The following is a 68,961-nucleotide window of genomic DNA, read 5'->3' on the forward strand; positions in this document are numbered from 1 at the left end:
ACCTTCCATTCAGATAATAGAATGAAAGGGATATAGTTGAAATATGCAGAGTCTGAATGAGCAGGACCCATGAGGCTGACTAATTGAACAGATGTATGCGGAGAAAGCAGAGATGCCAGGATAAATACTCTATCTCCCATTCCCTGCTCGCTCTCACCCAGCTGCAGCCCACTAGAATGGCTTATCAAAAATTAAGGTTCATGTAAAGCCAGTTTGTTATTATCAGTCATAATGACTGAATTAGTCTCTAGGGAGAGGACACGTCCACAGATACTGAATCAACAAGTCTCTCAAGGCACAGCAGAGAAAAATAACATAGCTACTTGTGGATGGTAAAGAATCCTCACACAACATGTATGATAATTTTTTTTATAGAAATCATGAACAGGAGTTAGTCTGGGACCTGATTAAACCAGACCTTTTCATTTTACCTGTAAATTCCAAAAGGCACACGGCCCATTAGGAGTGTTTCATCATGTCTGTCCTAATTGGAGCACACCTGAGGATGCCTGCCTGGGTCTGGGATTACCCAGATCACACTGAGGAAAACAAGATGTACTCCTTCACTATCATTATTCTGCTTCTCCCTCGACAACTTCCCGACGAGAAAAATAAGACAAGCCGGGCCATAACGAAGGGCCCTCCAGATTAATTAACTAAGCTTCATATTCAGACATGGTACAGTATTAACTCCCTGGGATGCATACAACCATCGCAGTTCAGTAGATTTTGTTGTGAGGAAACAGAATCAATAGACCATTTGTTCTGGTATTGCCCTCAGGTAGCCTGCTTCTGGTCTCAGGTTCAGGAATAGCTGAAAAAGCATAACAATTATCTAAAATTAACCCTAGAAAAACACTACATGACCAAAGTATGTGGACACCTGCTCATCGAACATCTCATATTAATGGAAATTAATATGGAGTTGGTCCTCCCTTTGCTGCTATAACAGCCTCCACTCTTCTGGGAAGGCTTTCCACTAGATGTTGGAACATTGCTGCAGGGACTTGCTTCCATTCAGCCACAAGAGCATTAGTGAGGTCAGGCATGGACCTCGCTTTGGACGTCGCTTGTGCACGGGAGCATTGTCATGCTGTTACGGGAAAGGGCCTTCCCCAAACTGTTGCCACAAAGTTGGAAGGACAGAATCGTCTAGAAGGTCATTTTACAGTGCATTCGGAAAGTATTCAGATCCTTGACTTTTTCTACATTTTGTTACATTACAGGCTCATTCTAAAATTGATTAAATAAAACTATTCCTCATCAATCTACACACCCAATAATTATACCCAATAATGACAAAGTGAAAACAGGTTTTATATATTTTTTCAAATGTATGTATTTTTTTTCAAAAACTGAAACCGCTTATTTACATAACTATTCAGACCCTTTGCTATGAGACTCGAAATTGAGCTCAGATGCATCCTGTTTCCATTGACCATCCTTTGACCATCTACAACTTTATTGGAGTCCACCTGTGGTCAATTCAATTGATTGGACATGATTTGGAAAGGCACACACCTGTCTATATAAGGTCCCACAGTTGACAGTGCATGTCAGATTAAAAACCAAGCCATGAGGTCGAAGGAATTGTCTGTGGAGCTCCAAGACAGGACTGTGTTGAGGCACAGATCTGGGGAAGGGTACCAAAACATTTCTGCAGCATTGCAGGTCCCCAAGAACACAGTGGCCTCCATCATTCCTAAATAGAAGAAGTTTGGCACCACCAAGACTCTTCCTAGAGTTGGCAGCCCGGACAAACTGAGCAATCAGGGGAGAAGGGCCTTGGTCAGGTAAGTGACAAAGAATATATTTATTTAACCTTTATTTAATTAGGCAAGTCTGTTAAGACTCTTATTTACAATGATGGCCTACCCTGGCAAAACCCGAACCCTAACGATGCTGAGACAATTGTGTGCCGCCCTATGGGACTCCCGATCACGTCCGGTTGTGATACAGCTTGGAATCAAACCAGGGTCTGTATCGACGCGTCTAGCACTGAGATGCAGTGCCTTAGACCGCTGCGCCACTAGGGAGCAGCGATGGTCACTCTGACAGAGCTCTAAAGTTCCTCTGTGGAGATAGGAGAACCTTCCAGAAGGACAACCATCTCTGCAACACTCCATCAAATCAGGCCTTTATGGTAGAGTGGCCAGACGGAAGCAACTCCTCAGTAAAAGGCACATGACAGCCCGCTTGGAGTTTGCAAAAAGGCACCTAAAGACTTTCAGACCATGAGAATCAAGATTCTCTGGTCTGATGAAACCAAGATTGAACTGTTTAGCCTGAATGCCAATCGTCACGTCTAGAGGAAACCTGGCACCATCCCTACGGTGAGGCATGGTGGTGGCAACATCATGTTGTGGGGATGTTTTTCAGCGGCAGGGACTGGGAGACTAGTCAGGATCGAGGGAAAGATGAACAGAACAAAGTACGGAGAGATCCTTGAGGAAAACCTGATCCACAGCTCTCAGGACCTCAGACTGGGGTGAAGGTTCACCTTCCAACAGGACAACAACCCCTAAGCACACAGCCAAGACAACGCAGGAGTGGCTTCGGGACAAGTCTCTGAATGTCCTTGAGTGGCCCAGCCAGAGCCTAGACTTGAACCTGATCGAACATCTGGAGAGACCTGAAAATAGGTGTGCAGCGATGCTCCCCATCTAACCTGACAGATGGAGAGGATCTGCAGAGGAAATTGAAACTCCCCAAATACAGGTGCGCCAAGCTTGTAGTGTCATACCCAAGAAGACTCAAGTCTGTAATCACTGCCAAAGGTGCTTCAACAAAGTACTGAGTATAGGGTCTGAATACTTACAGTTGAAGTCGGAATTTAACATACATTTAGGTTGGAGTCATTAAAACTAGTTTTTCAATCACTCCACAAATTTCTTGTTAACAAACTATAGTTTTGGCAAGTCGGTTAGGACATCTACTTTGTGCAATTTTTCCAACAATTGTTTACACACAGATTATTTCACTTATAACGTACTCTATCACAATTCCAGTGGGTCAGAAGTTTAGATGCACTAAGTTGACTGTGCATTTAAACAGCTTGAAAAATTCCAGAAAATGATGTCATGGCTTTATACATTTCTGATAGGCTAATTGACATAATTTGAGTCAATTGGAGGTGTACCTGTGGATGTATTTCAAGGCCTACCTTCAAACTCAGTGGCTCTTTGCTTGACATCATGGGAAAATCAAAAGAAATCAGCCAAGACCTCAGAAAATCATTGTAGACCTCCACGAGTCTGGTTCATCCTTGGGAGCAATTTTAGAGGTTAACATACTTTGGTGCAAAAAGTGCAAATCAATCCCAGAACAACAGCAAAGGACCTTGTGAAGAAGCTGGAGGAAACAGGTACAAAAGTATCTGTATCCACAGTAAAACAAGTCCTATATCGACATAACCTGAAAGGCAGCTCAGCAAGGAAGAAGCCACTGCTCCAAAACCGCCATAAAAAAGCCAGACTACGGTTTGAAACTGCACATGGGACAAACATCGTACTTTTTGGAGAAAAGTCCTCTGGCCTAATGAAACAAAAATAGAACTGTTTGGCCATAATGACCATCGTTATGTTTGGAAGAAAAAGGGGGAGGCTTGCAAGCCAAAGAACACCATCCCAACCGTGAAGCACGTGGGTGGCAGCATCATGTTGTGCGGGTTGCTTTGCTGCAGGAGGGACTGGTGCACTTCACAAAACAGATGGCATCATGAGGGAAGAAAATTCTGTGGATATATTGAAGTAACATCTCAAGACATCAGTCAGGAAGTTAAAGCTTGGTCGCAAGCATACTTCCAAAGTTGTGGCAAAATGGCTTAAGGACAGCAAAGTCAAGGTATTGGAGTGGCCATCACAAAGACCTGGCCTCAAGCCTATAGAAAATTTGTGGACAGAACTGAAAAAAGCATCTGCGAGCAAGGTGGCCTACAAACCTGACTCAGTTACACCAGCTCTGTCAGGAGGAATGTGCCAAAATTCACCCAACTTATTGTGGGAAGCTCGTGGGAGGCTACCCGACACGTTTGACCCAAGTTAAACAATTTAAAGGCAATGCTAATAAATACTAATTGAGTATGTAAACTTCTGACCCACTGGGAATGTGATGACAGAAATAAAAGCTGAAATAAATCATTCTCTCTACTATTATTCTGAAATGTCACATTATTAAAATAAAGTGGTGATCCTAACTAACCTAAGATAGGGAATTTTTACTTGGATTAAATGTCAGGAATTGTGAAACTGAGTTTAAATGTATTTGGCTAAGGTGTATGTAAACTTCCGACTTCAACTGTATGTGATATTTACGTTTTTAATATTTAATACATTAACAAAAAATTCTACAAATCTGTTTTTGCTTTGTCACTATGAGGTATTGTGTGTAGATTGATAAGGGAAAAAACTATTTCATCAATTTTAAAACAAGTCTGTAATGTAACAAAATGTGGAAAAAGTCTAGGGGTTTGAATACTTTCCGAATGCACTGTATGCTGTAGCGGTCAGATTTCCCTTTACTGGAACTAAGAGGTCATACCCGAACCATAAAAAAACAGCCCCAGACCATTATTTCTCCTCCATCAAACTTTACAGTTGGCGCTATACATTCGGGCAGGTACCATTTTCCTGGCATCCGCCAAACCAAGATTTTTCCATTCATCACTCCAGAGAACGCGTTTCCACTGCTCCAGAGTCCAATGGCCGCGAGCTTTACACCACTCCAGCCGACGCTTAGCATTGTGCATGATCTCAGGCTTGTGTGCGGCTGCTCTGCCATAGCCGTTGATCCTAGGCGTTTCCACTTCACAATAACAGCACTTACAGCTGACCGGGGCAGCTCTAGCAGGGAAGGAATTTGATGAACTGACTTGTTGGAAAGGTGGCATGCTATGACGGTGCCACGTTGAAAGTCACTGAGCTTTTCAGTAAGGCCATTCTACTGCCAATGTTTGTCTATGGAGATTGCATGGCTGTGTGCTTCGATTGTATACACCTGTCAGCAACGGGTGTGGCTGAAATAGTCTAATCCACTAATTTGAAGGGGTGTCCACATACTTTTGCATATGTAGTGTAGCATTTTTGGAAGATTCGAGACCTGATCAGTCAATCGATAATATATTAATACTTTTAGCAAAAGTAATTATCTTTAACTCGCAATCGGTGGATTCTATTCGATTAGATATATTGAAATTGTATGTTAAAAATCACAGCATAGTTGAATGATATATGGCTCATTAAAATCAAAAGAGGGTGGCCAGCGGCGATAGGTGGGATGGGTTGAGGGAAACCGAGGGTTGGAATTTGGAACTGGAGATGAGTGGGAGTGAAGTTGCTGAGTGAGCAACCTGGTCTCAGAGCATTTTTTATTATTATGTACGTAAATCTCAGACGTGTGGATGTCCATCACCGATTTCATATGATATGTTACGAATTTGCAAAACGAACAATATGTTCCAAATTTGCTAAACTTAAGATATGCTACAAATTCTAGCTAGGCTGTTAGTCTAGAGGTTAGGGTTACTGGTTAAGGTTAAGTTTAGGAGTTAGATTAAAGGGTTAAGTAACCATCTGTCTTATGTAACCATACCAAACGGAACACACTGTATTCACATCCTACCATACCTTTGTCTGTACATTATGTCTTGAATCTATTCTACCGTGCCCAGAAATCTGCTCCTTTTACTCTCTGTTCTGAACGTACTAGACAGCCAGTTCTTTTAGCCTTTAGCAATACCCTTATCCTACTCCTCCTCTGTTCCTCTGGTGATGTAGAGGTTAATCCAGGTCCTGCAGTGCCTAGCTCCACTCCCATTCCCCAGGCGCTTTCATTTGTTGACTTCTGTAACCATAAAAGCCTTGGTTTCATGCATGTTAACATTAGAAGCCTCCTCCCTAAGTTTGTTTAATTCATTGCCCTAGCACACTCTGCCATCCCAGATGTCCTGGCCGTGTCTGAATCCTGGCTTAGGAAGACCACCAAAAACCCTGAAATTACCATCCCTAACTATAACATTTTCCGACAAGATAGAACTGCCAAAGGGGCGGAGTTGCAATCAACTGCAGGGATAGCCTGCAGAGTTCTGTCATACTATCCAGGTCTGTGCCCAAACAATTCGAGCTTCTACATTTAAAAATCCACCTCTCCAGAAACAAGTCTCTTACCGTTGCCGCTTGCTATAAACCACCTTCTGCCCCCAGCTGTGCCCTGGATGCGATACACGAATTGATTGCCCACCATCTATCTTCAGAGCTCGTGCTGTTAGGTGACCTAAATTGGGACATGATGCCCTCAATCTCACACAAATTATCAATGAACCCACCAGGTACAACCCCAAATCCGTAAACACGGGCACCCTCATAGATATCATCCTAAGCAACCTGCCCTCCAAATACACCTCTGCTGTCTTCAACCAGGATCTCAGCGATCACTGCCTCATTGCCTGCATCCGTAATGGGTCTGCGGTCAAGCGACCACCCCTCATCACTGTCAAACGCTCCTTAAAACACTTCAGCGAGCAGGCCTTTCTAATCGACCTGGCCCGGGTATCCTGGAATGATATTGACCTCATTCCGTCAGTAGAGGATGCCTGGTTATTTTTTTAAAGAGCTTTCCTCACCATCTTAAATAAGCATGCCCCATTCAAACAATGTAGAACCAAGAACAGATGTGGTTCGCTCCAGACCTGACTGCCCTTGACCAGCACAAAAACATCCTGTGGCGTACTGCATTAGCATCAAATAGCCCCCGCGATATGAAACTTTTCAGGGAAGTTAGGAACCAATATACAGGCAGTTAGGAAAGTAAAGGCTAGCATTTTCAAACAGAAATGTTCATCCTGTAGCACTAACTCCAAAAAGTTCTGGGACACTGTAAAGTCCATGGAGAATAAGAGCACCTCCTCCCAGCTGCGCACTGCACTGAGGTTAGGAAACACTGTCACCACCGATAAATCCACTATAATTGAGAATTTCAATAAGCATTTTTCTACGGCTGGTCATGCTTTCCACCTGGCTACCCCTACCCCGGTCAACAGCCCTGCACCCCTCACTGCAACTTGCCCAAGCTTACCCCATTTCTCCTTCACCCAAATCCAGATGGCTGATGTTCTGAAAGAGTTGCAAAATCTGGACCCCTACAAATCAGCTGGGCAAAACAATCTGGACACTCTCTTCCTAAAATTATCTGCCGAAATTGTTACAACCCCTATTACTAGCTTGTTCAACCTCTCTTTCTTATCGTCTGAGATCCCCAAAGATTGGAAAGCTGCCGCGATCATGCCCCTCTTCAAAGGGGGAGACACTCTAGACCCAAACTGCTACAGACCTATATCTATCCTACCCTGCCTTTCTAAGGTCTTCGAAAGCCAAGTTAAACACTTCTTTGGGATAGGGGGGCAGTATTTTCAAGTTCGGATGAAAAGCATGCACAAAGTAAACTGCCTGTTACTCAGGCCCAGAAGCTAGGGTATGCATATAATTGGTGGATTTAGATAGAAAACACTCTAAAGTTTCTAAAACTGTTAAAATTATGTCTGTGAGTATAACAGAACTGATATGGCAGGCAAAACCCCGAGGACCAACCATCCCAAAAAAACATAAATTCAGCTTACAACTATTTTCAATGGCTATTACTATAATTATAAGCCCAAGTCCTCCCAGATTGCAGCTCCTAGGGCTTCCACTAGATGTCAACAGTCTTTAGAAAGAGTTTCAGGCTGGTTTTTGGAAAAATTTGCCAGAAATGTGAGTTTTTCTAGGTGGCTCCCATTTTGGCTGTAGTGTTTCCAAGCGCGTGGAAGAAAGTGCGTTCTTTCTTATTTTTCTCCGGTAATGAACATACTATTCTCCGTCTTAAATTTGATCATTTATTTGCGTATTAGGATACCTAAGGTTTGACTTGTTACTAATAAACTTTTTAAACGTTTGGGATTCATTTTGTAAGGATTTTGATGGAGGGAAACTGGATGGATTATTGACTGAAGTGCGCCAGCTAAACTGAGTTTTTATGGATATAAAGAAGGACATTATCGAACAAAAGGACCATTTGTGATGTAACTGGGACCTTTTGGAGTGCCAACAGAAGAAGATCATCAAAGGTAAGGCATTTTTTATATCGCTATTTCTGACTTTCGTGTCGCACCTGCCTGGTTGAAATATGTTTTTCATGTGTTGGTATGCGGCGCTGTCCTCAGATAATGCGGCGCTGTCCTCAGATAATCGCAAGGTGTGCTTTCGCCGTAAAGCCTTTTTGAAATCTGACATGGCGGCTGGATTAACAACAAGTTAAGATGTATTTTGATGTACTACACCTGTGATTTTATGAAAGTTAAATATTTATAGTAATTTAATTTGAATTTGGCGCTCTGCAATTTCACCGGATGTTGTCGAGGTGTCCCGCTAGCGGCACGCCTTTCCCAAACACATCACCGACCATTTCGAATTCCACCGTACCTTCTCCGCTATGCAATCGGGTTTCCGAGCTGGTCATAGGTGCACCTCAGTCACGCTCAAGGTCCTAAACAACATCATAACCGCCATCTATAAGAGACATTACTGTGTAGCCGTATTCATCGACCTGGCCAAGGCTTTCGACTCTGTCAATCACCACATTCTTATCGGCAGACTCAACAGCCTTGGTTTCTCAAATGACTGCCTCGCCTGGTTCACCAACTACTTCTCTGACAGAGTTCAGAGTGTCAAATCGGAGGGTCTGTTTTCCGGACCTCAGGCAGTCTCTATGGGGGTGCCACAGGGTTTCAATCCTCGGGCCGACTCTTTTCTCTGTATACATCAATGATGTCGCTCTTGCTGCTGGTGATTCTCTGATCCACCTCTACAAAGACGACACCATTCTGTATACTTCTGGCCCTTCTTTGGACACTGTGTTAACTAACCTGCAGACGAGCTTCAATGCCATACAACTTTCCTTCCGTGGCCTCCAACTGCTCTTAAATGCAAGCAAAACTAAATGCATGCTCTTCAACTGATCGCTGCCCACACCTACCTATGCTCTGGACGGTTCTGACTTAGAATACGTATGTGGACAACTACAAATACCTAGGTGTCTGGTTAGACTGTAAACTCTCCTTCCAGACTCACATTAAGCATCTCCAGTCCAAAATTAAATCTAGAATCGGCTTCCTATTTCGCAACAAAGCATCCTTCACTCATGCTGCCAAACATACCCACGGCAAACTGACTCTCCTACCGATCCTTGACTTCGGCGATGTCATTTACAAAATAGCCTCCAACACTCTACTCAGCAAATTGAATGCCGTCTATCACAGTGCCATCCGTTTTGTCACCAAAGCCCCATATACTACCCACCACTGCAACCTGTATGCTCTTGTTGGCTGGCCCTCGCTTGTTGGCTGGCCCTCGGTCATCTCTAAGTCGTTGCTAGGTAATGCCCCGCCTTATCTCAGCTCACTGGTCACCATAGCAGCACCCAACCGCAGCACGTGCTCCAGCAGGTATATTTCACTGGTCACCCCCAAAGCCAATTCCTCCTTCGGCCGCCTTTCAGTTCTTTGCTGCCAATGACTGTAACGAACTGCAAAAATCACTGAAGCTGGAGACTCATATCTCCCTCAATAGCTTTAAGCACCAGCTGTCAGAGCAGCTCACAGATCACTGCACCTGTAAATAGCTAATCTGTAAATAGCCCATCCAACTACCTCATCACCATATTGTTATTAATTTTGCTCCTTTGCACGCCAGTAACGCTACTTGCACACTCATCTTCTGCACATCTATCACCCCAGTGTTTAATTTACCATACTGTAATAATTTCGCCACTATGGCCTATTTATTGCCTCACCCCCCTTATCCTACCTCATTTGCACACTGTATATAGACTTTCTCTACTGTATTATTGACTGTATGTCTGTTTATTCCATGTGTAACTCTGTGTTGTTTGTGTCACACTGCTTTGCTTTATCTTGGCCAGGTCGCAGTTGTAAATGAGAACTTGTTCTCAACTAGCCTACCTGGTTAAATAAAGGTGAAATAAAATAAATAAAAATAAATATAAATATAATAGTAATTTGGGTGTCCTGGATTTACATTTACTATGTGACATCTAGTCTGAGACCAGGCTGGAGTGAGAGTTAAAATGAAGATAAAACATTTACAAAAATAAAGAAATAATACAATATTTAAAATTTTTTAAAACGAGAGTACATCCAATGCCTATTTGCCTGAGGCTGATGCCATGCAAGCGCTCGTACGCACACACACATGCACTCTCATTCAAATGGTTTGAGGAGGGGAGACTGTGGGGGGGGGGGGTCTTGTATAGTTGAGCAGCTTCACTGCAGTTGCATTGTGTTTTAAATTCAATTTAAAAAACGAAAATGAAATTTAAAAAAAACTCCCTGGGATGCTAATGTTGTACCATTATTTAACACATCCTCTAAGTCTTACACCACCCAGCTCGGAAGTTTTCAATGTGTCCGTCAACAACATCAGATTATACACCATCTTGTATAAATCAGTGTGGACAGGGCAGAACACCAGTCCATATGTGCTTTGTGCAAAGATCCCTGTGTCTCCCTGTGTTTTTCCACTGCTACATATTAGTTGAACACTACCTCTCTGGTTGTGCGCTGGTAGATATCTGACTGGGGCTCACTAGATTGATCTCGCTGTATGCAGTGGAGAGGAGCCTGCTCGAGTGTCTTGCTTTCCTCATCTCTTTCTAATTCCACTAATGGCCTTTGATTTGGTACGAGGACACAACAGCTTGAGTTCAGGCAAAGTTTTCACACACAGGGAGGAAGCAGCAGGCCTCCTGTCATGGGGCTGGTCCATGTCTCTCTCTGAGGAGACTTAGCGGAGGTCAGTTCTACTGTCGGCAGCACACTATAGAGAGAATGTCCTTTTCAACTGCACAGCCTCTCTTGTGGAAATGTTTTCCCAACTTTAATAAAGAAGGTTCACCTCTAGCATTCAGTGTTTACTTCACAAGAATAAAAGATAGAGGGAGTCAGAGTGCGATGTTGTTGTTTAGGGTTATATTTTAGTGAAGGAACCCAGGCCAGGCCAGCACAGTGCTGACAGAGGACAATTACAGAGTTACAGGCTTTCAGATGAGGAGCCTGGCAGCATGCTAGGGCCTGTCAATCACAGGGGCCTCAGCATGTTGTTGACCATGAAGTTGAGCCCCTCAGACCCCCGCTCCCTCTGCTCTCCCATCTATTATTGCCTCCCTCGTCCCCACCATGGCCAGATGGTAATTACAAGGCTGTGTCATCACCCTAGCATCAGCTCTCTCACTGAGGCACTTTGGAAAACCAGGAATTAGACACGCAAATGCAATGTGTGCATTTCCTTGCATTCAGCGAGCAATGGATAATAACACGATTAAAAGTATATTCAAAACATCATTCCAGACAAAATTATGTTTTATGTTTTGATCACACACACTCCAATGGTGTCTGCCTTGATTATCAACATGTCTGGACATTTGTCTTCCTATTGTCTGTGTTGGAATCCAGCCTTGTCTGAAAAAAACAGTTGTGTGGCTCTTATCAAGCGGGGTTTTATCAACATCCTGTCACGAAGTTGGTCCCTCTCCTTGTTCGTTCGGCGGTCGACGTCACCGGCTTTCTAGTCGCCACCGATCCATGTTTCATTTTCGTTTGGTTTTGTCTTCATTATTACACACCTGATTTCTATTCCATTTATTATGTTCCTTATTTAACCCCCTGGCTTCCCTCTCTGTTTTGTGCGTTATTGTTTGTCATGTGGGTTCGTGTTATTTGTGCTCTGGATTTTGTGTTCCGTGTTGGAACATTATTCTCTCATTTTTTGAGTAAACTATCGGACTAAACTCATCTCTGTGTCCTGCGCCTGACTCCACCTTTCTCCATTTCACCAACACCCTCACACATCCCTTACCATTCTCCAAATAACTCATTTTAAAATCAAATGATTGCCTTAAAGACAGGATTCTCAATGGAACATCTTGATTGGAGGATCAATTTGACACACCCACATTGTTCTAACAAGTCAGATCAATACATTCTGCATTTCTGTAGAACAAAACATCTGAATCTGTTAGTATTATAACATCATTAACAACAAACACAAGGCCCTGTGTTCGATGATTCCCTGCCTGTCTTTGGATGCACTCTGAGGAGGAGACAGAGGCCCGCAGAGCCTCCTCTACATCTTGGCCCCTGGCAGGCCCTGTTTGTGGCCTTCCACTCTCGCTTGCCAGTGACAGCTCAATGAATTGGACAATTGGATAACAAATGTATTTCTGTGATGGCCACATCGTTGGGAGACGGGCCATGCTTGGCCGCACCTGGAGTAATGGCCTGCAAGGTAATCCCAATCACGCCAGAAGATGCTGTGGCGGCTGGTGACAATGGCACACAGTCTCTGGCTGGGGCAGAACAGAATAGACAACATTACACATCGCCTTAAAACACTGCCACGTGTAGCTCACATGTCTCTGTGACTAATGCCAGTAGATGCAGTAACATTCCCAGACGTTGTGGGCTGTGTACACACCCCGGTCTGTGAAGGAGGTAGATGTTGAGCATGCTATGGTTGAATGCAGATCAGAGAGAATGTCACTCAAGGAGGTGGATCATTTTTGATAAATCAATTGACACAAAAATGGATGAAACGTTATTTTGAATTGTCAAATGCAATGCTCATGGCAGCTTGACAACATAGCAACAGTTCTCTATTTAAATTCGTAACAAAACTTTATTTTGATAAACACATAATGCAAAATGTAAATACATTGAGATTCTAAATGCTTCTAAATATTTCAGGTTTAAGGAAATTGTCTGGCTTAGTAAAGGACTGGAATTTAGGATGGTTTAATACATCTCCCTCCCAGCCTGTGAGATGGAAACATTGCTATTGTATTGGCTGAAAAGGAATAACACATTTCTAGAAGAAAGGCTCTTCGGGTCTTTTTAATGATATGAATGAATCGAAATGTCAAGGGGCACAACAAGCATTGTACAGTATGCTGGCATGTTCATTTCTACAAGATAAATTCTGTGCAATAAAACTCTGTTGATGATGGAAAGCAGTGATGTAGTCAAGTCACTAAACCTCGAATCTGAGTCGAGTCTCAAGTCCCGAGTGTAAGAGTCTGAGTCCATGGCCAGGTCCTTTATACTTGAGTCATGAGTCCCTTGGTAGTGCTAAAAGTTGCTGTCCAACTATTTTTTTAAGCTAAATTTAATTACAGTGTTACACATTTCTAAGGTTAAATAGATAATACAGCTATCTAACATTTGCTGTTTTAGCTAGTATGTTGAATTATGAAAAATAGAGAGTTTGACAACAAAGTTACAAGTAGTTGAGTCCGAGTCACCACTGGTCGAGTCATTGTCAAGTCCTAGGCTTGAGTTCTACAACACTGATGGAAAGGTTTTTCAGACTGCAACAGCACAACGCTTAGTTAATGGCTGGAATACAGCTGTCTGAACACTCTCTAGAGCACTTGTCAAACTCATTCCACGGAGGGCCGAGTGTCTGCGGGTTATCGCTACACTCTTGTACTTGATTGATGAATTAAGGTCGCTAATTAGTAAGGACCTCCCCTCACCTGGATGTCTAGGTCTTAATTAAAAGGACTTTACATATGTTGCTCTTACCTGTCTTGTAACACTGTATTTACTCTTGTAACACTGTATTTACTCTTGTAACACTGTATTTACTCTTGTAACACTGTATTTACTCTTGTAACACTGTATTTACTCTTGTAACACTGTATTTACTCTTGTAACAACATTCATTGCTTTGTTCTGGCATAGCAGTGGAGTTCAGTACGTTGCGTTATAACATGAAAAGCTGAAATTCTTGTGTACAAATAGATTTGAACAAAAGTTTCTTTGCTTTTCTGACAGCTTGGAATCCTACTGTGGCCACTTGCAACAATAAAAGCTTTCACGTGCTTTGAAATAGAGGCATGATGAAAACGCTTATTTTAGCCCCACTTCACACAGCGACTGAAAAGGCTTTTAGTTGTTACAAAGACTCAAAAGCTTGCTTGACATTTCTGACATTTCTTGCCAACTCTTTTTAAGCATCGACAGAACATTACTTTATGAGTATGCTATTAATATAATATGAAAATTATAATTTTTTTGTGTTAATGGTATGGATGTTTTTGAGTTTCACTTCTACGTCAGTCTCCATTTCCACTCACCTGAGATCTGCACCTTTTTATATATATATATTTCACCTTTATTTAACCAGGTAGGCTAGTTGAGAACAAATTCTCAATTACAACTCCGACCTGCCAAGATAAAGCAAAGCAGTGTGACACAAACAACAACACAGACACATGGAATAAACAAACGTACAGTCAATAACACAATAGAAAAAATATATATATCTATATATAGTGTGTGCAAATGAGGTAAGATTAGGGAGGTAAGGCAATAAATAGGCCATAGTGGCGAAGTAATTACAATTTAGCAATTAAACACTGGAGTGATAGATGTGCAGAAGATGAATGTGCAAGTAGAGATACTGGGGTGCAAAGGAGCAAAACAATATATAATAATATGGGAATGAGGTAGTTGGATGGGCTATTTACAGATTGGCTATGTACAGGTGCAATGATCTGTGAGCCTCTCTGACAGCTGATGCTTAAAGTTAGTGAAGGAGATATGAGTCTCCAGCTTCAGTGATTTTTGCAATTCATTCCAGTCATTGGCAGCAGAGAACTGGAAGGAAAGGCGGCCAAAGAGGAATTGGCTTTGGTGGTGACCAGTGAAAAATACCTGCTGGAGCGCGTGCTACGGTTGGGTGCTGCTATTCTGACCAGTGAGCTGAGATAAGGAAATAACTTATAGATGACCTGGAGCCAGTGGGTTTGGCGACAAATATGAAGCGAGGGCCAGCCAACAAGAGCATACAGGTCACAGCGGTGGGTAGTATATGGGGCTTTGGTGACAAAACGGATGGCACTGTGATAGACGGCATTCAATTTGCTGAGAAGAGTGCTGGAGGTGTGGGAGTGAATGATACATTTGGGGACAGACATGAGTGAATGGATACAGGCTGGTAAAAACAGCTGAACACTAAAACAGACTACAGGAAGAGAAGGCGACACATAGGCGCCCAGGACAACTGGACACACTAATGATAGAAGAGACACATAGTCTGCTGCTTCTAATAAAGGCAAACATAACAAAGAGTACATTAACACACTAATGATAGAGGGACACAGTCTGCTGCTTCTAATAAAGGCAAACATGCCAAAGACGTAGGCCTATAGGATAGACAGACATATATTATTTTTAGGACAAGAAAGGGTCCTGCCACCATTATAACCTAACTGAAATCAGACATGGGCGTTATTGGGCGTAAACAAGCAGGAAGCCTAAATTAAAAGATAATGGTGGGAAGTATCTTCGTTTGCATATGTGAGGGACTCATATGCTGTATGTGTAAAAATACAAGAGCCAGGACTCTGGGAAACGGTGTGTGATCCGCGGACCATCCCGGCTTGTGATACGTTGTATTAAAAGCCTAAATTGAATTCACAAGTTCTTGTAAGCGTTATATTTTGAACCGATTTTCCACGACAGAGGCTATTTAGTAAATGACATCGCCAAAGTCAAGGATCGGTAGGATAGTCAGTTTTACGAGGGTATGTTTGGCAGCATTAGTGAAGGATGCTTTGTTGCGAAATAGGAAGCCGATTCTAGATTTAATTTGGGATTGGAGATGCTTAATGTGAGTCTGGAAGGAGAGTTTACAGTCTAACCCGACACCTAGGTATTTGTAATTGTTCACATATTCTAAGTCAGAACCGTCCAGAGTAGTGATGCTGTATGGGCGGGCAGATGCGAGTAGCGATCAGTTGAAGAGCATGCATTTAGTTAAACTTACATTTAAGAGCAGTTGGAGGCCACGTAAAGAGAGTTGTATGGCATTGAAGCTCGTCTGGAGGTTAGTTAACACAGTGTCCAAAGAAGGGCCAGAAGTATGCAGAATGGTGTCGTCTGCATAGAGGTGGATCAGAGAATCACCAGCAGCAAGAGCGACATCATTGATGTATACAGAGAAAAGAGTTGGCCCGAGGATTGAACCATGTGGCACCCCCATAGAGACTGCCTGAGGTCCGGACAACAGACCCTCCGATTTCACACACAGAACTCTGTCAGAGAAGTAGTTGGTGAACCAGTCGAGGCAGTCATTTGAGAAACCAAGGCTGTTGAGTCTGCCGATTAAGAATGTGGTGATTGACAGAGTCGAAAGCCTTGGCTAGGTCGATGAATACGGCTGCACAGTATTGTCTTTTATTGATGGCGGTTATGATATCGTTTACGACCTTGAGCGTGGCTGAGGTGCACCCATGACCAGCTCGGAAACCAGATTGCATAGCGGAGAAGGTACGGTGGGATTCTAAATGGTTGGTGATCTGTTTATTAACTTGGCTTTCGAAGACCTTAGAAAGGCAGGGTAGAATAGATATAGGTCTGTAGCAGTTTGGGTCTAGAGTGTCTCCCCCTTCTGAAGCTTTCCAATCTTTGGGGATCTGAGACGATACGAAAGAGAGGTTGAACAGGCTAGTGATAGGGGTTGCAACAATTTCGGCAGATAATTTTAGGAAGAGAGGGTCCAGATTGTCTAGCCCAGCTGATTTATAGGGGTCCAGATTTTGCAACTTTTTCAGAACATCAGCTATCTGGACTTGGGTGAAGGAGAATCTGGACTTGGGACTTGGGGACGTTTTGGGCAAGTTGCTGTGGGGGTTGCAGGGCTGTTGACCAGGGTAGGGGTAGCCAGGTGGAAAGCATGGCCAGCCGTAGAAAAATGCTTATTGAAATACTCAATTATCGTGGATTATCAGTGGTAACAGTTATTCCTAGCCTCTGTGCAGTGGGCAGCTGGGAGGAGGTGCTCTTATTCTCCATGGACTTTACAGTGGACCAGAACTTTTTGGAGGAGGTGCTACAGGATGCAAATTTCTGTTTGAAAATGCTAGCCTTTACTTTCCTAACTGCCTGTATATTGGTTCCTAACTTCCCTGAAAAGTTGCATATCGCGGGGGCTATTTGATGCTAATGCAGTATGCCACAGGATGTTTTTGTGCTGGTCAAGGGCAGTCAGGTCTGGAGCGAACGAAAGGCTATATCTGTTCTTGTTTCTCCATTTTTTGAACGGGCATGCTTATTTAAGCTGGTGAGGAAAGCACTTTTAAAGAATAACCAGGCATCCTCTACAGATGGAATGAGGTCAATATCCTTCCAGGATACTCGGGCCAGGTCGATTAGAAAGGCCTGCTTGCAGAAGTGTTTTAGGGAGCGTTTGACAGTGATTAGGGGTGGTCGCTTGACTGCAGACCCATTACAGACGCAGGCAATGAGGCAGTGATCGCTGAGATCCTGGTTGAAGATAGCAGAGGTGTATTTAGAGGGCAGGTTGGTCAGGATGATATCTATGAGGGTGCCCGTGTTTACGTATTTGGGGTTGTACCTGGTAGGTTCATTGATAATTCGTGTGAGATTGAGGGCATCTAGCTTAGATTGTAGGACGGCCGGGGTGTTAAGCATGTCCCAATTTAGGTCACCTAACAGTACCTACAACGGTAGGAGACTTGTTTCTGGAGAGGTGGATTTTTAGAAGTAGAAGCTCGAATTGTTTGTCCACAGACCTGGATAGTATGACAGAACTCTGCAGGCTATCTCTGCAGTAGATTGCAACTCCACCCCCTTTGGCAGTTCTATCTTGTCGGGAAAATGTTATAGTTAGGGATGGAAATTTCAGGATTTTTGGTGGCCTTTCTAACCCAGGATTCCAACACGACTAGGACATCCGGGTTGGCAGAGTGTGCTAAAGCAGTGAGTAAAACAAACTTAGGGAGGAGGCTTCTAATGTTAACATGCATGATACCAAGGCTTTTACAGTTACAGAAGTCAACAAATGAGAGCACCTGGGGAGTGGTAGTGGAGCTAGGCGCTGCCTGGGCCTGGATTAACCTCTACATCACCAGAGTAACAGAGGAGGAGCAGGATAAGGGTACGGCTAAAGGCTATAAGAACTGGTAGCCTAGTACGTTCGGAACAGAGAGTAAAAGGAGCAGATTTCTGGGCGAGGAAGAATAGATTCAAGGCATAATGTACAGAGAAGGGTATGGTAGGATGTGAATACAGTGGATGTGAACCTAGGCATTGAGTGACAATGAGAGAGGTTTTGTCTCTAGAGACATCATTTAGTCCAGGTGTGGTCACCGCATGTGTGGGAGGTGAAACAAAAGGGCTAGCTAAGGCATGTTGAGCAGGGCTGGAGGCTCTACAGTGAAATAAGACAGTAATCACTAACCAAAACAGCAATGGACAAGACATATTGACATTAGGGAGAGGCATGCGTAGCCGATTGATCAGAGGGACCAGTGGATAGCTAGGCGAGCTGGAGACACGGCGATTCAGACAGCTAGCAGGCCGTGGCTATCAGGCTAGCAGAAGGGCCTTAGGGGGACGTCGCGACAGAAGAAGTCTGTTGTTGCCCCCTCGGACAGTTACGGCGGCAGACCAGTCGTGTTGGATTGGCAGGTCTCCATGTAGGCAGTAAAAGATCCAGGTCAATTGGCAAAATAGGTATTGTAGCCCAGGGAGTGGCTGATGGTCCTCTTCAGCTAACAGTCCGATATGCTCTAGACAGCTAGCGGGCCGCGGCTAGCAGATGGGCCTTCAGGGGACTTCGCGACGGAGGAGCATGTTGAAACCCCTCGGGTGGATTACGTCGGTAGACCAGTCGTGATGGAATCGGTGGGGCTCCGTGTCGGCAGTAAAAGGGGTCCAGGCCAATTGGCAAAATAGGTATTGTAGCCCAAGGAGTGGCTGATGGACCTCTTCAGCTAGCCGGGAGATGGGCCTAGCACGAGGCTAGTTTCAGGCTCACTGGTGCTTGCTTCGGGACAGAGACGTTAGCCAGGGGGTAGCCACTCAGATAGCAGCTAGCTAGCTGCGATGATCCAGGTGAAAAGGCTCAGAGCTTGCGGTAGGAAACCGGAGATGTGGAGAGAAAGCAGTCCGGTATGCGCTGGGTTGAATCGCACTGTGCAGACTGGCAGGAGTTGACCGGACTAAGGTTAGCTGAATACCGCTAGCAGTGGCTAACTGATTACTAGCTAGTAGCTAGTTAGCTGACTAGCCTCTGTTTGGGGTTCCGGTTCTAAAGTATAGAAAATAGCAGATACATACCACATTGGGTGAGGCGGGTTGTAGGAGAGTATGTTGAAACTGAGGTTAAAAATAAAAAATATATATTTGAAATATATTCGAAGGAAAAAAAGATATATACGCGGGACACGACAAAGACAAAGACGTCCGAACTGCTACGCCATCTTGGATAGACCTGCCAGTCATACTAATTGGTTTCCCACCATGAATTACATTAATTCACTCTTTCAAACCCCTACTATTTTTAACCATGCATCTCATGCGGGTAATGTACAGCTCTCCCAGCTTTCCAAATGGCAATTGGCTTGGAGAACTAAAGCATGAGCTCTCTGTAACTCTTTGACTGGGACTTCGTGCTATCGAAGTCCCAGTCAAAGAGCTACAAATATCACACTCTCGTTGGAATCATGACCTCACCAGGGCCACTGTGTGTAACTGTTGTTGTTTTAGCTACTCTGCTCACTGTGAGTCATGGGCCCATTAAAAAAGGAGCTTGGAGCCATTATGGAGGTATCACTAGGCAACAGTGTTTCCAGATGGTGCAAGGAGGCAGAGGTAGAGCAGAATTAATCACCTGGGCAGGTCTGAGGGTAAATATTACAGGGGAAGGACCTCCCTGGCAAACAGGAGGAGGGGCATTAGGATTTAAACCATAGGTGGGACCAAGAAGTCACTCATTCGAGTCACAATTAAAGGCTAAAAAATAAGATCTGAGACCTTGCAAAAATGGGACAGCATTTATTTGATAGAACTAGAGGAGATGGGCCTGTTAAAATCCACTTATTTAACAATATGCCTTGGGTTGTTAATTTGATTGGACTTGAAAACCCTGTTCATCCTTGGACTGTGAATGTATTGCCCTTTTGTGTAGGATGGTGTGGGGTGCTCATATCCCTCTCCACCCTACACATGGTGTTGTTCATAACCCGCCCCCTCCCAGCCCACACAGGCTAACACACATCTTCAGCGGGAGAGAGAAACCTTGCACCTTCTGTCATGTCCTTTACTCTCTCTCTCTCTCTCTCTCTCATTCACACTCTCCTTTCCTATCTGCTTTATTTCTCTCTCATACCACCCATCTATTCAGTCAACTGAAATTATCATGTCTTAGACGCTTTCTCTCTTTCTTTCTCTCTCTCTCTTTCTCTCATCATCGACAGAGAAATCAAATCAAAATCACAAACACCACAGATAATTTTATTCTGATTGATTCTCAAAAGGGAGGTGCAATTCCAGAGAGGAATTTATCTGTCCCACAGTTTTTGATCACCAAAGCGATTGATTGATACACCTAATCTAGTGCTGTGTTCCCTGGACTGTGAGCTGTCCACGGTGTTGCCTGGACGCTGCCTGCCTGGGCCCTTCGCCCTCCAGCTGGTGGGTGAGTTTCTGCTGGTCCTTATGTAACATTATGATAGAAGTGACTCAAGGCTGAGTGGTATCACACATTCAGCAGTATGTGAGGTGACAGTAATCTCAGGCTCAAGCTGTCCTGAGCAAATGGCCTGTGGACACTGATATCCTCTTTATTTTAAATGTCAAATCTTTAGAAGATGGGAGAAGTCCAATTGGGGAATGAAAGTTCCAACCTTCTGGACCTGGAGCATGGACATTAGCTACATTGGAAGTGCTTATAACATGCATACCAAAGATAGGGTTTATACAATACATTGCTTTCTGTAATGATGTAGAATTGCATTACGCCACATAATCTACAGTACAGTGCTTTCAAAAAGTATTCATACCCCTTGATTTATTCCACATTTTGTTGTGTTACAGCCTGAATTCTCACCCATCTACACACCATACCGCATAATGACAAAGTGAAAGTGTTTTTAGAAATTGTTGCAATTGTATTGAAAATTAAATACAGAAATATCTAATTTACATAAATATTCATGCCCTTGAGTCAATACATGTTAGAATCACCTTTGGCAGCGATTACAGCTGTGAGTCTTTCTGGGTAAGTCTCTAAGAGCTTTCCACACCTGGATTGTACAATATTTTCCCACTAATCTTTTCAAAATTCTTCAAGCTCTGTCAAATTGGCTGTTTATCATTGCTACACAACCATTTCCAAGTTTTGCCATAGATTTTCAAGCAGATTTAAGTCAAAACTATAACTCAGCCACTCAAGAACATTCACTCCAGTGTAGATTTATCCTTGTGTTTTAGGTTATTGTCCTGCTGAAACGTGAATTAATTTCCCAGCGTCTGGTGGAAAGCAGACTGAACCAGGTTTTCCTCTAGGATTTTGCCTGTGCATAGCTCCATTCCATACATTTTTTTATCCTGAAAAACTCCCCAGTCCTTAACCAGTTAAATGTAACTGAAAATGTCATCTACATAATCCCCAAAATGAATTATTTATCATGAGAGTGCCATAAACAATAACTAGTAATGCTGCTCAAAAAAAGAAAAGAAAAAAATCTCACCTTTCTGGTACAAATTGTTATAAATGACTGAGGTGTAGTCACTTTTGAGGACACAAGCTCAAGTCCACAGTACAAATATGATAAAATATGAAATATTTGATATGATGTATTTCCTATTCAACAAAACTGTATGAGCAAGGCTTGCAATGACTTATATGCTTTCTAAATATAGCATAATTGTAACGTATACGCAGGGAGTCTGGAAGCAGGTGCAGATAGTGAGTGTCATAATAATACAAAACAGGAGACGCGTACTGAACGTACCCAAAAACCAACACAGCCTGATGACCGAGGCAACTGAGGGCTATATGAAGGGAGAGTAATCAGGGTGGTGATGAAGTCCAGGTGTGCATAACGATGGGGAGCAGGTGTGCGCAATGATGGTTGCCAGGTGTGCGCAATGTGGGTTGCCGGTGTTGTGCCGAAAAGTCCCCCCCTGCCAGAATTCTCCCCCCCCCCCCACCCCCCTCGCTGCGACTTGCTTGCTAGTTGAGATTTCTGTTCACGTTAGGCTGCGTTTCATTTGAATTTTTATGTCGGTTTGATCGCGAATTGCGGGGAGGCACTTGTAATGTCTGCAGTTTTCGGTTTAGCTATTTGTTTCAAGTGTATTAGTCTATAAATAAATCTCTTTGCCAAAATTCGTCATCTCTCCCATGTCTTATTTGACTACTAGTTGTTCTGAAATGTTTATTGCTTGCCTACATTTTACTCCCTCCTCTATGTTTAATATAACACACATACATTAATTATTAATTTCGGTTGCCTATCCTGATGTGAAGTTTGTTCTATAGAAAGTATTTGACTGATGTGTGCCACAGAAAGTACTTGACACTAGCTACAAAATTAAGGAAATTAGAAGGGGGGGGGGGCTTTAGTCTATCACTTTAATAATTCAATGTTTAATTTAGGCCTATCCAAATAAAAAATAGGCCTTCAACTTGTAGGCACTACAATTTATCCTATCATTTTGGGTACTGGTGTCTTGTGGAATAATTTTAGAACTCAATTTGTGTTTTATAACTGTTTCTATTATAAGGCTCCCCTTAAAACGATACCCTAGCTCATAGGCCTTTAAATATAGCCTCTAAATACATTTTAAACAAAATAGTTGAAGAAGCACGTGCAGTGGCCGATAGGGAAAACAAATTTGGCAATAAGAATAGGCTATAGATAGTCTTGACCACTTGGGACCCTTCGGCTATTTCACTCAGGACAGGTTATAGCCAAGACTTAATATTTTGTTTTGTCTTATTTATTGATATGGATATAGCCTCTGCGTGATGGGGTTGTGTAACGCAAATGGCTGTAACAAGACTGCATACAGAGTGGAAATCACTAACAGTCAAATTGCCTAATATAAGGCCTACACTCCGTGCTCCCAAATACTGGAAAAAGTGTTATTCATTAGGTTACATGATCACCACAGTAACCCCACGCGGCTATAAAAATAAATGGCCATTAAATAACACACAATAACATGGCATATTTAGATAGCGGAATAGGCCTAGCCTAAATAATATTTACTTTCTATTTTGCAGCTCAGGCAGTTATTCTAGACAAGGCTTTTCTGTGTCTATCATTCTCACACAAGTCATTTTCTGAAGGCCCAAGCCTATACTACGCCATCTACTGGTATAACATCATTATTGAATGCAGTTCTAAAACAAGCTCTAGACTTTTATTTTGGAAATGAAACTGGAAGCTGCAAAGCAACTCTAATGTCTGGGCTAGAGTTGCTTGATTGACTAGCTAACTTCAACTAGCTACAGTACGTTCGGTTCATGTCCTTTCCAGGTGCCACATTACTGACAAAAGTTTGTACGCATAAAAAAGATCTGTAACCGAATAAAGGGAGATGTAAAGCTAGAATTGAACATGTAAATGTTAATTCATAGTCGTAACATAGGGTTTGTGCGTTTACAGATCTAATTTAATCTTTACGTTTCATACATGGCTTTTCATACTATCCTAACAATTTACTTATGGATTTTCTTATGATCTTAATGATAGGTACATTCAACCTTTTGGCAGCTATCTCACTCCATACATGTGCTTTGTCAGTGGTTGCAAAGTAGGGTTCAGCCAGGAGGTGATGGACAGTCGGAAGAGAGAATGAAATTGTAGGAGGGACATACCAGCTTCTAGTGGTTTCAAATTTCACATACTATGTCACACGGGCTCAGATATACTACTGTGTTCGTGGGAACCAGGGCTATCGCTCAATGCAAGCAATTTTGATCTACTGTGTCCACAGATCGATTTATAAGGGAAAATATCGGTCAGAACTGGTACCAGAACCACGCAGGTCCCCTGCATCTAGGAGTGATTCAAATCATACCCATAACATGATGCAGCCACCACTATGCTTGAAAATATGGAGCGTGGTTCTCAGTAATGTGTTCTATTGGATTTGCCCCGAACTAAACACTTTCTATTCAGGACAAAAAGTGAAATCCTTTGGCACATTTTTTGCATTATTACTTTAGTGCCTTGTTGCTAACAAGATTCATGTTTTGGAATATTTGTATTCTCTATAGGCTTCCTTCTTTTCACTCTGTCAATTAGGTCAGTATTGTGGAGTAACTACAATGTTGTTGCTCCATCATCAGTTTCCTCCTATCACAACCATTCAACTCTGTAACTGTTTTAAAGTCACCATTGGTCTCATGGTGAAATCCCAGAGTGGTTTCCTTCCTCTCCGACAACTGAGTCAGGAAGGATGCATATATCTTTGAAGTGATTGGGTGTATTAATACACCATTCAAAGTGTAATTAATAACTTCTTCATGCTCAAAGGAATATTCAATATCTGCTTTTTTTAATTTTTTACCCATCTACCAATAGCTGTCCTGACCTCCCTGGTCTTTGTGGTTGAATCTGTGTTTGAAATTCACGGCTCGACTGAGGGACATTACAGATAATTGTATGTGTGGGATACAGAGATGAGGTAGTCATTCAACAATCATGTTTATAACTTTAACTAGTGCACACAGAGTGAGTCCATGCAACTTAATATGTGACTTAATTATTAAGTACATTTTTGCTCCTGAACTTATTTAGGCTTGCCATAACAAAGGGGTTGAATACTTGACAGAAGACATTTCAGCTTTTCATGTTTAATTATTCAGCAGAAATGTCTACTTTGACATTATGTGGTATTGTGTGTAGGCCAGTGATAAAATACCTCAATTTATCCATTTTAAATTCAGGCTGTAACACAGCAAAATGTGGAAAAAGTCAAGGGGTGTGAATAATTTCTGAAGGCACTGTATGTAAAGGTCTGATAAACGAGTCCCCGTGCCTCTTCCTGGTGTGACAGCCTCTCCCTCATCTAACTGCCAGTGTGATGAATGTCTCAACTCAGAGTATTCCTCAGCTCCTGACAACATATCCCCAAATGTGTGGCGTGAGACCTGCACCTTCCACGTGCCTGTCTCATCGCCTTGCCTTTGTGGGAATGAATTACCCATTTGGGGCTAAAATCTTAATAGACAGAGAGAAAGAGCATTGTAATTATGTGTAATTATGAATGAGTAAGCCCATTGTGTTCCAGATTGGTGGCCAGGACAGGCAGAAGAAGAGCTTTACAGCAGAAGATCTGCCAGGGCTCCAATCTCTGGTTTCCCTGTATTGAAAGTAGAGAGAGACAGAGGCACTCTGGCAATAGGAACCAGTCTTCACATGTGTCATCTGCTTAAATACAAAAGAGCCAGTGAGCTCAAACAGCATAGCTAGTTATAAATAGCGTAGTGCCTCTGCATGCTTTTACTAAATTGCTTCTCCCCTGTCTTCACTGTCATTAAGATGCACTCAGTTCACTCAGTAATGGACATGCTGCTGATGATTCACCCTGGCCTGTACACGCTTGTCATTTGGGCCTATTTTATCACTGGCCTACACACAATACCCAATAATGTCAAAGTAGACATTTCTGCTGAATATGCCTGTATACAAACAAGCACACTCACATAGGTCTACAAGCTCACACACACAATACAACAAACAAGCGATGTGACTGAAAGTTTATCATCAGAAGGTACAGTAGTTAGCTAGCTGTATTACCGTATACTCTGAAAACAAATGTGTTATAACAATACACATGATTGAGTATGAATTTGTATTTCACATCACTGATACTAACTACATTTGTTTGTTGTATTGTGTGTGTGAGCTTGTAGACCTATGTGAGTGTGCTTGTTTGTATACAGGCATATTCAGCAGAAATGTCTACTTTGGTAAAGATATTCTCCCACGGTGGGAGGAAGTCTGCCTAAATGCACATCATTTCATCCATAAAAACAGAATAGAATTGACACAAAGCCTGCATAATGGGCGACTCTCTGTTCTGATCTTCGACCTTTCCTTTATCTAAAGTTTCTCAGCAAATTACAACATGGATTCTGTGCTCTTATGCATAGAAAGCCATTGTATGAAATATGTGTGGGAAAATGTAATTAATAAAACTGAGTCCAATTGAACTGTGACAGATCCCCTCGATTCAAGTAGACTGAGAGAAATACAATTTCTCTCTCCTTCTCGCCACATTGTACCTCATTCGTCAATCTATTAAGCCAAAAAGAGAACTACTACAGACGGTGACAATGAGACTTAAGAGTTAGAGGCTTGTGTTTGAAAAATGCCTAACATTCCAACTTGTACGGACCTCTATTAACTCTATGACTATCCAATTCATCAACTCATAGATAACCTTAATAGGCCCTCCGATTTGTATTAGAGCACTGTGAAACATAGAAGAATTCAAAAATAGTAATAAAAACATCCCACACTGTAGTATCAACACCTCTAACATGTCACACCCAATATTCTCAGATATTGACCATACAAATCTATCTCCTATTGCTGAGGAAGAGGAAGGAGAGGAGATAGGTCCAGGAGCATGTCTACCACAGGAAGACATTTCCATAGAAGCCCACCCTGTCTTGCTGCTTCTCACCAGCCTGGTCTACCTGCTCAGGGAAGTGTGTCCCCACACAAACGTTCACAGCCTCTCGCAGATCATCAGGAAGTGACCTCATCTTCCTCTCGTGCTCCGCCAGGGCCCCCTGATTGAGCTGCAGACAGGTGGAGGTGAGAGGTCAGAGAGGGTGAGACAGAGACTCATAACCCAAACCGGCTCGTAATAAAGAGGGAGACAACGCAGAGATAAAGAAATAACAAACATATTTATTAATTACAGTATTAATTAAAATAATATAATTAACCCTTATAGATGTATATGTTATCCAAAGGGCAAGGTGGATGACCTCTGCATCCCTGCATTCAGGTCTGCATGATATTTAATTTTGGAAGCATGAACTGGAAAATCTGAAGCCTATACGTTCATCAAAAAAAATATTCCATATGATGTTCACACGTCAGCATTGGAACTATTCTGTATCTAGCACATGTTGGAACACAAGATAAAATTCCACATTTGTAATTTGTCTACCAGTAGGCATATAGGATCTGTACATGCTTAAGATTGAACTATATGCATTATGCGTTATTACATGTGTTAGCTCATCTGCGTATTGGATGGCCAAGGCCTGGATGGCCAATCTGTTGTAACAACATTTACGACAACCGCCACTATATACCAATGCATGCGTACAGACATGTGCGGACAGGTATGTGAATGTGTCAGACCAGTGTTCAAATACATGTGTATTTGATTATTTGTTATTTAAATACTTACTTTCTGTGTATTTGAGTATTTTCAAGTAACATGGACCAAATCAAGTACTTCTTTTGGAATTATTTGAAAGTATTTTCAAATAATTTCCTATAAATAGCCTACAGTTTGAAAATATTTTCAAATACTCCTAGGACCTGGGTTCAAATGAATGGGAGTATTTATGTGTATTTGAAAATGCTCTGTGTATTTAAGTATTTTCAAATACATGCCAATGCTTTCCAAGTGTATTTCCAAATACATTCCAATATTCAACTACTTGTATTTTCAAACAAAAAATATATGAATACTTACTTCAAAATGTATGTGAAAGTAAAGTAAACAGGTGCTGTTTGTTTACAGCACCTGATTGGCCAGGCCTGGTGTCTCTTCACCAGAGTATCCTGCTGAGGACTGCTGTCTGTAGACTACAGTACCAATACGTGTCAATGAGAGCAGAGATTTTGTATGGCTGTGTGTGAATGCCAAGCAAGTGTGAATGCCTGAAGGACATGAAGAGTATGTCTGTAAACAGTTCATCTGGTCAGTTACTCTACCTGTTACAAATTAGATGATACAGTACAGTGGCAAGAAAAAGTATGTAATTACCTGGATTTCTGCATAAATTGGTTATCAAATTTTATCTGATCTGATTGATAGACAAACATAGTGTGCTTAAACTAATAACACACAAATTATTGAATATTTCTTGTCTATATTGAATACATCATTTAAACATTCACAGTGTAGGTTGGATAAAATATGTGAACCCCTAGGCTAATGACTACTTCAAAAGCTAATTGGAGTCAGGAGTCAGCTAACCTGGAGTCCAATCAATGAGATTGGAGATGCTGGTTAGAGCTGCCTTGCCCTATAAAAAACACTCACAAAATTTGAGTTTGCTATTCACAAGAAGCCTTGCCTGATGTGAACCATGCCTCGAACAAAAGAGATCTCAGAAGACCTAAGATTAAGATTTTCTGACTTGCATAAAGCTGGAAAGGGTTACAAAAGTATCTCTAAAAGCCTTGATGTTAATCAGTCCACGGTAAGACAAATTGTCTAGAAATGGGGAAAGTTCAGCACTGTTGTTACTCTCCCTAGGAGTGGCCACCCTACAAAGATGACTGAAGAACACAGCACTGAATGCTCATTGAGGTTAAGAGGAATCCTAGTGTTAGCTAAAGATTTACAGATATCTCTGGAACATGCTGATGATTCTGTTGGCGATTCTACAATACGTAAAACACTAAACAGGAATGGTGTTCATGGGAGGACACCATGGAACAAACCACTGCTGTCAACAACAAAAAACTTGATGCACGTCTTAAGTTTGCAAAAGTGCACCTGGATGTTTCACAGCGCTACTGGCGAAATATTCTGTGGATAATGAAACTACAGTTGAGTTGTTTAGAAGGAACACACAACAGTATGTGTGGGAAAAAAAGGCACAGCACACCAACATCAACCTCATCCCAACTGTAAAGTATGGTGGAGGGAGCATTATGGTTCAGGGCTGCTTTGCTGCCTCAGGGCCTGGACAGCTTGCTATCATCGACGGAAAAATGAATTCTCAAGTTTATCAATACATTTTGCAGGAGAATGTTAGGCTATCTGTCCGCCAACTGAAGCTCAACAGAAGTTGAGTGATGCAACAGGACAACGACCCAAAACACAGAAGTAAATCAACAACAGAATGGCTTCAACAGAAGAAAATACGCCTTCTAGAGTGACCCAGTCAGAGTCCTGACCTCAACCCGATTGAGATGCTGTGGCATGACCTCAGGAGAGCGGTTCACACCAGGCATCCCAAGAATATTGCTGAACTGAAACAGTTTTGTAAAGAGGAATGGTCCAAAATTCCTCCTGACCGTTGTGCAGGTCTGATCCGCAACTACAGAAAACGTTTGGTTGAGGTTATTGCTGCCAAAGGAGGGTCAACCAGTTATTAAATCCAAGGGTTCACATACTTTTCCCACCCTGCACTGTGAATGTTTACACGGTGTGTTCAATAAAGACGTGAAAATGTATAATTGTTTGTGTGTTTTTAATTTAAGCGGACTGTGTTTGTCTATTGTTGTGACCTAGATGAAGATCAGATCAAATTTTATGACCAATTTATGCAGAAATCCAGGTATTTCCAAAGGGTTCACATACTTTTTCTTGCCACTCAGTAGGTGCAACCTGAGAGGAGATCAATACTGTTGGGTCACAATAGATTAGACTTGTCCAATCCCATCAAGTGGTATTTTGTTGTTGACCAAATATGTTATCACATTATAACCCCTCTCTGAAATGCAAACTACCGGTCAAAAGTTTGGACACACCTACTCATTCAAGGGTTTTTCTTTATTTTTACTATTTTCTACATTGTAGAATAATAGTGAACATATCAAAACAATGAAATAACACATGTAGTAACCAAAAGTGTTAAACAAATTAAAATATATTTTAGATTCTTCAAAGTAGCCTCTGTTTGCCTTGATGACAGCTTTGCACACTCTCTACAGCTTTGGCATTCTCTCAACCAGCTTCATGGGGTAGTCACCTGGAATGCATTTCAATTAACAGGTGTGCCTTAAATGTTCATTTGTGGAATTTCTTTCCTTCTTAATGTGTTTGAGCCAATCAGTGTTGTGACAATGTAGGGGTGGTATACAGAATATGTCCCTATTTGGAAAAAGACCAAGTCCATATTATGGCAAGAACAGCTCAAATAAGCAAAGATAAATGACAGTCCATCATTACTTTAAGACATGAATGTCAGTCAATATGAAACATTTCAAGAACTTTGAAAGTTTCTTCAAGTGCAGTTGCAAAAACCATCAAGCGCTATGATGAAACTGGCTCTCATGAGGATCGCCACAGGAAAGGAAGACCCAAAGTTACCTCTGCTGCAGAGGATAAGTTCATTAGAGTTACCAGCCTTGGACATTTCAGCCCAAATAAATGCTTCACAGATACAGTGAAAGTAACAGATACATCTCAACATCAACTGTTCAGAGGAGACTGTGTGAATCAGGCCTTCATGGTCGAATTTCTGCAAAGAAACCACTACTAAAGGACACCAATAAGAAGAAGAGACTTGCTTGGGCCAAGAAACATGAGCAATGGACATTAGACCGGTGGAAATCTGTCCTGATTTTTGGTTCCAACCGCCTTTGTGAGACGCCGTGTGGGTGAACGGATGATCTCCGCATGTGTATTTCCCACCGTGAAGCATGGAGGAGAATGTGTTATGGGGTTGGGGTGCTTTGCTGATGACATTGTCTGTGATTTATTTAGAATGCAAGGCACACTTAACCAGCATGGCTACCAAAGCATTCTGCAGCGATACGCTGCTTAGTGGAACTATCATTTGTTTTTCAACAGGACAATAACCCAACACACCTCCAGGCTGTGTAAGGGCTATTTTACCAAGAAGGAGAGTGATGGAGTGCTGCATCAGATGACCTGGCCTCCACAATCCCCCGACCTCAACCAACTTGAGATGGTTTGGGATGAGTTGGACCACAGGGTGAAGGAAAATCAGCATTCAAGTGATCAGCATATCTGGGAACTCCTTCAACACTGTTGGAAAATAATTCCATGTGAAGCTGGTTGAGAGAATGCCAAGAGTGTGCAAAGCTGTCATCAAGGCAAATGGTGGCTATTTGAAAAATCTCAAATATAAAATTTAATTTGATTTGTTTAACACTTTTTTGGTTACTACATGATTCCATAGGTGTAATTTCATAGTTTCGATGTCTTCACTATTATTCTACAATGTAGAAAATAGTAAAAATAAAGAAGAACCCTTGAATGAGTATGTGTTCTAAAACTTTTGATCAGTACTGTATGAAAGAGCAAAAGATTTCATAAAATCTACTTTTAAACCCTCCTTGTTGAGGTGTTCAGATCAACCAGATTGAACTAGTGTGAAAGGAGCAGAGTAGACTTGATGTGCTGGTGACCCAGATGCAGTTGGGCTGAATCCTGATGAGCCAACATGGTAAAGAGAAGAACAACACAACACATCACTATCTCACTCTCACTCTCACACTCACTCACTCACTCACTCTCTCCACTCCACATGTGCCCTGTCCTCACTCTGTGTAAACATCCTATAACAGCTAGGCCAGCCCTTTAGTAAGGGTGCTCTGCTCCGCACTCAACTCAACTCTGTGTGTGTGTGTGTGTGTGTGTGTGTGTGTGTGTGTGTGTGTGTGTGTGTGTGTGTGTGTGTGTGTGTGTGTGTGTGTGTGTGTGTGTGTGTGTGTGTGTGTGTGTGTGTGTGTGTGTGTGTGTGTGTGAGAGTACATGCACGTGTGTCTGCGTGTGAGTGAACAGACAGGTTGGTCATGTGAATGAATCAGACACTTTTCTGTACAATACACTTCAGGAAAAGCTATTTCAGTCAGTGTTACCATAGTTACTCTCCCTGTCTACCACAGTAGATAATGATAATGAAAACCATGTGAATTTCCCAATGTGGATGTGGAAAGCCCTGCAATAGTTACAGAGACACGTGTACATCCTGGTGTTGCCATTAAAGTCATAGTCCTGAGACATCTATAATTATAATCTGTAATAGCAGGTTCTATTTTAACTCAAAACGAATATACTTGCCACTGTATCAGTCTTGGCAGACTCCTCAGCCAGGCCCACGCTCACTGCCCTTTTCAGCCTAAGTATATATATATCAATAATCTAATTGATTATGTTACCATTAAACTATGTAGTCTATGTCTAAAATGAAGTTGTTCCAACTCAGAACACAGCAGCACTCTACCACGTGCAAACCATTTGCTTTCCAACCAGCATTTAAAGCTCTGAATACATGAGCCCTATATTGTTTGTACTGTACCAGTACATCGAACAATGATTGAATCAATAAGTTGAATGAGTGGTCTTTTATGTGATTCCATAAGTACACATTCAGCTCACCTTGCCTTGTCTGAACCTGAGCGCTTTGACTGCCCTTACTTCTTTGTCTCCTTGGATTCACTTGGGGAGGAAACAGAGAACACTCGTCACTGGAGATGATTTTGAGGCCATTTAAGTGAAAGCCTCACTCAGCCCATTACATAAAAACTACCATTCAAAAAATATATTCTGCAGCCAGGCTGTAAGATCTTGTTCCAGTTCATATTTTGTAAGTGTAAGGGGTAATTAAAGGGGTCCAGTATCTGTTTGATAAATAAAAACAGAAGGTATCTTATCCCTTATACTGCTGTTTGAACACCTGGTGGCTAATGGCTGGCCTTAGATAACCATCTGCCGGCTGGAGACACTGGATTACACTCACACACACTCCCTGTCTCATACACACATATACAATGCCTTGCGAAAGTATTCACCCCCTTGGCATTTTTCCTATTTTGTTGCCTTACAACCTGGAATTAAAATAGATTTTTGGGGGGTTTGTATCATTTGATTTACACAACATGAGTGTGTGTGTGAGTGTAATACAGTGTAATCCAAACAGATACTGGACCACTTTGAAGATACAAACTATTTTTTATTGTGAAACAAACAAGAAATAAGACAAACTGAACTTGAGCGTGCATAACTATTCACCCCCCAAAGTCAATATTTGTAGAGCCACTTTCTTGCAGCAATTATGTCTATATAAACTTGGCACATCTAGCCACTGGGATTTTTGCCCATTCTTCAAGGCAAAACTGCTCCAGCTCCTTCAAGTTGGATGGGTTCCTGCTGGTGTACAGCAATCGTTAAGTCATATCACAAATTCTCAATTGGATTGAGGTCTGGGCTTTGACTAGGCCATTCCAAGACATTTCAATTTCCCCTTAAACCACTCAAGTGTTGCTTCAGCAGTATGCTTAGGGTCATTGTCCTACTGGAAGGTGAACCTCCGTCCCAGTCTCAAATCTCTGGAAGACTGAAACAGGTTTCCCTCAAGAATTTCCCTGTATTTAGCGGCATCCATCAGTCCTTCAATTCTGACCAGTTTCCCAGTCCCTGCCGATGAAAAATATCCCCACAGCATGATGCTGCCACCACCATGCTTCACTGTGTGGATGATTTTCTCGGGGTGATGAGAGGTGTTGGGTTTGTGTCAGACATAGCATTTTCCTTGATGGCCAAAAAGCTCAATTTTAGTCTCATCTGACCAGAGTACCTTCTTCCATATGTTTGAGGAGTCTCCCACATGCCTTTTGGCAAACACCAAACGTGTTTACTTATTTTTTTCTTTCAGAAATGGCTTTTTTCTGGCCACTCTTCCGTAAAGCCCAGCTCTGTGTAGTGTACGACTTAAAGTGGGCCTATGGACAGATACTGCAATCTCCGCTTTGGAGCTTTGCAGCTCCTTCAGGGTTACCCTTGGTTTGTTGCCTCTCTGATTAATGCCCTCCTTGCCTGGTCCGTGAGTTTTGGTGGGCGGCCCTCTCTTGGCAGGTTTATTGTGGGTGCCATATTCTTTCCATTTTTTAATAAGGGATTTAATGGTGCTCCGTGGAAGTTTCGGATATTTTTTTATAACCCAACCCTGATCTGGACTTCTCCACAACTTTGTCCCTGACCTATTTGGAGAGCTCCTTGGTCTTCATGGTGCCACTTGCTTGGTGGTGCCCCTTGCTTAGTGGTGTTGCAGACTCTGGGGAATTTCAGAACAGGTGTATATATACTGAGATCATGTGACAGATCATGTGACACTTAGATTGCCCACAGGTGGACTTTATTTAACTAATGATGTGACTTCTGAAGGTAATTGGTTGCACCAAATCTTTAGGGGCTTCATAGCAAAGGGGGTGAATACATATGCTGTCGCGACTTCTGCCGAAGTTGGCTCCTCTCCTTGTTCAGGCGTCGTTCGGCGGTCGACGTCACCGGCTTTCTAGCCATCGCCGCTCCATTTTCCATGTATCCATTTGTTTTGTCTTGTTCCCTGCACACCTGGTTTTCATTTCCCAATTAATCTACATGTATTTATTTCTCTGTTCCCCATCATGTCTTTATGTAAGATTGTTTGTGTTACGTGTGTATTGTTGACGTGCCAGACTGGCTTGTTTTTTCTGTATTCTTTTTTCACGAAGATGTTTATTGTTGAACATAATTCTTGTGACTGTTTTGCACTTTTGCCTAAATAAAGTGTGCGCCTGTTCACAAATCTCTGCTCTCCTGCACCTGACTTCGCTACCAGTATGCACACATCTGACATGTGCACGCACCACTTATCCGTTTTTTATTTTTTAGAAAAGTTATTTTTTTCATTTCACTTCACCAATTAACTATTTTGTGTATGTCCATTACATGAAATCCAAATAAAAATCCATTTAAATTACAGGTTGTAATGCAACAGGATAGGTAAAATGCCAAGGGGGGTGAATACCTTTGCAAGGCACTGTATAAGCACACACACATATATATATATATACGGTATTTCACTCTCTCTCATACACACATACATAAAAGCCCGCACCCACAATAACCTGCACGGATGGCTGACTCATTTATTACTTCAGTTATTGTCTTTGTAAAAGGTCAAATAATTTCCCTGTCTAATACACATGCACACATGCGCTTTCTACAGACACACACAGGCACACACATGAGTTCCTTATCTATATTTAGAGGTCCTGCATCATATAGGTAGGCTACTGTGATGTGTTTTGGCCCTCCTCTCCAGAGTGTTGAGTTCACTGATGTGTCTCTCTGTGGACATCTCCAACGGCTTGGCAAGTCGCTGTCAGCCACACAGGAAACAGGAAGTATCAGTAACAGAGCGGCAGCTCTACCAAGTGCAAAACAGACCTAGCGGAAGTCTCCACTGAAATGTGTTAGAGATCTGATGAACATGTGGTATGTGCTGTAAAACTTCATATACAGTTGAAGTCGGAAGTTTACATACACTTAGGTTGGAGTCATTAAAACTCGTTTTTCCACCACTTCACAAATTTCTTGTTAACAAACTATAGTTTTGGAAAGTTGGTTAGGACATCTACTTTGTGCATGACACAAGTCATTTTCAATTGTTTACAGACAGATTATTTAACTTATAATAATTATTATAATTCACTGTATCACAATTCCAGTGGGTCAGAAGTTTAGATACACTAAGTTGACTGTGCCTTTAAACAGCTTGGAAAATTCCAGAAAATTATGTCATGGCTTTAGAAGCTTCTGATAGGCTAATTGACATAATTTGAGTCAATTGGAGGTGTACTTGTGGATGTATTTCAAGACCTACCTTCAAACTCAGTGCCTCTTTGCTTGACATCATGGGAAAATCAAAAGAAATCAGCCAAGACCTCAGAAAACAAATGGTAGACCTCCACCTATATCGACATAACCTGAAAAGCCGCTCAGCAAGGATGAAGCCACTACTCCAAAACCCCCATAAAAAAAGGCAGACTACGGTTTGCAACTGCACATGGGGACAAACATCGTACTTTTTGGAGAAATGTCCTCTGGTCTGATGAAACAAAAATGGAACTGTTTGGCTGTAATGACCATCGTTATGTTTGGAGTAAAAGAGGGAGGTTTGCATTCCAAAGAACACCATCCCAACCGTGAATCACGGGGGTGGCAGCATCATGTTGTGGGGGTGCTTTGCTGTAGGAGGGACTGGTGCACCTCACAAAATAGATGGCATCATGAAGGAAGAAAATTATGTGGATATATTGAAGCAACATCTCAAGACATCAGTCAGGAAGTTAAAGCTTGGTCGCAAATGGGTCTTCCAAATGGACAATGACCCCAAGCATACTTCCAAAGTTGTGACAAAATAGGTTAAGGACAACAAAGTCAAGGTATTGGAGTGGCCATCACAAAGCGTGTGCGAGCCAGGAGGCCTACAAACCTGACTCAGTTACACCAGCTCTGTCAGGAGGGATGGGCCAAAATTCACCCAACGTATTGTGGGAAGCTTGTGGAAGGCTACCCAAAATGTTTGACCCAAGTTAAACAATTAAAGGCAATGCTACAAAATACTATGTGATGAAAGAAATAAAAGCTGAAATAAATCACACTACTATTATTCTGACATTTCACATTCTTAAAATAAAGTGGTGATCCTAAGACAGGGAATTTTTACTAGGATTAAATGTCAGGAATTGTGAAAAACTGAGTTTAAATGTATTTGGCTAAGGTGTACTGTATGTAAACTTCCGACTTCAACTGTATATAAAAACTACTGTAACACAACCTTTGCCATGCATTTGCACGCACTCTGACAGAAACAGATTATGACTGCCTGAGACCTGACTATGAGATGCTGCTGTCTCTAGCTCGATTGGCCTTCCAGTCCGCGGGGGGGGGGGGGGGGGGTCTGTTCCCTGGGCGGTGAGGTCACATCCCAGAGAAAACGACCTGATTGACCTCTATCTGATGCAGATCCAGAGCTTATGCTAAGAGCACCACAGAGCACCTGGTTGTGATGGATAATCAATACTGTGCTACAGGCCTGGCTTCCAGCCATCAGCTGAAGGCATGAGATGAGATTCACTCATAAGTTGAGGTGCATGGTGGGGCCGTGCACATGGGAATGAGTCCCACTTTTGGGTGAGTCCAGAGGAAATTGATAGGCGTGGTAAACAGAGCCAAGAGCAGTGTATGTTGAGAAGTGTTAGGGTGCTCAGGTGAATAGAGTCACAGGTGTAAGTTCATTACACACTATTGGCTTTAAATAAACACACCTTACCTCAACTGCTTATCCAGTACATGGATGCAATGTAAAAATAAAGACATCCTTGAATAAGAGAGACATTATGTTTATGCAAAGAACTATCAATAATATCCTTAATATCGAATTGACTCTGGCAGTTTGTCTGAACTTCACTGTACCTCTTCTTCATCTGATCACACTGCTCCACCCACAGAGCTCTGAGATCCACTTGCAGCCTCGCCTTCTGCTCCATCACGCTCTCCTCCCTGGGGACGGTCTCTGCCGTCTCACCATCAGAGACCAGGTTTTAGACATGACATGGCGAAGGGGACAATAGTCTGCTGCTGATCCCTACAGTAATACCCAAAGGGGGATGGATGATCCATAGAGATCCTATTAAATTACTAGAGGGGCTATCTCATAAACTCTCAATGTTCCATAATGGGGTGAAAATGGCAGCCATATTGATCAGGGAGAACTCCAAACCAGTCTAATTGGAATGAATGACAGTATAGGCATAATCCATATTTGACGTATGCATGAAAATAAAAGTAAGGCATGTGGTATATCATAAATTGAGTAATAGAATTATTGACAACCTTATACCAAATTTCTGTATAAATAGCCTCTAAAATATATGTAAACAGACCATAAAATGTATGTTTTCTTAGAAAGCTGTGAGCGCTATTATATGTTACAATATCAGTACTTGTTGCATTTACAACTTGTCTAAGTCCTATCATCAACAGATTTCAGCCAGTGTATGGCTGTGGATTGATTGCATTGTCTGAATGGAATGTTGGCATATTGGCAGTTCATTTGAACAAGTATTGGAATCATTCCTCTAAAACTGTCTGGCTACCTAGCTAACAAAGCTAGTGCAGATAAATTATTCAAATTCATTATTTTACACAATATCTTATCACATCGCTAGCAAACCATGTATGAACAACTCCCTGACCAAAATGTCTGACCTTTATCCCATCATAAGAAGGTTCATACCCATTCTAGTAATCTATTTTCTAATTATATGGGATGATCTTTGTAAACTCACGTGGCTCTATCAGCGGCTCCAGGGGCGTTATCAGGCCTCCACATCACTGCCTCACATAGAGGTCTGTTACTTCATCCTAGCAGCAGTATGCCGATTTAAAGTAGGATCCTAGGGCCAGGAGGTTTTCCTGATAATGTAACCTGACCAGGGAATGGTCAGGTAAAACACCTGGCCCTATTACTCAACAAAAGCGTCCGGGTACAAGCCTAGAATTGTTCTTCCACAAGCAATAAATGTTTCTAGTTAAAAACATATCTTACATTTTACATTTTAGTCATTTAGCAGACACATTTAGAGGATATTTTTATCCCTTCATTAAGTGCTCTACCAAGAAAAACACATTAGCTGAGGAATATTCCAAATCTCCCTGAAGCTAATTATTATCAGTATATAACTCTTGTTAATTAAACTGGCCAAGAGAAAAACAACATGAATATATTCTGTGTGTCTGCCACCACCCCTAGTGGATGAGATTAAAATAAAACATGAATTTGTTGAGTCAGAAAACTTTAACTACAGAGGGCCTAAAAACATCTAGTGTATTCCATTAATATTTTTTCTTCACAGCTTTGAATGTGTCGCTGTATTTCTGGATGGATTTTCTTCTGGAACTTCTTGTCCAGTTCCTTCATGTCCTCACAGGCAACTGTGGACAGCTCTGAAAGAGGACATATATGATATATGAATTTCAGAGGCTCCTCAGAGCATCCTCCTTAGTGAATTTCATTTTTTTTTTTTATTGTGAAACTTTAAAAAAGTTGTCCTTTTTAGATACTAAATATATTCACATCACCAAATAATTGATTAAACACACTGTTTTGCAATGAAGGTCTACAGTAGCCTCAACAGCACTGTGTAGGGTAGCACCATGGTGTAGCTGGAGGACAGCTAGTGTCTGGCCTCATCTGGGTACATTGACTTCAATACAAAATCTAGGAGGCTCGAGGTTCTCACTCCCTTCCATAGGCTTACACAGTAATTAGGACGTCCTCCAACCTATCAGCTTTTGCAGTATGAACTGACATGTTGTTCACCCAATTAAAGGATCAGATAATTAATCTAGTACTAAAAGCATAAGCTACAGCTAGCTAACACTGCAGTGCATAAAATGTGGTGAGTAGTTGACTCAGAGAGAAAAAGACAATAGTTGAAATGTTTTGAACAAATTAATTTAAAGGAGAAGAAAGAGAGACAGAGAGAGAGAGCTATATTTCATAGTATTTTTTACTTTCACTTACTTAGCTAGCGAATGCAGCTAGCTAGTTTAGCCTACTCAAACACCCTGCTCAAATAGAGAGGGATGCTAAGGTAGCTAGCTGGATATGGCTATCCAACATTGGAACTCTTCCAAGTCAAGGTAAGCTTTTGGTTTTGTAACGATGCATGCTGAGAGTCGGGAAGCAAGTTCAGGGAGTGAGTGTTTTAATAAATAAACACAACATAATACAAAATAAGAAACGAACAACGCACAGACATGACACAGCAACAGAAACAATAATGCCTGGGGAAGGAACCAAAGGGAGTGGCAGGTAGCCTAGTGGTTAGAGTGTTGGACTTATAACCGAAAGGTTGCAAGATCGAATCCCTGAGCTGACAAGGTAAAAATCTGTCGTTCTGCCCCTGAACAAGTCAGTTAACCCACTGTTCCTAGGCCGTCATTGAAAATAAGAATTTGTTCTCAACTGACTTGCCTAGTTAAATAAAGGTATATATATATATATATATATAGGGAAGGTAATCAGGGAAGTGATGGAGTCCAGGTGAGTCTGATGACACACATGTGCGGGTAATGATGGTGACAGGTGTGCACCATATTGAGCAGCCTGGTGACCTAGAGGCCGGAGAGGGAGCACACGTGACAGTACCCTCTTCCCCTGCGTTCGGCTCCAGCCGCAGGACGCCAACCAAAGGGACGATCCCAGGGATCAGGAGCGGCCCAGTCACCCCTGCTAACGCGCGGGAACCTGTCACCGGCTGGGGTGCGGGAACCTGACAGGCACTGGAGCTGGTGATCCGGCTGAGGCATGAGAGCCTGACGAGCCGGTGGAAGCATGCAAGCCGGCTGTGGCAGGGGAGCCTGGAGATCCGGCTGAGGCATGAGAGCTTGACGAAACAGCGCAGGCAGGACATGAGAGCCTGTAGCGGCTCCCGGACCCGATGTCATTCCCACCGAAAAAAACAACAAAAAAAACCACTCCCTGATGCTTCCCTTAGGTGAGGCGTTATTCTGTAATGATGCGCGCTGAGAGTTGGGAAGCAAGTTCAGGGAGTGAGTGTATTAATAAATAAACACTACAAAATAAGAAACACGAACAAAGCACAGACATGACACAGCAACAGAAACAATAATGCCTGGGGAAGGAACCAAAGGGATATATAGGGAAGGTAATCAGGGAAGTGATGGATTCCAGGTGAGTCTGATGACGGTGGTGACAGGTGTGTGCCATAATGAGCAGCCTGGTAACCTAGAGGCTGGAGAGGGAGCACACGTGACAGGTTTTATTAATTTATTTCCACCTGGACTACTTGCTTACTGTACTCTGTACTGCATGATTGTAGTGGATTTACTAACGTTTTAGTTTTAGTTGCTATGTTGATTATGGCGTTAGCTAATATGGTGACAAAGATATAGGCTGTATGTAGCGGTTATGATTTGAAGGTTTGGCTTGGAAAGTTTTTTTTGCTTGGTCACAGACAGCTGATGTGTTGTGAACTGAAGTCCACAAGCGAAGGGAACAGGTGAGAGGAATTATACGATCAAAGGGATCATGCTGTTTGTATGTGGTTGGTATGAAAGTGAACTGCGCTTGTGTGTGAGCAGGGGTGTATTCATTCTGCCGATTCTGTTGAAAAACGTTTCTTAAATGGAAGCAAGCTGAACGAAAAGAGAATAAACATACCTGAACTCTTGTTTGCAACTGTTGGACTAATGATTACACCCTAGATCAGCTAGATGCAGGCAAGAGTGTGCAAGGTGTTATTGAATGTGTCAAGATCAATCAACTTGATTGCTCAAATTTCTATCAACCTGTACACCTATGTTGTACACTTTCATTTATAGGCTAGGTTAGGTGAATGGAATATGAATGACAGTCATCCAATATGCTGTAATATAAATAAGGGAAAGGAGGATACCTAGTCACTTGTACAACTGAATGCATTCAACTGAAATGTATCTTCCGCATTTAACCCAACCCCTCTGAATCAGCAATGCTCATGAAAAAAAACATCCTCCCTCATCTTAAATGCATCAACCGCCACTGATGTGTTTCCTTTTTACAACACAGAAGAGTCACTGGTGTTACCTTCATTGGCATCTACAGGAGTGGAGTCCTCAGGTGCAGGATCAGATGAGCTGGGCTCAGATGGAGGGTCAGGAGCCACAGCAGGGTCAGCAACAGGAGTGGATTCCAGTGGAGGCTGCTGAGGGGAGAACGGCTCATAATAATGGCAGGAACGGAAATAATGGAATGGCATCAAACACCATTCCACTGACTCCGCTCCAGTCATTACCAGAAGCCCGTTCTCCCCAATTAAGGTGCCACCAACCTCCTGTGGTGGATTCAACATCTGGATCAGGGGTAGGGACGACATCGGGTGAAACATCTAGGGTGGAATCAAGTGGAGTGGAGTCAACCTTGGGGTCAGGAGTCAACTCTGTGGCTGGTTCAGCCTCTGGGTCAACCTCAGGCTCTGGAAACTTCAACACTCTGGATGGGGTCAACAACAGATGGCTGAATGATTGGGGCAGGTTCATCCTCCACACTGACAGTGTTTGGGGGTGACATTGAATCCATGTTGGGTTTAGGCTCTGAAGGGGCCTCTTCAGGAGTAGGTGAGGTATCCTGGGTACTTGTAGAAGTATCAGCTTACTTCACTGGATATTAAGCTTTAGTATCTTTAGTATAGTGAATTAAAATCTTGGCCCTACCCAACAGGAAACAGCCTTCTTACCTGTTTCTGCAAATGCAGTCTCCTCTCCCACAGTCTGTGTTATGTTGACAAGGGGCGTCTCATAGGGGGAGACATAGTCTGCTGATGAATGTGGGGACAGAGCACAAGTCCATCAAATCCCTAACAAAGACACCATAAAGCCAACCAAGCCCTGTTCACATCTCACTATGGAAATGTTTTGTTGTGAAAGGAGAACCTTAGGAGTGAAACATGTCATTTTCACGTGTTTCAATGAGCTCTGTCTGGGAATTGATTTACCTCTGTTGTCTTTGTTGTCTTCTCAGAATTCTTTGTTGGGTTGAATAAGGCATCTTTGAAATCTGAGGCAGAACAAGACAGTACAGAAGAAATCAGTCCCCTAGTGAAAATTGTATTTAAAATCAATGACTTAAAACACCATCTATAGGTGTCCTACCTATCCTACCTACACAAACATCCGAATTGAAATGTGAAAATTGAAATGTGAATACAAATTATTCTGTACCTTTTCTGAAAATAGAAACTGAAAGTAAGTGCGCTGTACCTGCAAAAGCAGCAGGGATGTAGTCCTTGACCTTGATGTACACAAAGAGAGCTGTCAGAGTGAGCGGCATGTTGCTCTCGCTGCGCAGACAGATGTGCTGGAAGCCTGCAGGGCACAAACCCCCATGAATCAATCAGACACAGGCAGAAGCCTTCTGACTCAAGGTCTACTTCAATCAGCCTCATTGTCGGGAAGACTGGGCAGAAGTGCAGTTTAAACCCATGTAGAAATACTGTAGGTAACGCTACATGAAGTTGCTCTCATATCTGTGTAGTAAAGCTGTAATCACTCAACACTGTAACAACACCATGTTAATACTGTGGTGTTACTAGATTAATAACAGTGTTAATTCACAGGTATAAGAGAAAGGTAATGTAACATGTTATCATACAGACCTGACTGAAGGGTCTCAGTGGGAATGATCCTGTGGCCCAGAAACTTCCCGCCCTCCTCGTGAACCACGATCCTGAGGGAGGCCATGTCAGGCAGCAGGATCTGTCCACACAACAACAAGCTTGACCCTTCTTACATGCATTCAACAAGGCAAAATGGTTAGCTTATAGAAATTATAGCTGAACGAATTGAATGAGTATACCTTCTCAAAAACAAATGGTTCCTCGTCCCACACTGGGTTAATGGTGTTCGGTATGGGATACCACTTGGTCCGGTACTTCTTACACGCCAGTCTTCACACTCGTCTGACAGAAACTGGCCTAAATAGATCTGTAAGGAATGATGATGGAGTTATGATAACGGATATATATGATACACAGGAGGTTGGTGGTACCTTAATTGGGGAAGACGGGCCTGGAGCGGAATGAAACACATGGTTAGCATTTTTTTGTATGCCATTCCATTTGCTCCGTTCCAGCCATTATTATGAGCCGTACTCCCCTCAGCAGCCTACACTGAGGATTTGTTTTTATTTAAAATGTTTCTTTAATCTTTATTTAACTAGGCAAGTCAGTTAAATGACTGTAATGCCTTTAGAAACACATGTAGGCCTATGGTAAGGGTTTTTCTATTAACTAGGTTAACATTGAGGATTTCCTACACTGGACATCTTGTTACAACTGTTGATAAGTCATTGATAATAATCTCCCCATGTTTTTCATGTCATTACCTTAATATATAAGGGAGGATCATAGCTAGATTCAATAAAATTTACGAGTTGATTTACAACCTACGTTTAACCCTTTATCATGGTTGCTGTATTGACGGATTTGTCCACAATCGTGTGGCATAAAACATTTATTTTCTGTCCTTGCATTTATGACAGTGCAAGTTGTTAAGTATGAATCAGTTAAATTAGTCATTGAACTTGAACCCTGTAAGAATCCTGGATCTAGCTGTCGGACAGTTTTTTGTATAGAGATCTCAGAAATGCAGTGTAAATAGGTAACATTTTGTGTCTTTATGTAATGGGGTGGAAACAGTTTTCGTGGGCACAGAAATCTAAAATAATGTATGCATTGCAAAATCAAATTCTTAAAGACCTTGATACTTAAAACCTATATCGACTACTTGAACTTGAATTTGGAGCTCAGAAATTTAAGCAGCCTACTAGAATAGGCTTACCTTGAAAATCTGAACATTTCCTCAATTTGGTGCTTGAAATGTTCTTGTAATTATTGTAGTCAATTTATAAGTTCTCATGCTCCCATATAATTATCTGTGATTAAATTTTTTATCCATTTTTGTGAGAGATGTGGGCATTTACGTTTGTTTCCCACCACTTCAATTGAAGGGTATTGCGCTACTCTGTTGTGGTAAAAACACATGCGGTTATTATGAGGATGACAACATCTGATGTTGGCTTCAACTTGGATTTCCATACAAATCATTCCATTAAAAAAAGAACCTGGTTTTTGGCCACTTTCTCATCATAAAAACGGCGATGGTGAGATTCAAATGGTGAGATGAATTCTACCGCTATTCATGGTGTCACGCCCTGACCTTAGTTATCTTTGTTTTCTTTATTATTTTGGTTAGGTCAGGGTGTGACATGGGGGATGTATGTGTTTTGTCTTAGAGCCGCCCGTCTGTCCTGAGCCGCTAGAGCCGCCCGTCTGTCCTGAGCCGCTAGAGCCGCCCGTCAGTCAGGAGCCGCCAGAGCCGCCCGTCAGTCCGGAGCTGCCTTTCAGTCCGGAGCTGCCTTTCAGTCCGGAGCTGCCTTTCAGTCCTGAGTTACCACTCAGTCCAGAGCTGCCCGTCAGTCCGGAGCTGCCCGTCAGTCCGGAGCTGCCCGTCAGTCCGGAGCTGCCCGTCAGTCCGGAGCTACCCCTCAGTCCGGAGCTGCCCCTCAGTCCGGAGCTGCCCGTCAGTCCGGAGCTGCCCCTCAGTCCGGAGCTGCCCCTCAGTCCGGAGCTGCCCATCAGTCCGGAGCTGCCCCTCAGTCCGGAGCTGCCCCTCAGTCCGGAGCTGCCCCTCAGTCCGGAGCTGCCCCTCAGTCCGGAGCTACCACTCAGTCCGGAGCTGCCCCTCCGTCCAGTGGCGCCCTCTACGATGGTCTTCAGTCCGGGACTCGCTGCAAGGGTCCCCGCTCCAGAGGCGCCACCAAAGCGGGTAATGACTATGGTGGAGTGGGGTCCACGTCCCGCACCCGAGCCGCCGCCGTAAGAAGGCCCACCCGGACCCTCCCCTTCTGTGTCAGGTTTTGCGGCCGGAGTCCGCACCTTTGGGGGTGGGATACTCTGCCCTGACCTTAGTTATCTTTGTTTTCTTTATTATTTTGGTTAGGTCAGGGTGTGACATGGGGGATGTATGTGTTTTGTCTTGTCTAGGGGTTTTGTATGTTTCTTGGGGTGTTTACTAGTCTGTGTTTGTAGGTCTATGGTTGCCTAGATTGGTTCTCAATTAGAGGCAGCTGTTTATCGTTGTCTCTGATTGGGAACCATATTTAGGCAGCCATATTCCGTGGGTTATTGTCTATATGTAAGTTGCCTGTGTCTGCACTTGTTTAATATATAGCTTCACGTGCGTTTGTTGTTTTGCATAGTTTGTTTAAGTGTTCTTTGTTTCGTTAAATCAATAGAAGAATGTATTTTTATCACGCTGAGCCTTGGTCCTTCTCTCTTCATCTAAACGACGAACGTGACACATGGGTTTATTATGTGTCTCTGTGTCGGCCACATAGGCTACAGAAGAATCAGCATGCATGCATCCAATCTATTTAAGATTTGCCAGCAGCATACCACCCTGCATACCACTGCTGGCTTGCTTCTGAAGCTAAGCAGGGTTGGTCCTGGTCAGTCCCTGGATGGGAGACCAGGTGCTGCTGGAAGTGGTGTTGGAGGGCCAGTAGGAGGCACTCTTTCCTCTGGTCTAAACAAAGATCCCAATGCCCCAGGGCAGTGATTGGGGACACTGCTCTGTGTAGGGTGCCGTCTTTCGGATGGGACGTTAAACGGGTGTCCTGACTCTCTGAGGTCATTAAAGATCCCATGGCACTTATCGTAAGAGTAGGGGTGTTAACCCCGGTGTCCTGGCTAAATTCCCAATCTGGCCCTCAACCATCACGGTCACCTAATAATCCCCAGTTTACAATTGGCTCATTCATCCCCCTCCTCTCCCCTGTAACTATTCCCCAGGTTGTTGCTGCAAATGAGAACGTGTTCTCAGTCAACTTACCTGGTAAAATAACGGTAAAATAAAAAATAAAAATAAATTTAGTCAGGCAATGTCCACATTATTCTCACATATTTTAGAATGTAACAATAATTTGAATATCAATGCATTGGCAAGACCAAAAATACATATTTATTCTTAAACTGGTAATAGCCTACTTTTTGCATGCTTTTTGGGGGGAGGGTTCTATATTAGGCCCTATATGTACAATTATATAAATGATACAATTGTATAATATTGAGGTCCTTGAAGATTACAATTAAGTGCTTGAAAAAGTCCCTGAAAAACCTTGAATTGATTTGCCAAATGTCTGTATAAAGCCTGCTTAAAGGATGTATAGTCCTAGGCCTATGATGTTGTATAGGTGGAGTTATGGGCTTTTTGAATATATTCACCTCTATTCCTTTAAGTACACATGTGGAACTGCATAAAAATATTTTTGTTGTTGTTTCAAACCATTTAGAAATTTGATCCCAATGTCACAAATTTCCCCATTATTTATAGAAAAATCCAAGAAGAAATAGAGCTGCAGACACAGCAGACCTGTATACATATTGACTGTCCACTTACAGTAGACTATCACAAAACAGACAGACATATTCAACCAAGATGAACACCCACACAGAAAGAGAGAGATGAGAGACAGAGAGAGAGAAAGCCTGAGGGTATGCTACTCTGAAAAACAAGTGGGAGGAAAATAGCCCCCAGTTACAAACAGCCAGCTGCATCAGCTCTTCCAAAGTGGAACCGTGGATAATGATCCAGAGTGGTTTGATAATGACTAAACAGTCCAATAACTACATTAGAACTCACACACGTTAGTCCTATAAAAAATGTATGAGATGTTTTAAATGCCTGGCACAAAAGCAAGAATACCGAATAGTGCCGATGTCTGCTGCTCTCTCTGAGATTGGAGTTAACATAATAATAATAACGTGCCTTGATGGTCAGTGTGTTGTCAACGATGGTGTCGATCCTGTCACAGTAGGGGTCAAACTTCTTGTTACTACTGCAGAAGAGGTCATGATTGAGGAGGTAGTCTGTTCTGTTGAATTCAAATAAAGACACATTGTGCTGCATTGGGAAATCTGGAGAAAAAAACACATATTTTCAGAACTTTTCAAAATCACATTCATGTTTCTTCACTACTGCATACAGCACAACATTTTCATGCGAGATGGATCTGCATTTTTGTGGCATGTGCAGTAGAGCATTGTGCAACTGAAAACAGTGCAACACTGACCTGCGGTGGTGAATATAAGAAACACTTAACATCAATAAAGAAACTCTACAAATGTGCCTTATCATGACTAATAATAATAATGGGAACAATCATAAATTATTACACCAGTTTATCAGCCATAAAACAATCATAATCCCAGATAGATGTTATACAGTAGCTTTACCCATAGTTTGATAGTTGAGCGCCACCATCTGGCAGCCAGCATTCCAGGGGGCTGTGGGCTGTAGTTGGACTAGTCTGGTTCCTTTAGGGTAGATTATTCTCATCTGCCTCTTGTTATGCCTGGATTGACATGTTAAGGGAGTTTGCATTCACAATGTGTGGCAGAAAATAATTATGATTTATTAGTATTTTGAGGGTAATTCAATCAGGGGTAAAGTAACAGTTGAGAAAAGGATGCCCCACAAACTCCACTGCAGTCTTGGATATCATATTCTCCCCTTTGGTCTCCACAAAAGATGAGATGAGGTAGCTTGTTTTTCTCTGTCCACAGGATAATGAGAGGGTGTAATGAGGTCTGTGTGTAGCTGGTGTAGAGGAGTCAGGCGCAGGACAGCAGATATGAGTAAATAAACGTACTTTACTCAACATATACAAATGCAATACAAAAAAGAGAGCCCACATTAACAGACCGTACTACATACAAACAATTACTCACAAACAGACATGGGGGAACAGAGGGTTAAATGATGAACAAGTAATTGGGGAATTGAAACCAGGTGTGTAAGACAAAGACAAAACGAATGGAAAATGAAAAGTGGATCAGCGATGGCTAGAAGGCCCGTGACGTCGACCGCCGAACGCCGCCCGAACAAGGAGAGGGACCGACTTTGGCGGAAGTGACAGAGGGATCATGCAGAATATTAGTTTCCGTCAGCAACAACAACTAGATAAACAGGTTCTATAACATGTACTTTGTGTAAAGTAATTTTTTTATCATATGAGGTTATTATTTTAAGAAAAACTGCATCTCTCATTCCTATTTCTGTAGAGGCAAAAGTTACCCTCATCTAACTCCTGCCCCAACTTAACATCAGCAAATCACCAGTCACTTCTGGAGTTATCCAAATAAATTAATTTGGTGGGTTGGATGTAATTGACAGACATCTCCTCATATGCTGTCACTTCCTGTCCCGCTGTGCCCTATAGAAGGATATACATAAATTAACCTCCTGTCTGAAAGATCTAGTGACATAGAAACAGGCATAGAACCATCATCTTTCTCCACCTCATCAGAGTTCTTCATCTTCTCCTCATCCTGGTCCTCGTCCTCCTGCTGTTCTTCGTGGTCATCGATCATGGTCACCTCCTCCCCGGTCATGGTCACCTCCCCCATAAGACACATACAGCCTCAACACTCACTACAAAAATGTGTCTGCAACATCATCTGTATAACAAGCACAGTACAACCACAATACAATGTAATTTGGTTTAGTTTTTGTCCTGTATTACACTCCAGTCACACACTGGCCCTCAGGGTTAGCGGGCCCTTCCTGGTTGGGCTCCTGGTCAGTGCTAACTGTGACTATGGGCTGGTCTGATCCTGCTGTCTTCTTGGGGCTGGCCTGGCTGGGCTTCTCATGGCTGCCATTCTTGTTCTTGATCAGGATCTTCCCCATGAGCTCCTCTGGACTGGGGATCTGCAGACCTGGCTTCAGCTGCTGAGTCACCCAGACACAGGGGAGAAAACACACTTCAAATCAAATTGATTTATATAGCCCTTCTTACATCAGCTGATATCTCAAAGTGCTGTACAGAAACCCAGCCTAAAACCCCAAACAGCAAGCAATGCAGGTGTAGAAGCACGGTGGCTAGGAAAAACTCCCTAGAAAGGCCAAAACCTAGGAAGAAACCTAGAGAGGAACCAGGCTATGAGGGGTGGCCAGTCCTCTTCTGGCTGTGCCGGGTGGAGATTATAACAGAACATGGCCAAGATGTTCAAATGTTCATAAATGACCAGCATGGTCAAATAATAATAATCACAGTAGTTGTCGAGGGTGCAGCAAGTCAGCACCTCAGGGAGGGAGACAAGGCATGCCCACACACATGCACACACACACAAGCGAAAACACACTCTGTTCAGGGAAGGTGGCTTTACACAGCAATGAGTTTAGAAGGCTACAAAGACCCATACGGGTCAACTAGCAATGTAGTAATGTGAAACAGGAAAAGGTGAGGAGGCTGAAGGTTCTGCCTCATTTCTTCTTCATAAGCACACAAACCAAGCATGACTGCACTGAGAAATTAAGAATCATCTGACAATGTTAGATTAAATTCATAAGCCTTAAAACTGTGGCCATAGACCATCTGAACTGCTCAGGTACAGTATTTTTAAGACAAAAAGTAATGGGAGACCTGGCTTGTCTATGAAGGTATATATGACTGAGACAAAGGGACCTGTCAGTTCCTGACAGACAGTCCCACTCACAGGGTACTTGTCCAGAGGATCCGTTGGCAGCATATCTCCAAATATGCTTTTAAAATAGTTAGCCATTTTCTCCTCCTGCTTCACCCTTGAAAACACAATATAGCTTAGATAATGATCCCTTAAAGTCTACATGCAGGTTACAGGCTCAATCATATTATATAAATAGTCACATCCCACTGGACACACACTGGTTGAATCAACGTTGTTTCCTCGTCGTTTTCAATTAAATTATGTTGAACCAACGTGGAATAGACGTTGAATTAATGTCTGTGCCCAGTGGGATCATATTATGAATAGCATACAAATAAGTGTTTGTGATAGTAGTGGCCCTGCTTTTGATATGGCTAAAGTCAAACCATGTTTTTAATCTGAAAAGAAGAGTCAAATGTAGTGCCTTTGTCACGGCCGTCGCAGGGAGGAGACCAAGGCGCAGCGTGGTATACGTACATTCTCTTTATTTAACGAATGAACACTGAACAAAACGAACCGTGAAGCTATACAAAGAGTGCTGAACAGGCAACTACACATAGACAAGAACCCACAAAACCAAAAGGGAAAATGGCAACCTAAATATGATCCCCAATCAGAGACAACGATAAACAGCTGTAATGTTCTGCAGGCTACACAGTAACTATACAAACTCAAGATCCCACAACCTAAGGTGGGAAAAAAGGCTGCCTAAGTATGATCCTCAATCAGAGACAACGATAGACAGCTGCCTCTGATTGGGAACCATACCCGGCCAACAAAAAATAGAAAAAATAGAATGCCCACCCAAATCACACCCCGACCTAACCAAATAGAGAAATAAAAAGGCTCTCTAAGGTCAGGGCGTGACAACTTCCTTGCCAGTGAAGGGCTGTTCAGTTAAAACCAAGACTCAAATTGAGGGGGTATGAGAGGGTATGCCATAGGCCAACCTTTTTATAAAGAAAATGGCAAAAAGCACAGGCCTACCCCTTGTAAACTTAAGATTTTGAGGAAAATAAAACAGATCTGATTATATAAAGTGATCTATAACAGCACTTTGGTCAACAATGCTAGAAACAAGCTGTAAAATACCGGGGAAAGATGTGACACCAATGCATATGAGGATATCATTATTTTGTTTCTTTGACATTCAGAGGCTGAGCTACAACCTATAGCCTGGGAGACAAAACATTTACTTTGCTTGGGAAGTAATCTAATTCTGTTCACTATCAATTGATTAAGCTATTCACTTTCTGTACAATAGAAGATTTTAAAACCCAGACAGCTTATAAGGAAACACTTGTGACCTTCTCTCATTGCAAACAGGGACAGTTTCTGTAACGAGTGCCCTGAGAGTCGGGAAGCAAGTACGGGGAGTCAAACATTTAATCGGAAACAGACATGGAACAAGACAGGAACAGCATCAGCACACGGGTATACAAGAACATATGACAATCAGTTTATTAGCAAGTGCATCGGCGATGTCGTACCCACAGCAACTATTAAAACATGCCCAAACCAGAAACTGTGGATTGATGGCAGCATTCGCGCGAAACTGAAAGCGCGAACCAATGCTTTTAACCAGGGCAAGGTGACCGGAAACATGACCGAATACAAACCGCGTAGCTATTCCTTCTGCAAGGCAATCAAACAAGCTAAGCATCAGTATAGAGACAAAGTAGAGGCGCAATTCAACGTCTACAGTCAATCACGGATTACAAAAAGAAAACCAGCCCCATCGCGGACCAGGATGTCTTGCTCCCAGACAGACTAAACAACTTCTTTGCTCGCTTTGAGGACAATACAGTGCCACTGACACGGCCCGCTACCAAAACCTGCAGACTCTCCTTCACTGCAGCCGACATGAGTAAAACATTTAAACGTGTTAACCCTCGCAAGGCTGCAGGCCCAGATGGCATCCCCAGCCACGTCCTCAGAGCATGCGCAGACCAGCTGGCTGGTGTGTTTACGGACATATTCAATCAATCCTTAACCCAGTCTGCTGTTCCCACATGCTTCAAGAGGGCCACCATTGTTCCTGTTCCCAGCTAAACGACTACCGCCCCGTAGCACTCACGTCCGTCATCATGAAGTGCTTTGAGAGACTCGTCAAGGACCATATCACCTCCACCCTACCTGACACCCTAGACACACTCCAATTTGCTTACCGCCCTAATAGGTCCACAGACAACACAATCGCAACCACACTGCACACTGCCCTAACCCATCTGGACAAGAGGAATACCTATGTGAGAATGCTGTTCATCGACTACAGCTCAGCATTTAACACCATAGTACCCTCCAAACTCGTCATCAAGCTCGAGACCCTGGGTCTCGACCCCTCCCTGTGCAACTGGGTACTGGACTTCCTGACGGGATCACCCAGCTGATCCTCAACACTGGGGCACTACAAGGGTGTGTTCTGAGCCCTCTCCTGTACTCCCTGTTCACCCACGACTGCGTGGCCATGCACGCCCTCCAACTCAATCATCAAGTTTGCAGACGACACAACAGTGGTAGGAATGATTACCAACAACGACGAGACGGCCTACAGGGAGGAGGTGAGGGCCCTCAGAGTGTGGTGTCAGGAAAATAACCTCACACTCAACGTCAACAAAACAAAGGAGATGATCGTAGACTTCAGGAAACAGCAGAGGGGGCACCCCCCTATCCACATCGACGGGACAGTAGTGGAGAGGGTAGTAAGTTTTAAGTTCCTCGGCGTACACATCACGGACAAACTGAATTGGTCCACCCACACAGACAGCGTGGTGAAGAAGGCGCAGCAGCGCCTCTTCAACCTCAGGAGGCTGAAGAAATTTGGCTTGTCACCAAAAGCACTCACAAACTTCTACAGATGCACAATCGAGAGCATCCTGTCGGGCTGTATCACCGCCTGGTACGGCAACTGCTCCGCCCACAACCGGAAGGCTCTCCAGAGGGTAGTGAGGTCTGCACAACGCATCACCGGGGGCAAACTACCTGCCCTGCAGGACACCTACACCACCCGATGTCACAGGAAGGCCATAAAGATCATCAAGGACAACAACCACCCAAGCCACTGCCTGTTCACCCCGCTATCATCCAGAAGGCGAGGTCAGTACAGGTGCATCAAAGCAGGGATCGAGAGACTGAAAAACAGCTTCTATCACAAGGCCATCAGACTGTTAAACAGCCACCACTAACATTGAGTGGCTGCTGCCAACATACTGACTCATCTCCAGCCACTTTAATAATGGAAAAATTGATGTAAAAAATGTATCACTAGCCACTTTAACCAATGCCACTTAACATAATGTTTACATACCCTACATTACTCATCTCATATGTATATACTGTACTCTATACCATCTACTGCATCTTGCCATCTTTATGTAATACATGTATCACTAGCCACTTTATACAATGCCACTTTTATATGTTTACATACCCTACATTACTCATCTCCTATGTATATACTGTACTCGATACCATCTACTGCATCTTGCCTATGCCGTTCTGTACCATCACTCATTCATGTATCTTTATGTACATATTCTTCATCCCTTTACACTTGTGTGTATAAGGTATTTGTTGTGAAATTGTTAGGTTAGATTACTCGTTGGTTATTACTGCATTGTCGGAACTAGAAGCACAAGCATTTCGCTACACTCGCATTAACATCTGCTAACCATGTGTATTTGACAAATAAAATTTGATTGATTTGATTTGATTTGAGGTAATGACAGAGGTGATTGAGTCCAGGTGAGTCTAATAATCGCTGATGAGCATGACGGGGGAAGGCAGGTGTGTGTAATGATGGTGGCAGGAGTGCGTAATACTGGGGAGCCTTGCGCCCTTCGAGCGCCAGGGGGGAAGAGCGGGAGCAGGCGTGACAGATTCATTGCAAACAAGACACACTGGCACTGGAGAAATATGATAAGATGAACACATAGGCCTATCTCTCTGTCCATTCTTAGCCTGAAATTTCAGTGATTTGTGTGGTATAAAAAAATATTCTGCTAATATATGTAAAATAACGTAGATTTGCATAATATGTTTATGGCCCGCTATCAAAATTCCTGCGTTGCCATGTAATGCTTACAGAATGAAGAGACATGTTCTCTGTATCCACTTTATCTTTTAATTGTTATTTTGGGTATAAGGGAGGATCACCTGTTTTTTACAAATATATTTTGCTGAAGGGAGGGCCATCCATTTTCAATTCAAAGAGTTCCGATTTTCTCCATGTAATCCTTATTATAAATAACGTTCACTGGAGGAAATCAGTGTGTGACAGTAAACTATGCTGAGGCGTTTGGTTTGGTCTGTTTACCAGTTATAGCGGAGCTCTGGGTGCCCTTAAATGGCAGTGTTGAGTGAAGGGGCCATGGGATGTGTGGTGTGGTGTAGTGTGGAGTGGAGAGGCTGCTGTGCTGCACGCATGCTCCAGTGCCCAGGCCCAATATGACACTCTGTATTGTGTCTCAATGGACACCTGCTGGCAGAGCCACAAAGGAAGCTGTCACTGTGAGATGTAAAGCAGGGGCCACTTCCTGGTACACTGTTTCTGTAGGCACTGGGGTCTGGACTACGGTTGTAACAGTCTCTATCATTAGTAACACTCTATCTCTGTTGTCTGTGAGTCTTAATGAATGAGGGATGTGTTTATGGGGACTACAAGAGGGGTCGACAATTGGTCAATGGTCTACATTAGTTAGATGCTTTGTTTTTGTTGGCACACACCATATCGGATCAATAGGACTATTCTCTAGCATTAAGGTCCATGTCACGCCCTGACCTTATAGAGCTTTTTATGTCTCTATTTTGGTTTGGTCAGGGTGTGATTTGGGTGGGCATTCTATGTTCATTTTTCTATGTTTTGTATTTCTTTGTTTTGGCCGGGTGTGGTTCTCAATCAGGGACAGCTGTCTATCGTTGTCTCTGATTGGGAACATTACTTAGGAAGCCTTTTCCCACCTGTGTTTTGTGGGTAGTTATTTTCTGTTTAGTGTTTTCTGCACCTGACAGGACTGTTTCGGTTTGCACTTTGTTATTTTGTTCTAGTGTTCAGTTTAAATAAAAGTCATGAACCCTTACCACGCTGCGCTTTGGTCCGATTCTTCCTCAGACGACGACACCCGTTACAGTCCAATATAGCATTGGGGTAAGTGTTAGGACTAAGGCTAGAATCCCCCAACATAGGTTGCATATTCCGTTGAAAATGGGTGAATAATTTGTTTACTACTGTACTGCCTGGCACTGAGAGATGAGGACTGACTGACACCTGACCTTGAACAGGATCTCGGTTGTCATGGTGAATCTGTGGGTGATGGTCGTTTTCCCTTCCAGCAGTCCAGCTCCAGGCAACGGCAGCCGGCCAGCAGACACTGGCGGTACATCTCCGGAGACGACACGCCGGAAAACTGACCCACTGTGGAGGGATCACAGGGAAATATGTTCCATTACACTCTAGAGACACTCAAAGGCATAAGCAACCGTCTGTACGATTTCCAGTCATTTTAATTAATTAAATAACACAAAAAGGATTGTATAAATTATCATTCATCCATAGACTTTCTATTGCTTCTATTACTAGCTCTGTGCTCACATTTACTGACAAGAAAATGCCTTTCTATTTTTATAGCTCTGAGTAGACTTTCATAAACCTTGTTTACCATAGCCGTGTTCAAATGTGTGATATCAGGTCTAAAGGCAGTTTTCGTCTGACCTGTCTGGTATGTGTTGGACTTGATTAGGCAATGTGGCAGCGGTTGGCTCATGTCCTGACACTTGGCCAGTTTGTCCAGTATTACCACAGATGTCAGATAGAACAGCTGACCTGTAGAATAAGACACATGCACATTATAGCAGTGTTACACATCTCTCTTCTATAAAACACTGGATTGAAAATACAGTAATGATTGGGAATAAAGTGCAGTCAATGATGATCGGTTAGTTCTCCTGTCCTGTATGTAGTAATCAGACGGCATCTATGTGTATCTCTCCTCTGTTGGCGTTGGAGGAGCAGGGCTCATACTTTTCGATGAGGGCCTTCAACTGGTCAGGTCCGATACGGGAGAAGAGCTCTTCAGTGAGGCGGGGGTCACGCTGCTTCTTGTTGACCACGCCAAACCCTGAGAGAACACACAATTTACCTCTAACATTATTACATTCCACTGGAAATAATTCATGACACACATTCAGAAAGGACTATAAGTACTGAAACTATATGTGTTTGTAATTTAGTAGACGCTCTTCTCCAGAACAACTAGGGTTAAGTGCCTTGTTCAGAGCACATATTTTTCACCTAGTCTGCTCGGGGATTCAAACCAGCAACATTTCTGTTACAGCCCAATGCTCTTAAGCACAAGGCTACCTGCCGCCCTATACAGATGCAAAACTCAGAATTGTGGGGAGGTGTGCTGAAGCCAGGGCACTCTCCACCCTCTTATCGGCTAGAAACATCTTGTAAATACTGAAGATGAAAATAAAGACAACACATGAATCTAGTTTAAATTGATTGAATATGTTGAACTGTTGTGGGAGCTGTTCAACAAATTCAACAAAATTGTCTGTGAGGATTTTGACAGGGATCTTACATCCTGAAGGGAGATGCGGACATACCTAGGAGGGAGAGGATCATAATTTTTTTACATTACATTTTTTACATTCAACATAAAGAGAGACCGGTCCTTGTCCACTCACATTTTCTCCATGAAGACATGTCTGAATGCGTTGCTCCTCGATGGGTTGTAAGCAATGGACAGGATATCAGCAGCCCAGTTCTATAACATCAGACCACAACCGCATGAAATTGCTGTCTGGATTTACTACTTGTCATGATAATAACTGTTTCGTTTTTGACCACTAGAGGGCATAGAAATGATCAGTCACAGTGCCTCAGGAAGAGAACCAATTGTTATTTTCATTGGAGTTCATTAAAACTGGATATTGTAGTCGTAAACTCATAAAGAGTGCAAGGACAGAGGCTGCTTTGTGGTGGAAATGAAGGCTCATATTAGTGGTTGACCTGAGGCAAGGTTAGTGCTGCAGAGCCAGTTTGGAATCTGGCAACTAATATAAACAAATGTTGGTGGTTAGGTGATGCTGATAAGCAAATGTACTCTAGACGTTTACATACCTATTGAAGCATGTTTATGACACTTAATGATTTGAAGTTATGCTACATACAGTATGTGCAGTATGAGCTCTGGTTATGTCATGTTGCTGTGATGAAAATATGTAATGACTTAAGGATTGTGATGTGTATTACCTGTATCACATTCTCCTTGTTAGCAAAGAAGCTGTGGTAAGTCAAATTCACCATGTCAGGGCCTGTGACAACAGTCAGGGTTTTTACTAGATGGTCGCTGTTTGGAAAATTCAGGTTGAACACATTCCTGACTTTAGGGTGCTGTTGATGAGAACGGACAGACATTAATAAAACAAAGATGAGTGACCAAAAGTAATTCATATGTTCCCATGTTATCACAATGATGATTATTGTGTAGGCAAAGCATTTCGTTTGTGTTTTTATGCTCTCTTTCTTTCACACAGTAAAAAAAGTACATTATTTGACACTTTCTCTTGTATTCCCTGTCATCCTCTACTATCCTCTACTTCTCCATGTATATTTGTAGAGGGGGAAATGAGGCCTGCTACGTCCTGGTGTCTGTTTTCCATACACAGGACGCCTGGGAGCTCAAGCCTGACCAGACAGGCAAATCACTGCAAGAAAACTCCAGACAAGAGCAGAGAAAGATGAGAGCAGCAGCTCAGCAGAGGAACTGGGGATCTACTATATCTTCAACAGATCAAGTGTTTGTGCTGCAGTAGTTTATGTGTCGGGGGGCTAGGGTCAGTCTGTTATATCTGGAGTACTTCTCCTGTCTTATCCGGTGTCCTGTGTGAATTTAAGTATGCTCTCTCTAATTCTCTCTTTCTCTCTTTCTTTCTTTCTCTCTCTCGTAGGACCTGAGCCCTAGGACCATGCCTCAGGACTACCTGGCATGATGACTCCTTGCTGTCCCCAGTCCACCTGGCCGTGCTGCTGCTCCAGTTTCAACTGTTCTGCCTGCGGCTATGGAACCCTGACCTGTTCACCGGATGTGCTACCTGTCCCAGACCTGCTGTTTTCAACTCTCTAGAGACAGCAGGAGCGGTAGAGATACTCTCAATGATCGGCTATGAAAAGCCAACTGACATTTACTCCTGAGGTTCTGACTTGTTGCACCCTCGACAACTACTGTGATTATTATTATTTGACCATGCTGGTCATTTATGAACATTTGAACATCTTGGCCATGTTCTGTTATAATCTCCACCCGGCACTGCCAGAAGAGGACTAGCCACCCCTCATAGCCTGGTTCCTCTCTAGGTTTCTTCCTAGGTTTTGGCCTTTCTAGTTTTTCCTAGCCACCGTGCTTCTACACCTGCATTGCTTGCTGTTTGGTGTTTTAGGCTGGGTTTCTGTACAGCACTTTGAGATATCAGCTGATGTAGGAAGGGCTATATAAATCAATTTGATTTGATTTGATCACGCAGCAGTGGAAGCTGTACACCTCTTAGACAATGGTACTCACTTTAGAAAGTTTTGCATATTTTCCTGATATGTTCTCAACATCCAGGAGCTCTGTCTACTAGAAATGGGGAATTATAAAACCACAAGCCAATGACTATGATAGAACAATTATTATTTTATGATTGCATGAACAGATAGGCATCTGCAGCACCCATAGTAAATTGAATTATGCTTTCTACTACTTGCCTGAATCCTCTGTATGGAACACGTGGTTAACAGACTGATGTACTGCAGAACAGAAGGTGCTGTGAGAGGAGCGAGACGGAGGTAGAAAGCAAAAGAGCAAAAGAGAGAGCACTACAGTAGAGAGCGAGAAGGAAGCAGCTGTCAGCCCAGTGAACATTGTGCAGTGCAACAACAGGCTGGCAAAACCCACATCAGCTGTGATCAATACAATTCACGAGGCTGCTGGGACTGTGACGCGCAATGCAGAGCCATGAACCATCTCACAACTAGATCCAATTCACATCTGTTAACATACATTTTGGTAACAGTGGTTGGGGCACTGAGTCATCCCACATCCTGACGGACCCCATTCCAGAGCTGTGGAGTCTGAAGCAGAGAGCACAGCTGCCAGGACACATTTCTATTGGTCTGGATTCAATACATAAGGATCTAAACTGTTCAACTTAACAACCAGGCAGATAATATAATGTGGCAGTATTTACTCACTGTAAACCAATTATTTCCAAGTAATTTCTGGTTGTACTAGCCCTCAGGGTCCATCTTCATGGTGACAGGTGTCACGACTTCCACCGAAGTCGGTTCCTCTCCTTGTTCGGGCGACGCTTGGCAGTAGGCGTTATCGGTCTTCTAGCCATCGTCGATCCACTTTTCATTTTCCATTTGTTTTGTCTTGTTTTCCTACACACCTGGTTCTCATTTCCATCATTTAGTGTTGTCTATTTAACCCTCTGTTCCCCCATGTCTTTGTGTTTGTTTGTAAGTGCTTGTGCACATTGGTTACTGGTGCGTGTCGGGTTTTGTACCCATGATGGTTATTTTCTGTATGCCGTTGGTTTTGAATTAAACTGCTCCGGCTATTACCTCGTTATGCTCTCCTGCGTCTGACTTCACTGCCACCAGTTACGCACCCCTTACAGAATTCCACACCACACCATGGAGTCAGCAGGAGCAGGTACCCCGGGTATAGAAGTGGAGGAGCGCGTCAGAGAACACACGGTGCTGATACAACATCTCGGCGTCGCGATGGACCGCGTCGTCCAGATCATGGACTGCTTGGAGAGACAGGGAGTCCTTCCAGCACCTCCACCAGCACAACCCGGGTTGCCACTACTCGTCCCTCCTGTACCCGGTCCCAGTGGGATGCGTCTCACCCTTCCCGGGGAGGATGATGGGACGGTGCCAGGGGTTCCTGCTACAGCTGGACCTATACCTGGACACCGTTTACCCGGCTCCCTCGGGAAGGGAGAGGGTATCTGCCCTCGTCTCGTGCCTCTCAGGGAGAGCTCTGGAGTGGGCTAACGCCGTGTGGGGAGAAGGAGATACGGCGTTGGACGACTTCACGGTGTTCACCCGCCGCTTCCGGGCAGTCTTCGGGAGTTGGCCTGCAGGGATACCACCCTCATCTTCGACCAGCTGGTGGACCTGTCCATTCGGTTGGATAACCTGCTGGTCACCCGCGGACGTCCAGAGAGGGCTCTGTCGATTCCCTCTTCCAGCACCACCGCTCCGGTGCCTATTGAGCTGGGAGGTGCTGCGTTCAGGGAGACCGGAGGAGGGGCTTTCACGTATACCATCTGTGGCCGCAGAGGTCACACTGCTGGTCGATGCCGGGTTGATTCCTCTAGGGGTCGAGGCAGCAGGCAGGGCACTCTGGCGTCGCCCCAGGTGAGCATGCACCACACTCATCCAGAGCCCTCTGTTGTACACCTGTTTGTGCATGTAAATGTAAATGTAATGTTTACTTTCCTGAGTTTTCCCCGCATTCCCAGCATAAGGCGCTTGTCGATTCAGGAGCGGCTGGGAAATTTATCGACAGAGCATTCGCCCATAGGTTAGGGAACCCTATTGTTCCAGTAGTTAGGCCTTTCCCAGTTCACGCTCTGGACAGTCGACCATTAGGGTCCGGGGTAATTAGGGAAGCTACCATCCCCCTGGGCATGGTGACACAGGGGAGTCATGAGGAGAGAATCAGTCTCTTCCTCATTGACTCTCCTGCGTTTCTCGTGGTACTAGGCGTTCCCTGGTTAGCTCATCATAACCCCACCATCTCATGGCAACAGAGGGCTCTCACGGGGTGGTCGCGAGAGTGCTCAGGGAGGTGTTTAGGGGTTTCCGTTGGTGCTACTATGGCACTTCCCAGGAGTCACGTGTATCCCCTGTCGCAAGAGGAGACGGCGGCTATGGAAACATATGTCTCCGAATCCCTGCGTCAGGGGTACATTCGGTCCTCCACTTCACCCGCCTCCTCGAGTTTCTTTTTTGTGAAGAAGAAGGAGGGAGGTCTGCGCCCGTGTATTGACTACCGAGGCCTAAATCAGATCACGGTGAGGTATAGTTACCCGCTCCCTCTTATCGCCACGGCGATTGAGTCAATGCACAGGGCGCGCTTCTTCACCAAACTGGATCTCAGGAGTGCTTACAACCTGGTGCGTATCAGGGAGGGAGACGAGTGGAAGACGGCGTTCAGTACGACCTCAGGGCATTATGAGTACCTCGTCATGCCGTATGGGTTGATGAATGCTCCATCAGTCTTCCAAGCCTTTGTATACGAGATTTCCAGGGACCTGCACGGGCAGGGTGTAGTGGTGTATATTTTGAAGACATTCTGATATACTCCGCTACACGCGCCGAGCATGTGTCCCTGGTGCGCAGGGTGCTTGGTCGACTGTTGGAGCATGACCTGTACGTCAAGGCTGAGAAATGTCTGTTCTCCCAACAGTCCATCTCCTTCCTTGGGTACCGCATTTCCACCTCAGGGGTGGAGATGGAGCGTGACCGCATTCCAGCCGTGCGTAATTGGCCGACTCCCACCATGGTAAAGGAGGTGCAGCGGTTTCTAGGGTTAGCAATCTACTACCGGAGGTTTTGGTCAGGTAGAGGCTCCTATTACCTCACTGCTGAAGGGGGGACCGGTATGTTTGCAGTTGTCGGCTGAGGCGGACAGGGCTTTTGGTCACCTGAGAGCTCTGTTTACCTCGGCTCCCGTGCTGGCCCATCCGGATCCCTGTTTGGCGTTCATAGTGGACGCGTCCGAGGCTGGGATAGGAACCGTGCTCTCTCAGCGCTCGGGTACGCCACCGAAGCTCCGCCACTGTGCCTTCTTCTCAAGGAAGCTCAGCCCGGTGGAGCGAAACTATGACGTGGGGGACCGGGAGCTGTTGGCTGTCGTCAAGGCTTTGAAGGCGTGGAGACATTGGCTTGAGGGGGCTAAACACCCTTTTCCCATCTGGACTGACCACCACAATCTGGAGTACATCCGGGCAGCGAGGAGACTGAACCCTCGTCAGGCAAGGTGGGCCATGTTTTACACCCGTTTTGTTTTCACACTTTCTTACAGACCAGGTTCCCAAAACGTGAAGGCAGACGCACTGTCCCGGCTGTATGACACAGAGGAGTGGCCCATGGATCCCACCCCCATACTCCCGGCCTCCTGCTTGGTGGTACCGGTAGTGTGGGAGCTGGACACGGACATTGAGCGGGCGTTACGTGCAGAGCCCGCTCCCCTCCAGTGTCCCGCTGGGCGTCTGTACGTTCCGTCTGCTGTTCATGATTGGCTGATCTATTGGGCCCAAACGTCACCTTCCTTTGGTCATCCAGGCATCGGTCGAACGGTGTACTGTCTGAGTGGGAAGTACTGGTGGCCCACTTTGGCCAAGGACGTGAGGGTTTATGTTTCCTCTTGCTCGGTGTGTGCTCAGTGTAAGGCTCCCAGGCACCTGCCCATAGGTAAGCTACACCCCTTACCCGTTCCACAACGGCCATGGTCGCACCTGTTGATCAATTTCCTGACCGATCTCCCCCCATCACAGGGAAACACCACGATCCTGGTCGTTGTGGATCGTTTCTCTAAGTCCTGCCGTCTCCTTCCTCTGCCCGGTCTCCCTACGGCCCTACAGACTGCGGAGGCCTTGTTTACGCACGTCTTCCGGCACTACGGGGTGCCTGAGGATATAGTGTCTGATCGGGGTCCCCAGTTCACTTCGAGGGTCTGGAGGGCGTTCATGGAACGTCTGGGGGTCTCGATCAGCCTTACCTCGGGTTTTCACCCCGAGAGTAACAGGCAGGTGGAGAGAGTAAACCAGGATGTGGGTAGGTTTCTGAGGTCTTATTGCCAGGACCGGCCGGAGGAGTGTGCGGCGTTTGTGCCCTGGGCAGAGATGGCCCAGAACTCGCTCCGCCACTCCTCCACTAACCTCTCCCCCTTCCAGTGCGTGCTGGGGTATCAGCCGGTCCTGGCTCCTTGTCATCAGAGTCAGACCGAGGCTCCTGCGGTGGACGACTGGTTCCGGCGCGCGGAGGAGACATGGGACGCCGCTCATGTTCACCTTCAGCGCGCCGTGCTGCACCAGAAAGCCAGCGCAGACCGTCACCACAGTGAGGCCCCGGTGTTCGCACCGGGACACCGGGTCTGGCTCTCGACCCGAAACCTGCCCCTCCATCTGTCCTGCCGTAAGCTGTGTCTGCGGTCTGTGGGGCCATCCAATGTCCTGAGGAGACTGAACGAGGTGAGTTACAGGTTACAGCTTCCCCCCGATTACCGTATTAACCCCTCGTTCCATGTGTGGCTCCTCAGGCCGGTGGTGGCTGGCCCACTCCAGGAGTCTGAGGTGCGGGAGGTTCCTCCGCCCCCTCTGGACATCGAGGGGGCCCCGGCGTACTCCGTTAGATCCATACTGGATTCGAGGCGTCGGGCGAGGGGCCTTCAGTACCTCGTGGACTGGGAGGGGTACGGTCCGGAGGAGAGATGCTGGGTTCCGGTGGAGGACGTGTTGGACCCTTCAATGTTGCGGGAGTTCCACCGTCTCCGTCCGGATCGCCCTGCACCTCGACCTCCGGGTCGTCCTCGAGGCCGGTGTCGGGACGCTGCTGGAGCCGCACGTCAAGGGAGGGTGTACTGTCACGACTTCCACCGAACTATGGCTATTGAAGACAGACAAGTTGTATTATTTATAGAGGCAACACTTTGTAAATTGCAATGGATGTTTTACATTAATGGAGTCTTGTAAATGTCATATTATGTATTTCAGAAAGAGCTTTCTCTGATTCTCATTCAAAGTGAACTAATTAACTTGTTTTCAACTGAAGATTTTCTCCAGGAATTTGCTGCACTTATAAGAATAGCCAACTCACCTCTGACCTTTTGGTAAACCCACCTCCTTTGACCAAGTAGCGTTTGACCTCTGGTGGCTCCAGGGTATGCCTTCTCTTGTCCATTGTGTATCCTATTGTTCCTCTCCTGTTGTGTGACTGGTGGAGGTGACCCCTCTATACCATGGCCCTGACCAGTGACTGCTCTACCCTACCTGTTCTCTCACTGTACTCTTGAAGAGATGTAATGCAGATACAGCAAATGAGCCCAACAATACAAAAAATACATTATTTTACTTGGTGAAGGGGCTGTCAGGAAACTTCACTAAACTAGTGTGACACTGAATTTATGTTTGATGATGTGAATTATTCCGTTTTCAATTAGATTTTATTTTGATCACTCCTGGTCACTAGCAAATAAATGACTGACGTTCTATGGACCTTAGCAATAATTAAGTCTGTTGACGTTTTTCCTCTCCTCAGACACATGCTTTACAAGACTTAAGCAAATGTCACTGCATACCTTACATAACAATCAGTACCCAAATGTAGACTGCCATACTGTACAATATTGAGAGACAATAGCCAGGATGCTTGTTCAATCTGTGATTGCTGATCTACCGGTATATTGATTTTAATTAGAATTTAGTATTGTGGAGATGAGAAATAAAATGTATTGCATCATATGTCCAGATGTGGCAGGGAGGGCACTGATTAATGTTGATTCATGGCCTCTGCTCCTGACTCCTCCCTCCCTGTCATTTGGGTAATATTCATTTTAACAGCAAGTAATACCTTAGGAAAATTGTATAGGGATCGGAGGACCCAAGTTACATAAGGATAAAAGTGTTTGTGGTAATAATAATGTATCTTACTTCCATTAGATTAGATCAGGGATGGGCAAATGTCATGACATTTGTTATAAAATTGCTAAATCTTCTCCATGCCCATGGCAAATATATATATATATATATCTGCTGTCAAGAGGGGGAGTCACTAAAATGTTTTACTGTGGCCCCTCATGATGAATTCAGATGTGTTTGTGGCCCCCAGCCCCCCACCCCATCAAAGTTACCCATCTACCAATTAGATCAAAAAGAACATGATTCACACTTTTCAAGGGGAAACTTGATAGGCCAGTGGAAATGATTTCCAATGCAGCAATAAAAGCATACAGTATGGTAGACCTACAACATACAATATCAAGCATTTACACGGTTGAGTTTCTCAGTCAAAAGTACCTGTATGTGATTCATATAATGAATAGATGGGCCAGGATCAAAAGAAAAACGGTGTTTCACTCATACCCCTCACTCCCCGTCACAATATAGCAGGCAAATAAGTCAGTCAAGCCCCCCCCAGTCACCTGAGATCGTGTCTTGTGTGATGTCACCTGACCGTGCGCTGGGCACCGCTGGACTAGAGACACTAGAGCTAGCCTGGCTGCGTCATCTATACCCCCAGATGATCCTGCTGAGCTGCCATGATTCGCAGACGCTTTGTTTAAACGGCTGACCTTTCAAGCTGTGGAATCAATCCGTAAAACCAACTATGTTTTATTAAAAGGTTTGTATTTGACCCACATATACTATATTACATGTTTTTCATTTGCACCCAATGTCCTCTGCTCTGCCAATTTAGGATCAGTTGTTGCCATGTGCAAAGTAGGCCTATCGCGTAAATATAGGTTATCGGCCACTGTCCAAGGCGATGAAATGACAAGGGGCTGAAACCATGCGCGCCACGGCACCAAGCGTTTGCACTGCTATTGGTGACGTTTAATTTGAGCCTTCAGTAACTTCCCTTCAAGCTTTCCATCCCTCATTCTCATAATTACAGTCTAGACTCGACACAGCAACACACACTGCTTCATTCCTAGTACCAGTTCCACGTTGATGTCATGACGTAATCATAGGCTACTCGGTCTGGACAATTTACACCATCCGCATACATATATTTATTTTTTAACTCTAGTGTTGGGGTGAATTTTGCGTTTGGTGCGGTTTCATTAGTTAATGCAGCCCGCTGCATATAGCTGCTGGCTCTTTAAGAACCTTCACCCGCCCCCTCTCCTATATTTTTAGCTGAGACAACCACTTCATTTGTTGTAGGCTACCGTAAAGACAGCTGTGTACCGTATGATTTCACCTAATTGATTTTTTAAATGACATCCTTTACTGCGGATTCGCTGTATATATGATTCCTTGGGAAATGCCGTCGGAATAAACATTGGTCGTACGGGACCGGGATTCTGCTGGTGGATGCTGAAATTCACAAGAGACCCTGAGCTGCCTGCCTCATCCATGATGTCCATGATGAAACACAATGTTAAACTTGGTTTCTGAGACAAACCGCAGTGCATTCTAGGATGAAATGAATTAACCAAAAATATATTTAGCCGTAAACGGTTCAAGAACGCATATGGTCCACAGAAAGCCTAAGGCTATACGTCTTCTCTCGACGGGATAGGTTCCTGTGTTCTCTTGGATTGTGGATAACAATACATCTTCAAGACGGACGGGGTAGTGGAGCATCGAGGGAAACATCGGGGCAATATGAGAGAGCGGGACTTTATGCCCAACATGGAGAGGGGCAAACCTGCCACTTATACAGGGGACAAAAAGGCTAAAATGGCTGCGAAGACGAACAAAAAGTGGGTGAGACTAGCCACTGTCTTCGCATATGTATTGTCTGTGTCCTTAGCAGCCATCATTCTAGCCATTTACTACAGCTTGATATGGAAGCCAACGAGCGCATCCTCTCCAGCGGGGAAGCTAGGGGTGCCCGATGAGGTCACAGCCTCTGCTAACATCTCAACAAACATATCCACAAGCACTAACGTCTCAGACACTAACTCTACACAGACAGACATTTTATCTGTCAATGAAACCAGGTTTGGTGTAAAGTCTCAGACCAAGGCATTTCACTGGGAGGGCAGAAGCAAGAGCGCCGCGGTCATCTCAGACCGCGTTTTATCAGAAAGTGCGCATTCGCAACCGAAAGGGCTCTACACGTCTGCCCAAAGCCACATAGCCGCACAAACTGCGGAGAGACCAAACACTGCGGGGAGAGATAACCAGGCGTCTCAGCCTGCTGTGGACAATCGGAGCCCGTTGCGCACTGGAGCCCACAACACCATGCATAATGAAAAAGGGGAGATGGATGCGGACCGATCAACTACTGGCAATGCGGATCAAGCAGCGGCGGATGCTGCTCCTTCATCCACAAAGGTTCCGCAGCGCACCTCTGCTACGAGACAACAAGGTTTGCGTAAAGGAGAGTAACCAGGCCATTAAACAGGAATCGAACCAGGAGTGTTTGACAGACTTATGCAGGGGTGTCGGATAGCCTACAGACAGTGGTCTTCGTGGAAGAGATATCAAAGAACAGATGATGCTGCGAGAATTGCACAGGCTTCATGCACGTATTTTATTGATATCTATATACCAATAATCTGAATGTGTATGACTGACAATTATAGACTTAAACTGCTTAAAAGAAATATTGTTTCCCCTAAAATACTATGCGTTTTCTGTTACTGTATGCCTTAATTGATGTAAGTCATCTTTGCTTTGGACAGCTCCACCAAGTAATTTATTTATAACCATATTATGGACAAGGACATAACACACCTGTATTTAACTGGTAGGATATATGCCTTTGCAGGATATGTAAACTACCATTACTTATAGGCCTCCAATGTTATTCTATAACACAACCATTTATCACTGCCATTGATGGGCCGAGCTGTTGAATAACAGGACGCATTTAAATAGCATTTCGTCCTCTATATTTCCTTTTACGGATACATCTGGATTGCTGGCATAGAGGAACCTGTATTATTGAGTTAAGCTCAGGTATGTGCATATAACCATGTAAATGTATTGAGTATTTGATCATGTATATAGGGCAGATATTGAACATCCTTTGGCCTTGATCAAACTTTTAGTCTAATTCAACACTTTTTATTAAGACTATGTTAGGTCTAGGCATATATTACGAGGCAAATAAACTTCCTTGTAAAATGCTTCTTCATTTAGATTTTGTTTAAAAAAGGTTCATGCAAAGCAACTTAATAATAACACCTTTCATATTAAACATTTTATTTTGAGAGATCTGAAATCGTTTATGAAAAACGATATTTTGATACAGGTCTCTGATAAATCAAATTTAATAGAAGCTGTTTTCAAATTGCGTAGTCTGATTATCTCCTGGTAAAATATATTAGATAAGCAATGTTATATCACTATCTAGTCAAAGGGCTTGTTGTAGACATATTCAACTCTTAACCAGCTACCAAGTTGAATTAAGAACCAGTGATAATCCGGACAGTTTGTTGTCCTACAGCTCAAAGGACAGTCAGTTTACAGTCGATGTCTTCATGTGAGCCTCAAATCTGTGACTTTTACAGTATGTACAGCCTAAGATGTGTTCAACAGAGGCAAGGCCCATTGTTTATCAATCTGCCACAGCACATAGTCAGATATATCTCCTTCTCTCTCTTTCATATTCCTGCTTCTGACTCACTTCTGGTGAGCTCTGGAGAGGGGAAAAAACAAGCCTGTATGTATGTATGCTTTCTACTTGAACCGGACGGCATGTGAGGGAGGTGTATTGATTGAACGCTCTGTAGTTACAGTCCACAAAGGAAAGAGAAACGCATTACATAATACTGGGTCAGTACTATTTCCAGCAAACACTCTTTGAAAGGCTTATTTTTCACTGAGTGGTGGGGAGGTTCCGTTGCTGGTTGGACCATCACACTGTATCACAGTAAAATGTAAGCCTCAGTTGAGTAGTGCTGCACTGAAAACCTGTCATGGTGGGTATCTGTTACACTGAGATGTAAACAAACAGAATGTAAACACTTGGGACCATTGTAAAACAGCAGGCACAAGTAGCAGGATACTTTGAACAGATTTGTGCACAGCACACAGTGGATATCGCTACAGTTCTTTCCCCATAGGCCCTACAACACGGCAGTGACATGTTTTGAATGTTTCAGTTGGTAAAATCAAATCAACAACAAAAAATGTATGTGCCGAATAGACCTTACCGTGAAATGCTTACAAGACCCTATGCTTATGGATGAAAATAATAATGGAGCAGGATATTGATGAAGGAGTGGATCTGACGGTCTCATCTGATGTTCTTATTCTTCTATATCTGCCCACGAAGAAGAGGGGGAGGGGCTAGTGACCTTTTGACCTCTAAACTCAGTCGCCCAGGAGAATGTTTACATGATGGAGTACTCTGTAGGAGATGGGGGTTGCTGCTCTGTCATCACTGGGGCCAGGAGTTGTTCCTGACCATGTGGACTGGCCCTAGTCATCCCACTACTCTCAAAACATCACACCTGAGTCAGAGATTCTAGCAAAGATGAAAGATGTCCTGTTATCCTCTTTTCTAAGGCATCTGTTTAAAAAACAACAGTT

The 68,961-nt window shown here is 43.6% G+C and overlaps 1 pseudogene; it reads right to left on the reverse strand.

The window, feature by feature from the left end:
- Positions 1–26,510: 26,510 nt before the first annotated feature.
- LOC139553088 (1-phosphatidylinositol 4,5-bisphosphate phosphodiesterase beta-2-like) lies at positions 26,511–60,124 on the reverse strand (annotated as a pseudogene).
- Positions 60,125–68,961: the final 8,837 nt, after the last annotated feature.

Source organism: Salvelinus alpinus, chromosome 25 (assembly GCF_045679555.1).
Source record: "Salvelinus alpinus chromosome 25, SLU_Salpinus.1, whole genome shotgun sequence".
Taxonomy (NCBI): domain Eukaryota; kingdom Metazoa; phylum Chordata; class Actinopteri; order Salmoniformes; family Salmonidae; genus Salvelinus; species Salvelinus alpinus.